The following is a 69,917-nucleotide window of genomic DNA, read 5'->3' as shown; positions in this document are numbered from 1 at the left end:
AATGTACAATTAAAGCCCATAATAAGACGTAAGATATACATTTTTTTCATTAAGTTTTGTTAAAAGGTTTCCAAGATATAGCACTTTAAAGAAAGATATGTATGACGTTTTCTTAAAATTTAAGTTTAGTGTAAATAGGCAACCCTACGTCATATCGACAAAATATTCTGCACGTATATTCATGTCACCTAGACCCTCAATCTCTTCAACTTTCATCCAAATCCTGAGAGGTCGAGCACCGAGTTTGCCGCGGGGACATGAAATGCCTCTTATGTTACATTACCCATAGTGTTTGTTACCTTTATTTGGAATATGCGACTTTTTAAACGTGGTTTTAGCATCGGCGGAGTTTCAGTGGTTGGCAAATGATTTGTAAAATCGCAGTTTCAAGTAAGCAACAACAAAAACTTTTTAAAACAACAAAAAATTACACCTTGCTAATTGAATCAATGATTTCGACAACCGTACAAGTCCAACGGTAACTATTCGTACTACATAAAAACAGCCGCAATGACTGGAATCAGGAAGATTTCGGGTACTTGCAGAGCTTAAGTGTCTTTAAGGATGGGTCAAAGATGGAATGCGGGGTTGGTGCTGGGGTTTTCATTGAGCAATATAACCTAAAATTATCCTTCCGCCTACCAGACTATGCAAGCGTTTTCCATGTCGAAACGTTTGCTATTAAGGAGGCAGTAACGTACATCAAAGAGAATGTACCAGCGAGAACGCAAGTGAACATCCTCTCGGATAGCCAAGCGGCTATTCAGGCACTAACTCTGTTAAATCTCAGCTAGTGGATGAATGTAGGAGGGAACTGGCCAATATTTCTGATCAATACGAAATTACCCTTATATGGGTCCCAGGACATAGGGGCATCTACGGAAACGAGGCAGCGGACGAACTAGCAAGGAGCGGCTCCGCACTGGATGTGTCTCACGCGGTGGACATGGGCGCCTCGCTTAGTGAGATTAAGACAAAAATTACCGAAATTTATCATTCGAAGCAAAGGCAGAGGTGGAACTGCACAGGATCCTACAGGATTGCCCGGCACTTCTGGGTGTCCTACGACCCACTCAAAACCAAAGATCTCTTAGGAATGAGCAAAACAAATGCCTACAAACTTACTGCAGCATGCACAAGGCACTGGCCCGTTGGGGTACATGCCGAAAGGATAGGACTGCCCTTCAATAGGTTCTGTCGCAGCTGCGATGACCCGGGCTTAAAAGAGACAGTCGAATACTTGCTGTGCGAGTGTCCAGCCCTCGTAAGGATGAGGCTAAAGACACTCGGCAAACCATTCCTGCAGAATATTTCAGAGTGCAGCTGCCTCTCCCTGTATGTTTTCACATAACAATCCCCGATTTGAACTTTCATACAGGAAATGCCAATAGTTTGACAAAAAAAAAGTTTCTTTCTTGGAACCAGTGCATCGCGTGCGACACGTTTTATATAGTAATCAGGTCACCAGAATTTGCCTCACAGTAAATGGTTGCATTTACGTTTCTGAAATTCCGTTTTGCGCAGCCAAATTCACGGTCACAGGTTATACACGAAAAGTAATTATAGATTTGGTTGAATGTCTTAGTAGCCCGTAATGCTAAGACGAAATTCCGCTTGCTTGGTTGTTTTTCATATATATTTATATAGTGGCATAGTCAGTGTAGCTTCACTAATTAGATGTTCACATCAAAAAACCGTGCAAGTCCATGACATGTACGGTTTTTCTCATCATTCCTCATTTCTTGCATGTGCAATCAACTTTGGTACGTTAACGGTCAAGTATTTAGTAAGGGTTTTACAAATTTTAAACAAAATTTCTATCTTACTTTAAATCTCAACTTTTGAACTTTTACGGTTGTAGAACTCACCGATTCAATTATTCTGTGTTAAAATTGACCGATTAATTGTTGAACTTGATATTTATTTTTCCTTTCGTTACCTATGGTATAGGCTTGGGGAGCTTTTGAACTAAATAGCGAAAGAGCCAGCTCTTTTATTTGAACTAGTTCATTAGTTCGTTCATTAAAGTGAAATAAACCTTTCTGAGCCAACACTCCAATGGAAATGGAAATGTAATTTTAGCACATATGACATATCGTTGTAATGGCATAAAGATATAAGTGAACTAATCTTTAAAGTGAACTAAAAAATCCAACTCTACTATGGAATGATATTATCTCTATTTCTAGTGTTGGGCTGTATCGATACCAAAAGTACTCAGAAATCGATTCTCAAAAGGATCGACAGCACCCGATTTTAAAAGTAGCGATACTGAGTACATACTTCAAAGAACTCAGTACTCTGAAAAGAATTCGAAAGTACTCAGTACTCCAAAAAGGAACTCGAAAGTACTCAGAACTTAAAAAAAACCCGAAAGTACTCAGTACTCAAAAACACTCTGTTGCAATAATCGCTTTGATACATTTACTCAGGATCGATTCAAAGTGCTTAGTATTAAGTGTCGAATAGGCTAAAAAAGTACTGAGTTTTATTTACATTTACTGGTATTCAGAAATGATTGTACTTAATTTACAGTTTCAATAATTTTCAATTCCAATACTTGTACCCAGTATCTACAGTTAGGCATACATTTCACGTAGTTTGGGATTCATATATTAATTTGAATAAAATACTGGCAGCTTGTGAAATTTCTACACTAAGAACTGAAATGTTACCAACATATGTATATTTAAAAAAGTACTCAGTACTCTGGAAAATACCCGATCCTTAAAGGTATCGATACCAAAGAACTCGACCCTCACAAGTACTCGATACTTCCCAACACTGTCTATTTCTATCTTGGATTTCAAACCACCGAACCACATTCTACGAGAATACAGATAAGAGTATTTATTTTTCAAAAGCACTGACGAAGTATGTAGTGAGATCGTCGAAAATTCGTTTAAAATAACCTTTTTTTGTGCGCTGTACATATTTACCACCAGGCTCGGATTTTCTCCCGTACATAGTCACGATTTAGTATCGGAAAATAAGTTTTTGTTTTACAAATTCAACGAAACAATTACTCATTGATTTTGGGGTAATCTGCGAACAGAGTATATTGAATCAATTAGTCATCCAAAAAGTGCAAATTCTTCTCTCTATTTAATTCGGAAGAATGTTATTTAATTTTTTCTCCTATGGTGATAGCGAGCAACAAATAGTATTTAAATTGTATTTGTATGTATTTGTTTTTTCTTGATAAGTGACGCCTATTTTATTCATAGAAAAATGAAAACAAAAGAAAATGCAAATGTTTACAACAAAAATGGTAGACAAGTGCAACAATTAAAATGAACTTCCATGAATTGAACTATGCGAAATTGCATACTTAATGAATATAATTCAAACGTATGTAAGTTTACATATAGGTATATATGTAGCATGTTATAGCATGTCATTGCTTCTTAGCTCAGCTGTTGTTTGCTGTTGTGTTTCTGCAGCATATTTTTAATACTGTTTAATCCTGCCTTGTATAAAAATGTATATAGCAGGGGTGGGCAAGGCCGAGGCCGAAAAGAGCCACATCTAAGTTCTAAATGCTACAAAGAGCCACAAAAAAAAGAGCAAGAAAAACAAAAATTTTATTTTTAAATAAAATTGTTATTAGAATTGAAAAACATTAATTTTATTATTATTCTATTGTACGTAAGATAGATATAAAAGAAAATTCAAAAGATCCCTTTGGCGAGATTTTCAAAATCTGGTTTTAGGTCAGTTAAAGCCGTTCGTAACAATTCTGTTAAATGTTGGATAGTCAATAGGTACGTTCGTTTAAAATCTCCAGTAAAAAATGTCCAACAGCGAAATTCCGGCGAAATATCATCTGTTCTCTTACAAGAGAAAAATATCCAAAAAAAGTACGCGAACAGAAAATTTGCAGAAACTTGCAAGTTAGACGAACAGCTGATAGAAATTTTGTTTACATTAATAGGTCTATTCTGCACGTTACCGAAGATTTTGTGACCGGAAAATTCTATTACCAAACAAGTAAGAAAATCTAAGTTCGGGCGGAGCCGAACATTAAATACCCGGCGCAAATATTAAATACATATATGTTTTTCACCTTTCCGAAAGCTACCGCTACATGGTAAGCCGGGGTGTATCAATTTTGAGTAAATTAGCGTCCTTAAATTTCGAAATATTGAAGTTTCAAGCACTTCTAAAATTTAACGTTATATGAAAAGCCGTAGTTTTAGTCCGATTTCAACGTTTTGCTTTTATGTGGCAAGCACAATAACCATACCGAGTTTGGTACAAATTGGTAAAACGGTTACCGAGATACATATATGTGATCATAAGTGGGCGGTGCCACGTCAATTTTGCGTAATTTACCTTTTATATTTACTGATTTATCGAAGACTAGTGTTCGCCCAGCGGTTGAAATTCAGCCGCCAAAATTAAGGATAGTTTATGTGAGTTGAGTTGAACTGAAATAACATTAGTTGGAATGGGTTAAGTGGAGGGGAGTTTAGCTTAGTACTTAGCATAACATAACATACCATAACATAAGATTAAATAACATAACATATGTAGCATAACACACCATATATAACATCGCATATTCTTCAGTTGCATTTCCTTTTTATCCCTATCACTTTCTTCCTCTCTATCTTTGTCTCTATCGATTTTAATGTTTATGTTTATGTTTATCTTCACCTTCATGTTATGTTTATGTTCATGTTCAAGTTCATGTTCATGTTCAAGTTCTTGTTTATGTTCATATTCATGTTCATGTTCATCTTCATCTTCATATTCACCTTCGTTTATATTTAGGTTTCTTTACTTTTATTCTAATCTTTACCTTTATCCCTTTCTTCTTCTACATATTCAACTTTACCTTCTTCCGCTCCAGCCATGTACATGTACGGCATTAGTATTGGTGTCAATTTTGAATTGATTTTTCGCTTTATGTTAAACCAATTTGAAATTTGAAAAATTGTCTGCACATCTGCATCAAAATACCTTTCTAATGATACATAATTGTTTATACCTTTGAGGTATAGTTTAGCCGTAAAAGGGGTGTAAAGAAAACATGATTGCCTATTTGTATATAAGATAAGATACCAAAAACCAAAAAACATATGGAAACATAATTATATTGGAATATATTCGGGGTCTTCATCAAAAGTGATAAACTGATTTAATTATCATTTTATCTCGTTTATCCGAAGTTTATCAATTTATATGAACGCCGCTATTATTTTATATTTCATTATATAAGATTAAAAATCGTGTTTATTTTGGTTCACTTGGGCCAAATGATGTTGTCATTGATGCCACATCAAGTGATATCATGACAAGTGGTGAAATTGGGTGTGGTGAGTTGCGGTGCGGTGGAATTGGGTGTGGGAGTAACGGTGTTGTGAATTCAGGTGGGGTGGGCTTAAGAGGTGTGGTGAATTTAGTTGTGGTGAGTTAAGGTGTGGTGGATTTAGGTGTGGGGAGTTAAAGTGTGATGAGTTGAGGTGTAGTGAGAAAGTTGAGGTGTGGTGAAATAATGTGGTGAATAAGGGTGTGGCGGATTTAGATGTGGGGGTTAAGGAGTGGGGAGTTGAGGTGTGGTGAATTAAGGTGTGGTGAATTAATGTGGGGTGAGCTCAGGTTGAGTAAGTTTTTAAGCGGTGGTGAGATGAGTTGAGGTGAGTTAAGTTAAGTTAAGGGGTTATGATCTTTATCCTTATCTTCATCTTCATCTTCATCTTCATCTTCATCTTCATCTTCATCTTCATCTTCAACTTCATCTTCATCTTCATCTTCATCTTCATCTTCATCTTCATCTTCATCTTCATCTTCATCTTCATTTTCATCTTCATCTTCATCTTCATCTTCATCTTCATCTTCATCATCTTCATCTTCATCCTCATTATCATCTTCATCTTCATCTTCATCTTCATCTTCTTCCTCGTCTTGGTCTTCATATTATTCTTCATCTTTATCTTTTCCTTTATCCTGATCTAAATATGTCCATTATTTTCTTCATTTACATATTACACCATTGTTATTAGGTTAGGTATTTAAATTTTCCTTCCTCTTTCTTCTTCTCCATACTCAACTTTACCTTCTTCCTTGTTTGAGTCTAATCTATTCATGTATATACGTACATACATACATACATCTTATTCCTAAACTGCTGCTTAGCACGTTTCTGTAATTCAGTATCAATATTAAAGCATACATTTAGGGGGCATTTCCACCCCAACCATGTACATGTATGGCATTGGTATTGGTGTGACTTTTGAATTGATTTTTTCGCTCTATTTTAAACTAATTTGAAATTTTAAAAATTGCCTGCACATCAGCATCAAAATACCTTTCTAATGACATATAATTGTTTATACCTTAGAAGTATAGTTTAGCCGTAAAAGGGGTGTAAAGGAAACATGATTGCCCATTTATATAATTGATTTCGTATTTCTCCAAATTACCCTTATATGGAATATGGGCGTGGTTATTGTCCGATTTTAAAAATTTTGGTATGCCGTACCAAAGCCAACAACTGTGCCAAGTTTTGAAGAAATCGGTGCAGCGGTTGCCAAGATATACACATGTAACCATAAGTGGGCGTGGCTACGCCCATTTTTAAAAAATTTACAATATTCTTATTTTTCGTCTTAAAATTATTGCAAATATAAATTTTGAGTGAATAATCTTCAGTAGTTTTTAAAATATCGCAGTTTTCGTATTTCTGAAAATTACCGTTATATGGGAGGTAGGCGTGGTTATTGTCCGATTTTACCCATTTTCAATACCATCCGTCCTACGCCCGAAAGAAGTACACGTACCAAGTTTCGTTAAGATATCTTAATTTTTACTCGAGTTATCGTGGGCACAGACGGACGGACAGATGGACGGACAGGCAGTCACCGCTTAATCGGTTTCTCTTTTCATCCTGATCATTTATGTATACATTTGTCTATATCTATCTCGATTCGTTTTGCCTGTTACAAACAACCGTTATGTGAACAAAGTTATAATACCCTTGTGCACAAGTGCGCTCGGGTATAAAGATGTTACCACTTCTTGTCACCGCGATTCTAGGTACGTTGGTAATGCAGTGAAAATATTCAGCAACTCAGCTATGAAGATTTGTGGAAATTCCTGTATTGCATATTTCGCGGGGCAATATTTTGTTACCAGCTTATGAGATGGTAACCAAATTTACCGGTTACAAGAGAGCACAGAATGCGAAAAAGGTTTAAAAATTGACAGACACTTTAATTAGCGGTTATAGAATTTATGTTACCAGCGCAGATTTGCGTAAATTCCAACCAGCTCTTCTTGATCAGCTGTTTTCTTGTTGGCAAATTGAGGTGGGCTAAAATATGTATAATATGTATGTATGTAAAATATGTATGTATATGTGTAATATGTATGTATATGTGTAATATGTATGAAATATGTATTTTAAAAAGTAAAAAATTATAGTTTAAAAAACTTAAACCTCCCTATTATAATTGCCATTCGTACTGTCATCAGGTATGTAACTTGAGAATAGAAATCGCTGCATCTTTTAGGCGCATCAATATTACATAGTTACATCCCGAGTTAATAAAAGGAAGGTAAAAAGAGCAAAAATGTTCTAAGCAAGGAGAAAGTAAAAAGAGCCGAACTCTGCCAAGCAAAGAGCCGCATTTGGCTCAAAGAGCCACGTTTGCCCACCGTTGGTATATAGATTTTTAATTAGATAATTGTTTAATAAATTTTACTAAGTAGGAGCTTGAAAATTCGGAAAATATCTTCCCGTATATACAATGTAAATAATAATGCTGAATATGTTGCATGTGCTTTTTTTGTTGACATGCATAAATTTGATGCATGATTTGATTTGAATTTATTCGGTAATGTCTTCATATATCACTTTCAAACATGTATAAGCGACATGATATAAACTGGCACTTGCATGATGTGTTATATGTCGCTATGTTTTGTAGTTCAGGCCTTTAGTATCTATATATAATTGCTCAGTCATACGACTTAGTTAGGCCGATCTGTAGCAGCCACAGAATTGAGCTATATATCAAACTAAAGTGCAAGCTGCAGTTGCAGTTGACCGTGTTTATCAAGAAAGTAAAAAGCGGCAGAAAAGTCGATAGTGAGTAATATAATCTATTGAAAAATATTAACCATATTTCCGTGGAATTGAGATTCGGAAAAGTTATCAGGTATTATTCATAGTTTTGAAATATATTTCACGAAAGCAAAAAATAAATATAGCTGAGATCCCTTTCTTTTTTAAACACCTAGGACCCTGAATGGCCGCAAACCTCAAAGCATTACACATTTTTGTATGTGAGTTTTAAAATGAACGATCCAAAATTAGCCGGTATACATATTTAAAATTTTTTGGAACCAGTGGTTGAATTTTTGTACTGAAAGGGTTAACCCCAAAAGTATAATCTACGTCTGCGAGGCGTATACGGAAATGGGCTTTTTTTTAATTTTAACACGAAATTGACTTTTTATTTTGTTGTTTTAAATAAATGTGCTTATAGTTTTTATTAATAAAACTATGTTTTATTATTAGTCAAACTCACAACTTCAATATTCTTTAAAAAGTAAGGCAGGACTAAGTATATTTTAACTCACAGGTTATCTTTTAAGTAAATAAGCCTCTACGGCGTATGTTAAGGCTTTACGTTACTCCCAAATAGATTAGGCTTCTAGGGTTAAGAAAACTTTAGTTTGAAAGTGTGATGAAAAGCATTTAATTTTCACCATAAACGGCGCCAATTTTCAATGATTATTGCGTTTCAGATTAAGACTAATACCACATATTGTGAAAGGTTGGACTATACCTTAAAGATGACGGTTTTCTCATGGCCCACTACACGAAGCTTAGAGTAGAGTAATGTCTTTTAATAACTTAAAAATTATCCTGGGTTATCAGGTGTCTTGCAATACAACAATAATTTCGCGAAGTTCTTTGAATAAATTTTGAGTTAAGAACTCACCTGTATTTCGGGGGTTACTACTAGTTTTAATAAATTGTTAGTTTAATTTCCTATAAAATTTACCTTAAGGTTTATACATTTTAAGAATACATCGAAAATTTGTTTTAGAGACTCAATGTGAAATAATTGCAGAAACGATTAACCGGTTTTCTGAGCAACCGAGACGTCTGCTTTTTAAATAATTTTTGTAAAACAAATCGGCAAGTACATATCGTCCCCCGCATGCCAGAAACATGAATGTGTAAAGATGAAAATTTTGGGATTTTTTTTATATGTCGGGCCCCCCCTAAATTCGATCCTGGCGACGCCCATGATTTCGAACTTTATACAAAAATTGTGAAAACTCCACAAATTTTTCGTCCCAATTCCAAGAATTTAAATTTTTATTTTTGGAATAATTTTTGGTATGCGGTAAAAAATCGCGTTGATTTGTGATAATTTTTTTTCTGACGGTGTTATGCACTTTTTTCCATATAAAAAATTACTTTGTATGTCGTGTTCATTAGGATGGTCCAAAATGAGTAAAATAGGAATTTTAATGCTCTCACCCATTATGATTTTTCTATATCGAAAGAAATATACCCGTATTTTTTAATTTTGAAATCAAAAAAATATTTACAGGTCGCTCAAAGCGCTCAAAGTTTTCCATGAATTTTATGTATATGAGGAAAAAAACAACTTTTCGCAGAAATGGTATGAAATTCTTGAAAATCAATATTTTTCGATCGAAAACTCTGGTTCGCTTCAGGTCTCCTGACTCCAATAACAATACCCAATTGTTTACTTAACGAACTTATTAAATAATTTGAATGTAACTTTTTAAACCAGGTGGCAACTTTTTTCGAAAAAATAAAACCAGTTTGCACATCTACAGACCAAGCGCTTTAATTTGACACCTCATTTTTTAAAATAGAGCGAACGGTACAGATCTTTTGTCCTGCGTGTTATACATATACATAGATAATTTGTTACGAAATAAAAAATCACAGACTTATTATTTTTGAAACGTAAATCTTAATTTTAATGTTCGGCTTCGGCTTCGATGCTCGGCCGAATATTGAATAGTACCTAATATTCGGCTTCGGCTTCGTCCGAAATTCCAGCTTCGGTCGGACAATAGAATATACTTATTTACATTCATATATAGTCCTGATGCAGTAATTTTTCTGTAAAATCCTGTAAAAATATCAAACAGCAAAATTACTCTCTGTATTGAGAGTAAAAAGGGGGTAATAACAAAAAAGTACGAGAACACAAAAAAAAAAAATCCTGTTAAAAAGTCAAAGAGTTTTCTTTCAGTTAAAAAAAAAAACGAAAAAATTGAAGGCAATAAATTAAAAGTTGATTGCTCGCCAGGAACATTAAATCGCATACGAAACGGTAATATTTAAGGTAATACTTTTATTATTTCGCTATCAGCTTGACAGCGTACAATCTTTGTTTACACAGTTGATCGCTTGACCCTTCATGATTTTCCTAGAAGAAAAAGTTCGGATAAAATCTTGCAACTTCATTCCAGGGGTTCCCAAACTTTTTTCACCACGGCACCCTTGTTGTGCTAAAAAAATTTTGCGGAACCCTTACTCTTCATATGTCTACGAAAACAAAAAAAAACACAATGCAAATTTTATGCTTCTTTAGCTTTAATGTGAGGACTGAAATTGTTTTGATGATTTCATTATTTCCTTTAAGTTTATTGGGAGCTTTGACAATTTTACTCTGAAATCATTTGACGATGAAAGCTTGCTGGTGTATTTTTTTTAACCGACTACTATAATTCTTTTTTTACAGGAAAGGTGTTACCTCAGAGGTGGCCCCATTCTAACTTAGTTTAAATCCGATTATTGGAATATGAAGAGATTAACGATAATCTTAAATTTGTATATGTGAACTGAAGTCGGTTTTGTTTTTTGCTTAAAAATTACTTGTTTATGTAAGCATTTGTTGAAAATTAAGTCTCATAGAAATGTAAAAGTAAAAGTCACTAGTATTTTTAATGAAATCTTGCCAACAGCAGTGTTTTCTGCATAATCTTGCATCCAGAACTCTCTTGGCTCCCTTCGTAGTATTTAATATTCAAAGTGATGTCCAGAAGGTTTCCAAAAGCTTAATTTGCCATATCAGTAGGTTTACTTTTCGGGTCATATGAAAACGGGTTTGTTATCCAGCTGTAGACATCCTCAGAGTCAATGTTAGGAAAATATTCGACAATGGTTTTTTCTAAACCTTCCAAGTTAACGCTGGTAATGCGCGTTAACGCTAAGAAAATAACTTTTACAGCCAATTTCACAATTTACGTGAAAAATGATTTTAGTTTATTGAATTTTATATGGAAAATGACAGAAAATAAAAAATCATTTTCCATTTAAATTGCAAGTGAAACCGGCTGTTATCGATTTTCTTAGAGTTAACTTCGAAGTTGCATACGTTTTTCTGATTTACTTTGTTTATTTATGGGGTTTTCATGCAAATTGCTAGAAATTCTAAAATATACAGTCCCCAATAAAAAAATCTCGACGTGCTAGAAAAAACCAAAGATGTATTTTAATTTCGCAGGCACCTGCTATCTCCGCAGTGTCATTCAATACGGGTTTTAAATCTAGTGGCGGCATCTTCCCAGTCGCCAGGGAATACAGACGGATCATACAGTGACTTCTCGTCGCGTTTTCTGTCTCTTGCTTCATCCTAGACATCGCTCCTTTCGTTTTTGCAACCACTGCAAATATCCGCACACTTGCTCCATTTCAACCCATTTTTTTGTACAAATTTGTCGATAGCTTTAAAAATTTCGTCGCCAGTGGTGTAAGTCTTAAGTACTTCGCTTATCAAAAGTTCTTCTTCGATTTGCATTGCGAAGAACATTAAGTCCCACTATTTACGTTGGCACTTTCGTCAAAAAATTTACAAGTTTTAAAACTTCTTATAAGTTCGTTCTCGACTGCCTCTAAAATCGTGTTGATTCGCTCTTTCACAGTTTTATTGTGAAGTTCCAAAGAATAAGTAACATATACACTTGCGCGAAGCTGCTGCGCTTGTTGCGAGAACAACACAGTCAGCAAAAAATCCGAAAACGGGAAGAAAAGAGGATGAAACGCGATTTAGGTGCTTTTGTATACACCTAAAATGGTTGTGAAAAGGGTACGTTTTCGGCGATTTTTCGGAAAATTGTCTGATTAAATTTTTCGTTGACAAAACGTACTGGGGAACTACGCTTAAGAGTGAAATGCACCACCCAAGCAGCTTGACAAATCAAGCGAAATATCCCTTTGCTGCAAACCATTTGTGTTTTGTATGGGGTTTGACGAGCCGCTGAAGGTAGTTTTAATAAAAATCAAAATTTTTGATTTTCTGGCCGCCATGTTGAAGTTTGATTAAACCGCTTGCGTTGTATATTGAAAACTTAAAGAATTTGCCTGCACCACTAGTATACTCTAGCCACTAGCGGCACCCCAGGCATACGCTCGCTACACCCCAGGGTGCCGCGGCATCCACTTTGGGAAAGCCTGCTCTACACAACTCTCTAAAAATTGCTCTCATTTATAGGATTTTGCAGTACGGAAATATTTTTTCCTGTAACTCCGTGTAAAAACCTGTATGTTCATGGAGTACAGGAACAGAACTTATGTATGATAGAAAAGAATGTCGCGTACAACGTTCTATACATTACATCAATACCCTATATGTAATATGTACTCCTATATTGGCAGTACGAAGTATAACATATCGACTGCTGAGTGGAAGGCCGATCTATCTCGGCAGCCAGTTCGAAAACGCCCTATTTGAAAAAAACTTTTTAAAGACATCCCATTGCAGAATTTGGTTGAAGAACGCCCTATTTCAGAATTCGTTTCAAAAACACCCTATCTCAGCACATTTTCAATATATTTTGAAGTGAGATAGGGCATTTTTGAATCCAATTCTGAAATAGGGCGTTCTTCAACCAAATTCTGAGATAGAATGTTTTTCAATAAAATTCTGAAATAGGGCGTTCTTGAAAAGTTTTTTGAGATAGGGCGTTTTCGAACTGGCTGTCGAGATAGGTCGATCTTCCACTCAGCAGTCGACATATGATCAATACTTTCATATTTACATTAGGGCGGGTCAATTTGTATGGGAGAGTTTTCCGACTATGCGCGTATAGCACAGAAGAATTCTACGTGTAATTGAAAGAAAATTTGCCTAAGAAACCATAGGTATAAAATCAATTTGGAGTTTGAAAATTGCGAAAATAGGTTACATGGCATTTTGCTGTAGCGTCGTAAGGAAGTGCTTAAATTTTATTTAAAAACATGCAATAAGTAGTTTTTTGGTATGAAGAATCCATTTCTGCACTTATCTTTTTCTTAGGGGGCGCCAACGGTGGCTAACTCCAAATTGATTTTCTTCGGCTTTCTTTGGTTTCTTCGGCAAATTTGTTTAGAATTGCATGTATGTAGAATCTTCATATGCTATACGCGCATAGTCCAAAATTGACCCGCCCTAATGTACATATGTATGTATGTGACTACATCAAGCTAATGACTGGATTCCAATTAATGAGGGTATTCCAATTGCTAATGAGACAGAGTAGTTTCATAGGAAATATTTCACTATTTGAAGATCGGTTATTGTGCGTCATTTGATTGCAGTTGCACAATCATTTTCTTCTAAATAAGCATCGGTTTATTGCTTGGAATTCCATGATGATTTTAATGTTGCAGGAGGAGTTCACAACGGTTGCAGTGTATCTCCTCTCAGCCTTATGTCCCTCTTGAATGCCTACCCGATTTTGGCTGAGGCTAATAAAACACGACAGTCGTTTCTTTTCTGTACCAAATGGCGCCAATTGGAAGTGCCAAGTCCTTCTCCACCTGCTTTTTCCAACGGTTTTCTTCTTCTGTTACCAGCATCGTGACCCGCGTTGAATACTTTCAGAGCAGGAGCGTTTCTGTCTATTTGAAGGACATGACCTAGCCAGCGGAGCCGTTGAATTTTATTTCGCTGCACTGTGTCTATATCGTTGTAAAGTTCATACAGTTAAATCGTCTGCGGTATTCGCCATCGTCCACGCGTAAAGGCCCGTAAATCCTTCGCAGAATCTTTCTGTCGAAAATTCCAAGAGCCGCTTCATCACATGGGCTGACTTCCAAAACGTATCAATACAATGTTTGGAAACTGTTATACTGCGGTATTCAAACTGTTTTTATATGCAGAGCTGCGCAACATTGCAACCATATACATTGCATATTTTAAATATTCAATATAGCAATGAACAATTTTTCAGAATTTTCCATTTCTAATACACCAATGCTAACCAATAACAAACAAAGCATCAACTCTGTTTCTGATGCGCTGATTGCTCTAGCGATGCGTTTCGATAACTTTTCGGCTGCGTTTTGGAACAGTATACATTGTCAATATTTTGTAGTTCGACGTTATGGAACCCTATACTTTGTACGTATGCAAAGCAATTGACGTTTTGGAATTCAGCCATGTTTTCATTTTCCATACCTCCGCTACACACCAGAACAGCCATGATGAGTGACTTATAGAGTGTAATTTTTTACGACGAGAGAGGACTGTACTTCTCAATTGCCTAAGTACTCAGTCCAAAGTAGCACTTGGTGGCAAGAGTGATTTTCTGTTGGATTTCTAGGCTAAAATATTAATGGTGTTAGTGCTGGTTACCAAATAAACGAAGTCGTCTACTTTTTCAAACTTGTAACTGGCTGAAAATTTCTCAACTGGACCTCGGATTTCAGTCAAGCTCGAATTTTTGCGTGAAAATTTGTGGGTAGAGAGGTTTATAGATGTGAAAGGGATTCTGAGAATTTTTTTGAAAACTTTTAATTTTTAAAGTTTTTATAAGCAAATATATTTTTAAGCAATTTTTTTTTTTAAACTTATTTTCTCTTTAAGTATTTGACGAAAGTAAAAGAATTTTTTTTTGCAAGCGTAGTGACATTACAGATTTAAAAAAAATATTTTCATAATTTAGATTTTTTTTTATTTAAATTTAAACATTATAAATATTCAACGGCCTAGAGCTCAATATAAATTGTTAAATATAATTGATATAAGGCCAAAAAAATAACATAAACAAATAACTTAATAACGAGCACACCTAAAAGTTAAATATTCTAAAATAGAATTATTAGCAAAAACCAACAAAACCAACAACCACATGATCAAGTGAATTGCAGCGGAATAGCTGCGCTTGATTGTGTTGGCATAACAAAAAATGAAAATAGTGGAAAAAAGCAAACGATAATTTACGAGGCGTACTTAGCACGGTGCATAGGCAACTGGCTGGAATCCTACTGAAAGAAGTCTGATGAGGAAATGTGGTGATTTCCGAAATAGCTATCACTTCTACCATTTTTTCAAATTATTGTTGCTTTTCCACAATAAATTTTCATTTAAAAAACGGCCTCGAGCTCAATATAAATTGTTAAATATAATTGTTATAAGGCCAAAAAAATAACAAAAACAAATATTCAAGTTGCATTAAAAATATATTCTCAATGGGTGTTTTCTATTTCGTTTATATTTTCGAAAACTGCATTTATTGAAGAAAATATTTGTAAAAAAAAAATTGTTAGATCTTTTCTGTTTTTGACTAACAGCAATATTTGTCACAGCGCGCACGCATCGTGAACCATACACGCTCACCGCCTATGCACGCAACGAGTTAACTAGAAAGCGCGTACAGGAGCAACTAACAATTGGCTCATATTTCCGACTTTTAACGTAATCTCATATAATAATGATGGCATTTATGGTATTTTTAAGGAATTTTTAGGTTAAGTTTTGCATAGGAGGTATGTGGTAAAATAATCCCATTAATTCCATTTTTTTGTAGTTCACACACAACATTATTACCAGGGAACGGATTTTTAGGACCTAAAAACCTACAAAAAAAAGGGCAAAAAAGAAAATAGGCAGGAAAAGGCACTAGAAGGCAAAATAAGGCACTAAATAAAGAAAAAACCAAAAAATAATCAAAAAATACATTTATTTTAGAAATGTTTATTTTACAAGTAAAAAGAGAATAACTATGAACTAGTTTCATTATGGCTGCATTTCTTTATTCATTCTGAATGTTTGGAATAAACTTTTTTGTTTACTTATTCTTTAGAACGTTCCTGATGATATGTTAACGTATATTTCAAACGCATTCTGTTTATTCCGGTTGTGAAATGGGATTATCCGGAATGTATAAAGAAACGCAGCCAATATGAAAAATTTGTACTTTGAATCTTTGACTATTTTATCCTTTCGAGTTTCTAACTCATAAAACTTTAATCTGTATAGTTGTAGTAACACTGAATCACAAGATGCATTTTGAAGTTTTCTGGCAGCATTTTTATTAGATGTTCGCGAAGAAAAGCCTTGAATGTACTAAACGTGCGCTCTACGTGAGTGATACAAGTGGCGCCCAATTTAAATATGGAACGTTTAACACTTTCATATTATCAGGAATAAGGGCTTGCCTTTTACAATTAAAGTTAGTAAAGGCGAGAATCTTAAAAAAGGCAACTTCAGATCTATATCTGGAATCAGGGAAAGCTAAATCGTGGTCATTCTTAATCGAATATACTCTCTCTCTTTAGCAGAAAAAATGCAATTTCCATAAAATCCGTTCCCTGATTATTACAAACATATGGGCAAAATTTCGGAGTTATATATGCATCAGTGCACTTTTTATTGCATTTTTAAGACATTTTTGACATTTTTCCAAAAAAAGGTATGGGGCTGTACCACTGTGCGACGTTGAACACTTGAACAATCCCAATAAAAAAAATTATTAGACATAAAATTTACATACTTATGGTTGACTGATGACGCTAGAACCATACAGTTGCGTGTGAACTCCAAAAAAATGGACTTGATCAGATTATTTTAACACATTCCAAGCTTAACCTAAAAATATCTTAAAAATACCACAAATGTTATCATTATTATATAAGGTTATGTTAAAAGTCGCAAATATGAGCCAATTGTTAGTTGCTTCTGTACTCGCTTTCTAGTCAACACGTTCCGCGCATGGGCGGTGAGCGTGCATGGTTCACGATGCGTGCGCGCTGCTGTAAGTCAAAAAAAGAAAAGATCGAACAATTTTTTTTTCAAAAAAATCTCAGAATCCCTTTCACATCTATAACCCTCTCTACCCACAAATTTTCACGCAAAAATTCGAACTTGACTGAAATCCGAGGTCCAGTTGAGAAATTTTCACCCAACTGTTAACGGTTTCGATTGTTTTTATGATTTTTTAATTTTTGTCGCTTAAAATTAATAATTACTATTGAGTTTTATTTTTTCGCTCATAGATAATAATTATGATTAAGTTTTATTTTTCCGCTTAAAAATAATGATTATTTATAAAATTCAAAGGTTCATAAAGACGCAACCAACTTTAAATTTGGCCTGCGAATTTTAGGACTTATTCCTTTTATTAGGGTGTCGCTACCTCTGAAAAGGATACGTCGGAAATTACGCTGGTATAGCTTTTGATTTTTTTGAATAATCGTTATTCTTAATTGAAAAAATAAAACTCAAATATTAATTATTTTCTTTTTTATCTTTATTGGCTAAACTCGAAAAAAAATCATTGTCGGCATAGTTAAAACTGTTTTACGACGATTACAACTTGTTGATTTTTTTGGTTAAAAACCAAGGTTCGGTAGCCAGTTGGCAACGCAAATGAAAAAGAAATTTGTATTACGAATAGCAACTATCGTCAGTCGCTGTAGAGTTATCGATAATCGAAATTTTACAGTACGGCAACCAGCAAGTGGTTGTAAACAAGCTGTGCTCGTAAAATGAAATTATGAAAATAAAAAGTTTTAAATAAAAGTTCAGTGAACTATTTTTTGAAGAGGGGGAGTAGCGCATGAACCAGCCGACATTTAAGGGATAATTCCAATCGTCTAGACTCTAGAGCTACTTCCTGCACTGTAAGCAACAGTTAATGCTTTGAAGGTTTTTCATTTATTATCTGTTTCTGTTTAGATGGAAAGCATATTCCAAACTTCCAAAAGAAGCTGTAGCATGATGTTTAATACTAGGGATGTTAATGGTAAAAACACATCGATGTATTTCTTCAACTCCATTCATGGAAATGTATCGAATTGCATAGGACTTTTCAGATATCATTTAACAGCAAAATATCCCGTTACCAAAAGAGTACAAAATTTCAAATTAATTACCGTAATTGAACCAATTATGTTTCCAACGGAATTTTATGGAGCCATTTTAATTTTCACTTCAAACTCATTTCTCTTTTTTGCACAATTGAAAAACTGCAATGACTGTTCGATGTGCTAGAGATGTCAGTTTTCAAAAAACATCGATGTATCGATACATCGACTATTTATACATCGAGTGGAAAATATCTGATGCATCGAATCAAAATATCGATATTTTCAATGCTTTCCCGACATCCCTAGATAATATACAGAAGAACGAATTCGTTCAACTTCAATACCTCCGCTCCTTAAATGCTTCCGCAGCTCTTAGATATTTCGCAAAAGGAAGTCCCACGGCGATGACTTCAATTTTGAATATGTCGGTAGTTTTGAAAGAGGTGCCTGAGTTGATAGAGGAACAAATTTTCAATCAGTGTTCGCTTTTGTTTTACCAAAAGCGCGTACTCCACGAGACTAAAATTTCAAGTTATTGTTTTGTTGTTATTTTTACAATATTCTGTAAATGCAAACTACATTGCAAAATGTTAATATCGTTGAAACTATTAAAAACTAAAATATTTGACAGTGTTTTCAATTTTCGTTACTAAATATGCTCAAGAACCTTTCCAGCAACCATCAAAATGTAGTTGCCTGAATACACACTTTGCGGCAACTGCAGTTGCCAGTTGAGAGTTGCCAGTTGCCATCTGTAAAATCGTTTCGGCAACTAGCAACGCAACTGACGTTTGATTGCTATCGATAATTAATCCATTAAAAAATAATGATTATTTTCCGTCCCTACTATCTAATCCCGAGAAGGCAGAACGTTTGTACACATGTATATTATGGCGTTGTTAATTGACTTGATTGGAAAAAAACTGCAATATTTTATTAGCCACATATACACACAAACATACTTATGCGTGTACTAGGGATGTTAATTTTTCGGCTTTTTCCGATCCCGGGATTTTCGGGAAGGCGTTGTCACAATCCCGGGATTCCGGGATTAGTCCCGGGATTTAGATATTCATTACTTTTCAACAACTTGAATCGAAAAAATTGCTTCTATGTTGTTTGAGAAGCTCTCCTACCATGAAATACATAATAAATAAATGGGTTTGAAACCTACTTTTTTATTTAAAGTGGCGTTTTTATTTTTTTTTTCTGTGACTGCTGGATTTATTTTGAAGGACTTTGTAATTTCAAAGATATGATTAATCCCAAAAATTATTTAAAAAATTCAATGCAATTTAGAATAAAAAATATGGGTAACAAATGCAATACGAAATTTCTTTAGAATTTAAAAAATTTAAATTTTTTGGATTCACAAAAACGAATAGGTAATTTTTTACCTGACAAAGTTAGAAGAACGAAATTCGAGGATGCTATCGAGTTTATATAAGCCCTTAACATATAATTTTTTCAAAAACAAATATTGCCAAATTTCAAGGATGAAATTTCAAAATGATATTTTCAATATTTACCAGCCCTTCTCCACCAGAAACTTGGATCTATTTAAATTCTACAGGCTCTCCTCATTAATTTTATAGCCATACTTCTTCTCTTAGCACATTTCTCTGAATTTTTTAAATCATTTTTGAATTACTGACGTCAAAGTGAAAAACTAAAAACGCAATTTTACTATATTTGGTCCATGGTTTCGCGAATATATTTATATTTGTGTATAAAATTTACTATCGTGCGGTGTTAGGGGCTGTCCATATATTACGTAAGACCTTTGTGGGGGAGTGCGGGTCTAGAATTTTCTTACTTTTTCTTTTATGGGGGGAGGGGGCGTCCCGTAGATTCTTACGTAATATTATTTTTCTTGTATTCTTATTCAAAATTGTTCTTTATAAAATACAATTAAAGTACTAAATTGCATTGAAATGAAAAATATACATTAAATACGGAGGATATTACAATTTTTTACAACTTTTGCTTTAATATTTCTATTTTTCTAAAAAAAAAAACGTTACTCTTCGGTGTCTATTATAACCGAAAAATGCAGCTCGAACACAAACAGGCGAAAACTCCCTTACGTAATATATGGACAGCCCCTAAGCATTCACAAAAAGCTTCACTTGATCTTTTCTGAGCCTCAGCGTCGAAGAGCAAAGAGGATAATTTCACGACGCGGGCGAGAGCTATTGTGTGTCATCACAGAAAATGAAACAGAGGATATTGTTGAGTGGGTGAATCAAGAAGAAATTTCAGTGGACTGTGAAAATGAAATACCTTTGAGTGAAAAAGAAGTACGAGTTATCCCTGTGGCTACTCCTCTTTCAGATTGGCTGGCTGGACCGTGGGCCAAAGAAACCGACAACAAAGAATGACTAGTATAACTATGTAATGAAGTTTTTAAGACTTACTAGGCATACATCTTAAATTTGTTTGATGGAATTATATAGTAAATATTTTCTAATGTTTAATTGAAAAAACATGTCTAGGGGATTTTTAACCTTACGTAAGATCTGCAGCGGGGGAAGGGGGATTAATTAAATCTTACAATTTATTACGTGAGGGGAGGGGGGAGTTCAAAACAGGCGAAAACTCCCTTACGTAATATATGGACAGCCCCTTATATGTATAATGAGCTACACGTTTATAAAAATATTAATTATTAAATAAAAACAGAAATATAGCCAATACTGGTCAAGAAAAGGAGTTTATATTATTGCCATCAGTGAAAATTTCAAATCCCGAAAATCCTGGGATTACTTGCCATGAATCCCGGGATTTTTGAGACCTTAAAAAGTCCGGGATCCCGGGATTAACATTCCGAGCGTGTACATATGTACATACTAGGGATGTTTCGAATGTCATATTTTTCACATTCGCGAGTGCGAATGCGGATGGGAATGTTCGGGATGCGAATGTAAATATAGGGAATAACATTAAATCAATCATTATAATCAACTTAGTCATCGTTTTTATTACTAAAATTTTTTTTAAATTATTAGAACATTGAACGAGTGCTTAACCTATGCATGTAGTAGTCGAAGTTTAAAAGGGGCATATTATATTTTAAATAAGTAATTTTGCTGCTTTTTCTCCCATGAGGCGATTTCTTAGAGGCTCGTATATATGGCCGGCTGCACTGAACAATTGCTCACTTGGAACGCTGGCGGGTGGAGCGCTCAAATATTTGCGGGCCAGATCTGTCAATTTGTCGTATTTCGGTTTAGTTTTAAACCAATCGAGAGGATTTTCATCGAGATGAGCTCGTTTTTCTTTAAGATAAGCATTCAATTGAGCTTTAAATGTGAACATTTTTTAATGTTTCCAGATTCTACATCCTTCGCTTTCGCTGGAGGAATATAAATTATATCTAGGTTGCTTATAAGACTTTTAGCAGTACTTGTTGTATGCCCATCAATGTTGCTTGATATACTACTTAACCGTTTAGCGCCGAAGCTAAAAGCCGGTTATTGTCCGCACCCTGATTAGACAGACTTACCGCTCAATTCTGTGTTTTCTTGATTAATTATATGTAAAGAAATTTTTTCAAGATTTTTATCAAGTAAAAGCGCCCATCGCATTCTGTGTCAATATTTATTAAATAAAAAACTCTACGATTTCCACAAGAGGGGAACTGATTTCATTGTCACATATGAAAAATATGAATTTAAAAGCAAAACAGCTTTTGACTGCCGTAGCCGAGTAGGTAGAGATGTCGGCTATAAATTCTGTGTGTCGCAGGTTCAAATACCGGCACTTGCAGTGTTTAAATGATAGAAACAAATTGTTTAATAAGCAAAATCTATAATTTTCATATGAAATTTCAAGTTGTAAACACTTGTCAGTAGCATTTCCAATCTTGATCATTTATCAAATCAAGAAAAGAGCTTCTGATTTCTGTGTTAGAATTTCAATTCTTGATAAATAATAAAAAATTTACAAATTATAGAAGTGTTGTATTTATCAAGTGCACAGAATCGGGCTGTTAGAGCCATTTCGACAATATTAGGGTGATGCGAATGCGAATGTCGAATGCCAATGTGTAAAATGATGAGAATCATTCGCATAACGAATGCGAATGCATATATTCGCAACATCCCTGGTACATAGAATGTGTATACATATGTATACATACATACATATGTACGTGTGTTCACATTTTTAGTAATTAACTCTATATTTTTAATAGATAACTCAGTTGTCCTACTACTTTTAGCATGTAACAACGTCCAATTATTAACTTATTCGATTATAAATTGTGGATAAGAAAATTCAATAATATGATTTATATTTTTAAAATGTTTATCAACTGCAATTAATACAGCTATTAAAATTGCCATGACTGCGTGACTTTTATAAAAAAAAAACCGAAGCAGTAGACAAATTGCGCTCCCTAATCTAAAACATTGCAGTCATAAATAAAATATAATACATTTTTAGCGCACACATCGGACACCGTCTTCAAAAGAGTCACAACTTAAAAATTTACAAAGACCTTCTATTTACCTTTTAGCAAAAGCTGGAGCAAATTTTTGTTATAATTTGTTAAAAAAAACCTAAGGTAACGTCACCTTAGCCCATATGATTATCATGTGCTTAGAAATAGTTTTTCGCATTTTCTGACGCACGTGTAATTTTGAGTTGCGACGCTTTTGAAGACGGTGTGCGACATGTTTAGTAAGGGCCGGTTGTTCAATGTCTGGTTAACACAAATCGGAGGTAGAAGCTCCGGTTAAATACAACGACTACTTTATCGATCACATGTTATATGCATGATGTCGAAATCGTCGATTATTAACATAATTATGTTTAACTGGGAGATAGTGATACCAGACTTTGAAGAACCGGCTCTAAGTGTGGCTTGGTATTAAGTTATGAGAAGTTTTTTCATGGAAGAAATGCACTTGTGCTTTTGCCCAGAGATGTTAAGTATTTCAAATACAAGTATTTAAAATACACAAACAAAATACAAAACATGTATTTGTACTTTGTATTTTGAAATACTTTTTTCCACTCTTCATTATTCGTCATATCATATATATCGGTGGCTGAGTGGAAGATCGACCTATCGACCTAGAATTTTATTGAAAACACCCTATCTCAGAATTCGGTTCAAAAACGCCCTATCTCAAACGAAAATACATTGAAAATAAGCTGAGATAGGGCGTTCTTCAACCATATTGTGAGATAAGGCGTTTTTCAATGAAATTCTAAAGTGGGGCGTTCTTGAAAAGTTTTTTGAGCAAGAGCGCTGTTGAATAATTTTCTGAGATAGGCCGTTTTCGAACTGGCTGCCGAGATAGGTCGATCTTCCACTCAGCAATCGATATATAGTTTACCTTTTCAACAATGTCATTAATTTTATTGATATTTGCAATTCTCTTATTCGGTTTTCCAAAAATGCTAGGGCATGCAAAGCGCAACACAAAAATTGGTGCAAGATGGCGCTCCAATTTAACATTTTTTTTTCTAACAGTGTTGAACATTATTGAAATTTTTACGAAAGTTTTTGAATTTTGTTTTAAATATTAATAATAATAATAGATTGGCGCTTACACATATGTTAGTGTTTGGCCGAGCTTCTCCTCCGATTTGTGGCGTCCGCCTTGATGTTGTCACACAAAGGGAGGGACCTACAGTTTTACGCCGACTCCGAACGGCGATTGTATTTTTATGAGAAGCTGTTTTTCATGGCACAAATACACTCGGAGGTTTGCCATTGCCTGCCGAGAGCCGACCGCTGTTAAGAAAAAACCTTTTTTCTAATTTTTTTTTGCGATGTTGCTTTGACCAGGGCTTGAACCAAGGCGCTGCGGAGTGGAAGCGCGCTCTGCCTACCACTACACCACAGCGGCCGCAAAAATTAAATTAAATATTGCTCAAAGTTTTAAACTTGGATTCATAGATACGGTTTTCACAAAAAATGAATTACATATCGTTGTTACCTTAATTCAAAAAGGCCCTTACCAACAATTTCTTTGTTTCACATTATAAAAAGAGTATCAAATTTAGAAAGTGGCACGTAACTCTGTTGTTTTTGGTACTAACACTTAAAAATTTTTATTGAAACTGTACTTTAATACATCCTACCAAGATCTGTGAAAAACGCAGTTTTGAAAAAAGTGTTGGTTAGGGCGTGTGTCAATTAAGGTGACGATATGTATACATATGTATTTAAATAAAGAATACATATATATATGTATATTAGAGAAATTAGAAATTTCAAGACCCCACCTCCTAATTTTATTCGGTTTGATGAGAAAAACTTATTGCCTATTTTTATAGATTTTTTAAAGGGCGACCTGTCGATTTAGGTCAGAAAATACGATTTTGTAGATTTATGAGTTTTTGAATGACTACTTTTAATTCGATTTCAAAGATCGAATATGATCTGAGAAGAGGATATATAGGCCTTTAAAATGGTATATAATAATCTATTGTCGGACTTCGCTTGTTGGGATTTTTTATCGGGTAAAATAAAAACCAAAAAAATATTTCTCTTAATTTTTTAAATTATAACCATCGATAATTTTCTCAATTTCAAAATGTGTAGTACTTTCTAAAATAAAATATAAATTTTAAATAAACTGATAGCTCATTTATTGCAAAAGCATAAAAATTGTCGAAGTTAGGCGACTTTTCTTAAATACGACCTAGAATTTATATTGTGTATGGTAAAGTGGTTTTTCAAGAAATTTTAGGAATTTTAGGGCTGACACCGCCCACCTACATATATAATAAATGCGTATCTCAAAAATTACTTGACCGATCTCGACCAAATTTGGTATACACAGTATGCTCAGTAGGGTGATCCAAAAATGCAGGATTGTTCTATAACGAAAAAAATATACCCTTATTTTTTTATTTTGAAATCAAAAAATATTTATAGGTCGCTCAAAGCACCCAAAGCTTTCCATGTATTTTATATGGAAAAAACAAATTTTCGTAGAAATGGTATAGAATAGTTAAAAATCAATATTTTTACCAGAAAACTCTGTTTATCTGAAGGAGATTCCAAATAATACTTGCCAATTATTTATTTAACCATTTTTTTATTGCAACTATAATTTATAGGTTCGCCAAAAACCCACAAAAACCCCGAAAAATGCAGTGGGGCGACCAATAAAAAATCGTTTGTATTAAAAAATGGTTAAATAAACAATTGGGTGTTATTATTGAAAGTCTCCTGAAGAGAACCAGAGCTTCCCGATCGAAAAATATTGACTTTCAAGAATTCTATACGAAATAATTTATTTTGCCCATATAAAAGTACGTGGAAAACTTTGAGCGCTTTGAGCGACCTCTAAATATATTTTGATTTAAAAAAAAAAAAAGAGGGGTATACTTTTTTTCGATATAGAACAATCCTAGGGGATGAAAGCATTACAATTCCGACTTTACTGTTTTTGGACCACCCTAATACTTAGCCTCCTTAAGCGCCATATTGACAATTTTTGAAATCGGACAAAAACCACGGGCTATATCTCAGGTGGAGTAGGTGTTTTCCGATTTAAAAAATATTCAAGATAGTACTTAAGGAGGCTAAGCGCAATGCGTATGCCAAATTTGGTTAAGATCGGTCATAGCCCGACCACTTTAGAATAAAATCGACGTAAGAAGAAAAAAAATTCCAGGAAGAAATTTTTTGACGCAGTTAGGTGTTTCCTGTTTAGGTGAACACAAAATGAAAATTTTTCCCCTAATTGCGATATGGGAAATGTCCGCCATCTTGGATTTTGTGTTTTTTACGATTTGCGCGCGAATTTTGCATTTCTCTCGGAAAAAGGTAGAGAACAAATTTGTAGAGAATTCGATTCCCTACAATACTCATGTGCCTATAATTTTTTAAACAACTATTTATTGCTAATAATATGCAAAAAATGCCCAAAATTAGGTAAGCGGCGCGGTTTTTTCGAATTTTGAGCGGTTTATATTTGAATTAAGTAGCACATTTAAATGGCAAGGTTGTAGAGGACAAAATTTCCAATAAACGCATTATTTATATGTTCGCGTACAGCGCACAGTGGAGTAATTGATGTCGATATTGCGTATTTATTCAAAAAATGAATTTCAAAATACAAAGAAGGGTTTAGTACTAAGAGACAGTAGATAAAATTCTACATCAGTATGCAATCAAATATTTGCCCAAAAATTTACCGTTTTCTTGCAATATACTCTTAAAGGCGCCACTTTTTCCTTTGAGTGCGCGCGAAGTGAAAAACGTGACTTAATATTTCAAATTTCCAAGCTATATCTGAGCGTTCTTTAAAGATATATCAAAAACGGCAACGGAGCCTTCTTGTTCAGGTATTTAGGCAATACAAATTGATTTTAGTCTTCTTTTACTATGGTTCTAAGTATTTTATTTTATTTTTTATCGTAAGTCTAAAAATAAGAGGTTTTTGGCTATATACGTAGACATATAGTTGAGAAGTAGGTGCGATCAAGCAAAAGTGTAATCATTTACATATACCTTGGACCTTATAGTGTCATTCTGTAAAAAAAAGTTGCGGCATGTCTGCACACTTTCAGTATATCGATTTATATAATATAACCTCGTTGGTGAAATATACATAATCTTTACCTACTCGGCTATGGCAGTTAAAAGCTCTTTTTCTTTTAAATTTATGTTTTAATATCACAATGAAATCAGTTCCATTCATTTCGAAATTGTAGAGCTTTTTATTTTATAAATATTGACACAGAATGCGATGGGAGCTTTCACTAGATAAAAATTTTGATACAATTTCTTTACAAATAATTTATCAAGAAAACTTAGAAATGGGCGATATTTCTGTGGTCATAAGCAATAACCCCGATGACGAAAAACTTGAATTCGAGTAAAAACGCGTAGAAGATTTGGATTGTAATGTAGGCCTTATGGGTGTTACAAAATAAAAACGATTTTGTCTTGGGCAGGACAGATATTAAACTGGCGTAGAACGCTTTTAAAATCAAATAAGCTTTCTAATGTAATGGTTTTCCACAGCAATATGTAAGTGTTTATATGTATTGTTAACGTTCTTGTTTTATGTAGGAACTCGTTTAATTCGACACCTGAGTGGAAGGTCGACCTTTCTCGGTAGAAAACTTTTCAAGAACGCCCTACTTCAGAATTTGATTGAGAATTATATTGAAAAACACCCTATCTCAGAATTTGGTTGAAGAACGCCCTATCTGAGCTGCCCATTCAAAAACGCCCTTTCTCAGCATATTTTCAATGTATTTTCAGCTGAGATAGGGCGGTTTTGAACCGAATTCTGAGATAGGGCATTCATCAGCCAAATTCTGAGGTAGGGGGTTTTTCAATAAAATTCTGAAATGGGGCGTTCTTGAAAAGTTTTCTGAGATAGGGCGTTTTCGAACTGTCTGCCGAGAAAGGTCGATATTCCACTCAGGTGTCGATATTTAAATGTATTCGTCAATTGAACTATATTAACTAAAGAACTAGCTTACTAAGGTGAACGAACTACAACTGAACGGTACACTCAAAAGAACTAAAGTGCCCAACACTAGTACATACTATAAATAAATATAAACAAACACACTTTTATATGAAATTATTTCGAAATACATATTCCGTCGTTCATGACTTTGTACTAAGAGCGCCAAAAGCGTTGCAGTAACGCATCTCTTAAAGCCATCAAAAGCTTTATTACCGCTAACAGGGTCAATGTGAGTGGAATTCTCAGTTAGCAGCTGATTATCTAATATGTATACAGTTATATGAACACACATATTTGTAAAGTGAAACATGTGGAACCAGTCTCATTTACTACTAAGTAGTTCTCTCTTACCGGCCTTGACTTTGTCTCTCCATCAATTACTACAGCTTATTTCTGTATATTTTAGCTATGTATATAGTATATATGTATATGTAATTGTTTACATACATATTATATATATATATAATTATTTACATATATACATATACATATATATATATAAATATTAACGCCTCGGCATGTATATAAAGTAGTTTTCTATATGGCATCAGATTGCCTGCGTTGGTTAGAACTTTTGCTGGGAAACATTTCAGTACACTTCCGAGAGTTCTACCGGTTAGTCATGACGAGTTTTAGTGCTCTGTCTCAGTGTAATTTTAAATAAATTAAAAAATAATTAATTGTTCAATATATATAATTAATATAAGAATTTATATTAAAATAAATCCATTGAATATATTGAGTAGCCGGTTCATAATAACAAGCATACCGTATTCCAATACTCTTGTGCGGCTAAAGTGATTCACCTGTATTTCGCCACTTCGTCATTCTCAATGAGCATGCTGAGATTTTTTATTTAGTTGTCAGACTGGCGATTACCATAACAAAAAACAGAAGAAAAGTGAAAAACAAAATCGAAGGCGTCAGTTGCGAGCAGTTATTGCTGAATTTGCGTGAATTGTAAATAAATAAAAGCGGTTCGAAGTTTAGATATGCGTGCAAATATTGAAGTAGTGAATTCATAACGCTCAGGGTGGTTGCTAAAATGCTGATTTTATTCAATATTGTGATTATTGATTTGTTTTATACTACATCGCTCGGTGAAATAAAGGAATAGTCCTGGGAAAAAAGTTCAGACAGGTAATACAGTTTCCAATATTACATTTTACTGTGCAAGGCCGTATTTAGGGAGGGGGGGAGGGGAGGATGTGGGGGTTCTGACCGCAACCTTCCCCCCCCCCCCCCCGCGAAATATAGAGATGTAGGTTTTTAAGGCACTTAAACTTGAAAAGGGCAAAACGAGCTTCAAAAAAAGGCAAAAAAGGCATATATTTTTTTAATTTTGTTATGTACTTCCTTTATGTACTATGTGAAGGTCCAATTAAAGATACAAAAAAATACATACAGTGGTCAAAAAATTATAAACGAACCACTCTTTGCCAAGTTTTAACGTATTATATTTGTTGTTATTGAACTTTTGTTATATTTTTAAATAAAAATATAGGTAGTTCTTTAACAAAACCCGTGGAAATTCATGTTTCCAAATTTGAGCAGTCCACTTGCAAAGGCGCTATGTAAATTTATTTAGATTTTTAGTTTTTGGTGAGTAACGTACCAGTATTTAAAGTAGTTTCATGTCCACTAACAATACAGTGCAAAACCTTTCTATTTTCTGAAAAAATAGCATCAAATGTTAACTACTATTGCAAAAGTCGCTATAATACTTATTTATACACTTTCAAAAGTCTCCATCTTCTGATGAACTTAGAAAACTGCAAGAAAACGTGGTAGTTTCGGCGCCTAGTGGAAGGCGTCGTAAAAAAGAAGCAGACCAATCTTCATGGAAGAGTGAACGCGAAAAGCAAAAAAAAAGATAGCTATGTAAAAGTTACTGTTCAAAACTCGCGCACTTGTGCACAAGGGTATATTAATTTTGTTCACATAACGGTTGTTTGTAACAGCCAAAACGAATCGAGATAGATATAGACAAATGTATACATAAATGATCAGGATGAAAAAAGAAATCGATTAAGCCATGTCTGTCTGTCCGTCCGTCTGTCCGTCTGTCCGTCCGTCCGTGTACACGATAACTCGAGCAAAAATTGAGATATCTCAACGAAATTTGGTATGTAGGTTTCCCTTAATCCAAGGTAGGTTGGTATTGAAAATGGGCGAAATCAGACTTTAACCACGCCCACTTCCCATATAACGGTAATTTCCAGAAATACGAAAACTGCGACATTTTAGTAACTACTGAAGATAATTCACTCAAAATTGATATTTACAATAATTTTTAGACGAAAAATAAGAATATTATAAATTTTTGGAAAATGGGCGTAGCCACGCCCACTTATGGTTACATGTGTATATCTTGGTAACCGCTGCACCAATTTCTTCCAAACTTGGCACAGTTGTTGGCCTTCGCATAACATACCAAATGGCCGAAACTTTTTAAAATCGGACAATAACCACACCCACATCCCATATAACGGTAATTTAGAGAAATACAAAATCTTCGATATATCATTAAATATTGAAGCTAATTTATTCAAAATTGATGCTTGCAACAATTCTTTACCAAGAAATACGTTTATGGTAAAATTTTGGAAAATGGGCATGGCACCGCCCACTTATGATCACATATAAGTATATCGGTAACCGTTCTACCAATTTGTACCAAACTCGGTATGGTTATTGTACTTGCCACGTGTAAGCAAAACGTTGAAAATTATTGAAATCGGACTAAAATAACGGCCAATTCTCATATAACGGTAAATTTAAGAAATGCTTGAAACTTCAATATTTCGAAATTGAAGGACGCTAATTTACTCAAAATTGATACACCTCGGCTTACCATCTAGCGGAAGGTTTCGGAAGGGTGAAAAAACATATATTTAATACTTGCGCCGGGTATTTAATGTTCGGCTCCGCCCGAACTTAGACTTTCTTACTTGTTATATATAAAATTTGCAAAAACTACCAAATTGTCATATTGTTTTTTAATGTTATTAGGCTCTTGTTTATCCAAATTTTCAGATAATAAAGAGAAATATACAATTTGGATGTTACTTGTTGTTGTAGACGTTTTTTTTTTATTTATGGATCACTATTATAAAATCACATAACGCTGTTTGCAAGTGGACTACTCATTTGTGCAATATTAAAAAAAATTCAACAAACTTTCGTACAAATTTCGAACTTTTAAAAATTCTAAAAAATCAATCGAAATTTTTAGCCATTTGAAACGTGTACTTTATTCTACTAGAATTCAATGGGCTACAAAACTGCATACTCAGAATTTGATTAAAAAACTCGAAATTTTAACGAAAATTTGTAGAATTTTTTTTTTAATTGCATAAATTTTTAAGGCAGTGTCACTAGATTGGTACGTGTGTACAGATTTGTAAATTTTTATATTGGGCTATTGGTAAAAAAAAGTGGGACATTTTATTTTGCATTCAAAAGATTGAAACAATACAGCGATGTTCTATTGAAAAATTTCAATAAATTAATTTTCGTGATTGGGATAGTGAAAAATATTTTGGGTGTTCAAACAATTGGGATACGATTTACACCAAATTTTAGCAAATACCTAATTGTGTGACACTGCCTTTAAACTTGTATTTATACGGATGTTGGTAAAGAACGAACTATAAAAAACTAACCGAAATTAAATAACAACAAAAATAATATTTTAAAACTTGTCAAAATTTGGTGCGGATATAATTTTTTCGACTACTGTACATAAGTTGGCTATGATTACTCGGCCGTGCTATCATAGTAGCACAATGCCACTCATATTTGACTTACAAACAAACTACGGGCAGGAATTTCAAGATTTCAACCCTGTTTATATGAAAAATTTTATTTTTATCAGTATTTTTCTTTTAGTCAAAATATGTTGAAATAAAAGTGAAACTAAAAAAAATTTTGCCAGAAAGAATTTTTCAGAACCGTGGTTAAATTTTTGTACTGAAGGGTTAACCCTAAAAGTATAATCTACGTCTGCGAGGCGTATACGGAATGGGTTTTTTTTTTTAATTTTAACACAAAATTTACTTTTTGTTTTGTTGTTTTAAATTAATGTGGTTATAGGTTTTATTAATAAAACTATGTTTTATTATTAGTCAAACTCACAACTTCAATATTCTTTAAAAAAATAAGACAGGACTAAGTATATTTCAGCTCACAGGTTATCTTTTAAGTACATAAGCCTCTACGGCGTATATTAAGGCTTTACGTTACTCCCTAATAGAATAGGCTTCTAGGCTTAAGAAAGCTTTAGTTTGAAAGTGTGATATTAAATGCTTTTCACCATAAATAGCGCCAATTTTCAATGATTATTGCGTTTCAGATTAAGACTAATACCAGATATTGTGAAAGGTTGGACTATACCTTAAAGATGATGGTTTTCTCATGGCCCACTGCACGAAGCTTAAAGTAGAGTAATATCTTTTAAGAACTTAAAAATTATCCTGGGTTATCAGGTGTCTGCAATACAAGATTAATTGTTGTCTTTCACGGAGTTCTTTAAATAAATTTTGAGCTAAGTACTCACCCGTATTTCGAGGTTACTACTAGTTTTAATAAATTGTTAGTTAATTTCCTATAAAATTTACCTTTAGGTTTACGCATTTTAAGAATACATCGAAAATTTGTTTTAGAGAATCAATGTGAAATAATTGCAGAAACAATTAACCGGTTTGCTGAGCAACCGAGACGTCTGCTTTTTAAATAATTTTTGTAAAACAAATTGGCAAGTACATATCGTCCCCCGCATGCCAGAAACATGAATGTGTAAAGATGAAAATTTTGGGATTTTTTTATATGTCGGGCAAGGTGTAACTGTAACTGAAATTATCTACCATTACCGAGTGTTGCCGTGTGCGGCGATTTTCGGCGAATATGTATGACATTTTGTAAATGTTCCGTCACATATAAAACAGTACTTGTAATTCATTTGTTCTCCTGGCATGAACTACTTAAATATTAAAGCATTGGACATTTTGCGGCTGTTTTATGGGTATTTAGCATTTTTAACCAATTTTTCAGAACAGTAATTTTGTTATAAGCATAAAAATGTCTTATAACATAATTGAAAGTGCAATTGTCTGCATTCACCGTGTAAACAGACAAAAATTAGTATCGGAAAGTTTGATTTTCCGAAATAAAAACTGCTTTCGAAAGCCACTTTAAATGCAAGGTGTAACTCCTGCAATCTCTTAAGTGTGACAGACTTTAAAAAGGACTTGCACCTGCACATCTAACTGCTACTTAAGAAAGTAACTCTTTGTAAAACATTAATTCAAATAAGTGGGCTAAATAACACCTATCGTACATCTATAAAAAAATATTTTTTCGATAATACATATGTACATAAGTAGGTATATTTGTATGAACACATGCTTATCAAATTAGGTATAATTAAGTATGTGATAGCATCCAACAAAAAATAGTATAAATGATATGTACATACATATATGGTCGCATTGCTACAATCATAATATGTATTTATATCACTTTACATATACGGTGACCATCCGTCCTGTATTATACGGTTCAGTAAGTCCTGGTAAGTTTTGTTGTCCTTGTAATTTATTTATTTCATACGGGGCGCCAAATGTTCTGTATTTCTTTTAATGTTCCTTATTTGTCCCGTATTCGGTATTTTGGCGCCTTAACAGCTCATAAAAATGACATGCCTATGAACCAGTTTTTATTTTTATACCAGGACGCTTGTGATTCGAATCGAGGAGCACATACATATGTTGATGGTTTCTGAAGTTATAATTTTGCGTCGAAAAACTGGGTATGAATAGAAATTAGACGTTAATGATTGTTGTTAAAATTTTTAAAAGAAATTTCACTAATATTTGGCTTTTCAAAGGTTTTTTTTCAACGTATTTCACATTGAATATTCTGTGTGGCGCAAAGCATATTGAATAGGTAGCAGCCGTGGAGAAGCTGATTTTACTTTTGTCGCGAATTTCGTCTTTAAATTGTGATTTTTGTTTAGATTTTTTTCTAAAATTTCAAACTTTGTTTACGTATATGGATTCCAAAACCAACAAGAAAATGCACGCCGCTTGCTGTACTATTTCCTGTCCAAAGTGCCGTGGCGTGGAGGCAATTTTAAAATTTTGTGAAGGGGAATATGTTCATTAGGCGAAACGACGGCAAAAAAATGTGTGCTTATTGTATGAGGGATTGTATCTGCGACATGAGAAACTCCAAATGAAACCCTTCGATGGTACGCTTTGCAATTCAGCTTGTTCCGGATGCTATTCACTGCATTGTGCTTGGCCGAAATCCGAGTCTGAAAATAATCCGTTGAATAATCCGTTTCAGGGCCAATAAATCTAGGATAATTGAAAAAGATTTTCAAATACTCTAGCTTTTGTGGGAAAAATTGGCAAAATTATTTTTTGTCCCGTATTCGGCTGCCATAAATATGGTCACCGTACTTACATATATATATGTATGTGTATTATTATATCTATATGCACACACATATGTATGTATGCGCATAGCTTTCTCAATGCATAAGCACAAATGTACATTTGATTGAATGTACATATACATATAAGACTGCCCAAGAATATACATATGTATGTATGGAAAAAAGATTTCTTAGCAAATTTTGTGCTTTATAGCCTAAATAACTATGTATACATGCAGTTTTATGGCCGTAGGATATCGATAACGCGTGCCGACTTTTAATTAAAGTTTTAGTTAATAACTTCAATTAAGGTTACCCAATCGTCCATGGAAACTATGGAAATGCAAAAAAGTCGACATGTTTCCCATGTTTGATCGCATTTCTAGTTAATATGCATCTTTAAATTTTTAATCGGACGGCAGGATTTCTCCCAAGGACATCGAAAAAAATTGTTAGGGCTTTGTTAGGGTGTACCTATTACAAGGTTGCAAGACGATGTGTTTTCTAATAGAATAATTTGTGTATGTCCTGAAAATTTGCAATTGTAGAACATTTTTTAATTGGTCTGACATGATGAACATTAAATTACTAAATTAAACCTTTATAACAAATTCTTTTCCTCCTTTAAAAAAATGGCTTTTATAATACTAAATAAACAAAATAAATTGTTTCAGTGTTTGACATGTCTTGATTAAGGAATAAATTTGGAAGTATTAATTAAATATCCTTTGAAGTTTTTATCATTTAGTATCCTTATATCTGTGGTGATAAGCAATAACCGCCTAAGTCGAAAAACTGCACTTCGAGAAAAAACGTTTTAAAAATTTGGATTGTAATGTTAACCTTATGGGGAAAGCAAAATATGTTCGTCTATAACTTTTTAAATAGCCTAAATGGCGCGATTTCACATACACATATAATCGTAGTTGCAGAATACGATAGCATATATAACTCAATTCTTTCTTAAGTCGATTTAGGCGGTTATTGCTTATGACCACAGATATATATTCGTAGGATTTAAATAAAAAAAGATTCTTCAAAAGGCATTCAAAACTAAACCTCGTTTTTAAAATACATTTTTGACATGTTCCAAAAGGATAATTGAAAACAAAAGTTATAAGTAGTCTTGTTTCGTATTCTGTCTGCTACAGAAGTAAAATTAAAAAAATTAACAAAACGCGCGAACTGTCGCAAGTCGGTACGGGTTGCCGTGGTCCGAATTGCATACATTTTATTCGGACAGTTTTTAATAATTTCATTAATAAATATTGTTATCTTGAAAATAGTGTTATGAGGTGGGTTTTATCGAAGGCTGAGGTAGCTCAGCCGCTCCAGGGTTGAGTGGAGGTCCCACTAACCCCCACTGAATAAAATAAACACAGTAGTTAAATATAGCGAACACAACCACACACACACGCGGCCGGCTGCCGGTACCCTGACGTCCACGAAGGGAGGGGGGGGAGAGAGAGCGACTAACTGGTCGGCGGTCGGCGTCGTGGCTCAGAGAGCGGAGACTGTCTAGTGGCTAGTGACGGTGGCGGTGATGTTGAGCGCGGTGACGGTGAGAGCGGTGATGGTTCGGTGATTAATGACAGTGAGAGCGGTAGCGAGCGTGATTATGGTAAATGCCCACAGCACGGGTACTGCAGCCAATGAGAGCGACGATGCTGATCGTGACGGCAGTAGCAGTCCCTTTAGTATTGACGGCCCTGCGGTGATGTTGACGGTGGCCCAAATAGTGGTGAGGGCGGTAGGGACCTCCCGTAGTGAGAGCAGTATTGGCGGCCCTAGTTATAACAACGGGCCTCTGATGAGTAGCGGCGGTGGCAGCGGCCCTGGATGGCGATGATGTTAGCGGCAGACAGCAAGTAGCGGTCCTCGGTAGCGGTTTGGCCTAGGGGGCGGCAATGATATTGGCGGCCCAATGGTGAGTAAAGCGGCAGTCCGGCCCTAATGATGCACGACGGTGGCAACGGCCCTGGATGGCGATGATGTTGCTAGCGGCCCTGAAAGGTGGCGGCTCTTGGTGTTGCTTTCGGCCTGGGGCGGCAGCGATGCTTAGTGGCGGCCCGATGATGAGGAAGATGGCCACTCGGCCTTAAGAAGCGGTGGTAATGATGACGGCCCTGGATGGTGATGATTGGGCTAGCGGTCCTCTTTAATGACAGTCGTTGGCGGTTCCTCGTTGTGGTCTTGACCCAGGGCGGCACTTAATATTGGCGGTCCGAAACGGTCACGGAAGTCACCTACGGAAGCTACGGAAGCTGGTCGTTAATATGTTCTCACAAACCACCAACCTGTCCCGTAGGCAGAGCCAGGGGCGCTCGAGGTTACACGGCCTAATCCGTCCCGATGCGCTCCGTGCCTACCTACGGCAGCTTGGCCAGTCTGTATTCCCCATGTGCAGAGCCAGGGGCGCTCGAGGTTACACGGCCTAAGCCGTCCCGATGCGCCCCGTGCTTACCCATTGGGGTGAGACGGTACGTATTCGATCGTGGTGGCTTGACATTGTGGGGCGGTTTTATCCACCGCACAATGCCCGCTCGCCACGCGGTATCTAAGTGGGCAGGAGAGTTCGTCTCCTGTCCACTGAGACCGTTTTTAAAATAATGGGTTTGAGGGTCTGTGCAAGGGGTATTCCCCCTTTCACAGGCCCCCCTCAACCTCTCGGCCTTGCCCGCAGGACAAGCCAGGGCGCTCGAGGTTACACGGCCTAAGCCGTCCCGATGCGCTCCGTGCTTACCTACGGAAGCTGGTGCTGGCTGAGTTGGCGTTAATCAACTTAAGTCGGTTGTTGGATAAGCAGGTTGAGAAGCGAATGAAGATCGTGATTTTTGGCATGTTTGAGCAACGAATTCTCGCTGAGTATTGGTGTGTATGAATGCTTTGCACTTTTGCGTGCTTCCCTTTGGTTGTTCATACGTATGGGTGTATGTATGTATGGTTGTATGTATGCATGTAGATCTGTATGTATGTATATAAATATGTAGCGTATGTATGGCTGGATGTGGATATGTATGTACGTATGTATGTACGTATGTATGTACTTGTGGGTTTTATGTATGCATGTACGTATGTCTGTCAGTGTAGCGTAGGGGAGCTACGTTACAGTGTGCATTCCAAAACATCAAAGTACAAATCATCAGTCTCTTTTATTTCTAAACCTCAGGAGATTGTAATGCTAAATGTGTGCAACCATTAGATGCTAGTTTTGAAATAGGTTGCGCAAGTTAGACATTTTCTTCTAGTGCGGTTTAGAAATATTCTATATATGGGTCATTCCATACAATATTTACACCTCAATATTTTTTTTGGGGTGAAATATATATTTTGACATCCTTTATCATGATAGTCGAAAATCTCGAAAAAAAAATCCCGAAATTTCGAACTCACGGAGAAATATCTTTTCTCAATTGTTTGCAGTTGATAAACTATATGTCGGAAAAAATCAGTTAAGGTATTAGTAGGAGATCCGACAAGGACACGACCTTCACCCATCTGTTTAATGGATGAAATGTACTTTGTATGAAATTTAACGTGGTAGGAAATATTTTGCGAGTGGGTTGGCTGAAAAAAATCCTGGCCAGGATACTTTTAATTAATTATTTAGCAATTATTTATTTATTTTTTTAATTTTGCACTCATTTGTTTAATGAACAAATTGCATATTTACGAATCGAAATGACTAGTATTACCTACCTGTTCATACCTTCCAACCCGATAGGTAGGCCAGAAAAAAATAGCCAACCCAACGTTTTCACATTCTATAGGCTTAACACCTCCGATTGGTATATAATTTGTTCATTAAACAAATGAGTACAAAATTAAAAAAAAATATATAATTCTTTGATATCTAATTAAAAATATCCTGGCCAGGATTTTTTCAGCCAACCCACTCGCGAAATATTTACTAATACGTTAAATTTCATATACAAAAGATTCCATCCATTAAACAAATGGGTGAAGGTCGTACCCTTGTCGGATCTTAGACTATATCAAAATGTGTGTAATTACCCCGGCTTTCCATGAGAGTGTGAGATAGATTATAATAAAAAAAATTTTCCATTAAAAAGTTGCATTTTTAATTATTACATATAAATATAAGTCGGTCGCTGTGGTTTAGTGGTAAGCAGTGCGCACTTCCACTCCGCAACGCCTGGGTTCAAGCCCTGGTCAAGCAACATCGCAAAAAAAAAATATATAGAACAATTTTTTTTTTAACAGCGGTCATCCCTCGGCAGCAACGGCAAACCTCCGAGTGTATTTGTGCCACGAAAAACAGCTTCTCATAAAAATACAATCGCCTTCGGAGTCGGCGTAAAACTGTAGGTCCCTCCGTTTTGTGTGACAACATCAAGGTATACGCCACAAATCGGAGGAGAAGCTCGGCCAAACACTAACATATGTGTAAGCGCCAATCTGTTATTATTATTATTATTAAATAAATATAAATACAATGTAAACATTTATTTAAGTGGTTTTCCTTTTAACAGTCATAAAATAAAAAATAACACAGGTTTTCAAAAAACAGTGTATGCACATTAAACCAAACCTATGTTATTCGACATGCTGAATGCGAATCCGAGCTCCGTTAGCCCCGATCACATCAGGTTCGTGTTCATTAGAAGGTCAAGTAGGGAAAAAATGGAATGAATAAACCTGAAAAGTCAATACAATTCTTCAGAATTTGTCCTTTAGATGACCTTGGCATGATCTCTAGACGACCTTGAGGAATCAAGGAACCCCCATGTTCGGATTCGCCGAGAACAAAAACAAAAAATTTTATTATTGAATAAATATTGTGTCCTATTTGGCCCTCGAATGACCTCGAAGCTGACATTATGGAAGTTAACGGACCTCGGGGTCTCCCACCGTAGCGTGTTGGGCTACCCACTGGCACCGCAATTCTGCATGTCTTCAGATGCAGGAGCCCGCTGCTAGGGCCTCGCGACTGCTCATTTGTAGGGACGTTTCATTCGGGTGTCCTCAGTACACATCCATCCTCTCGTTTGCAGCGGAGTACGAATTTCACGTATCTCGCAACGGCTTCCCGCTTGTCTGCACTGGAGATCATTACCCCAATTATGTTGTTCGCAGTTATGTCTACGTATCTTTCTTCCAACATTCTGTGCGAAATCAAGAAGTGTTCGCAAGTGAAGAATGTATGGTGCACGTTATCTTCGACGTTTCCACAGTAGTGACAGAACGCTGAGTCCACCCTTTCCATTCTATGAAGGCCTTCAGGGCTGCCCTTGCTGAGGCTAAGACAAAGCTTGGGAGAATATGATTAAATTTATACAAGGCAATATGAGCAGGAGTAGGGTAGCTGATGACGTGCTGGACCAATTGGTTCTTGTACAAAGAGCAGACGCTGTCATCATCAGTGAACCCTATAGAACAAAGGAAACCTGGTATGTTCACCAATAAGGCTCGGCCGCGATATGGGTTGCTAACCCTAACCATCGCCCAGAGAGCAGCGGGGTCGGAGCAAAGCCTCGATGCCGCAGAGGAGAGCATGGTTAGGTAAAAAGCAGGTATACTGGTGGAATGACCGAATTGCTGAGCTGCGAAGGGCCTGCCATAGAATGCGGAGACTCGCAACGCGCGCTCGTGGTAGACCCGAGGCGCTGACCAGAGTAGCAGCCTACAAAAGCGCCAAGAAAGCACTTGGGACCGAGATACAGAAGATTAAACGGAACTGCTGAAATGCGCTATGTGGCGAAGTGCATCTTGATCCATGGGGCCAGGGATATAAAATAGTGATAAAAAAGTTCCATACATCATCGCAAGCGATGGATGAGGCCCGAGTTAAGAATATAGTGGATGCACTATTTCCCATACACCCATTAAGAGCAGATACAGTGTTCGTCGAGGAGCAAGCCGAGGCACCACTGTTTTCGACAGACGAGCCGAAGTTAGACCTGCGAAGCATGAAAGCCGGCAAGGCTCCAGGCCCCGATGGCATGCCGGCGGAGGAAATCAGGTTAGCAGCGAAAACGAGCCCTGATGTCCTGCTTAACATGTACAACAGCTGCCTTAGGGCCCGGGTCTTCCCAAGCCAATGGAAGAAGGCGAGACTGGTGCTTATACCCAAGGGCAAAGGGGACCCAAACTCTCCTTCATCTTTCCGGCCACTCTGCATGCTAGACACAGCAGGCAAGGTGATGGAGAGTCTGCTCAAAATACGCTTGACGTCAGCCATAGAAAGTGAGGGAGGCCTTTCACCCCAACAACATGGCTTCAGGAAGGGACACTCAACTATAGGAGCAATTAGCGAAGTAGTCGAGGCCGAAGAAGCCTGACATCAGGCGCGGCCAATACTGTTGCTAGTCACACTGGACGTCAAGAACGCCTTCAGCTCGGCAAGATGGTACGACATGCTGGAGGCCTTGGAACGGTCCTTCAAGGTTCCAACATAGTTGCTAGATATGATCCGGGACTACCTCAGAGACCGTTGGCTTTTGTACGACACAACACAAGGTCAGAGAAAGAGACGTATAACTGGCGGAGCGGCACAGGGATCTGTACTTGCGCCTTCTTTGCGCCTTCCTTGTCGCCTTCGCGGACGACGTAGCCGCCGTCATAACAGCAAGAAACGTCCAGCTAGCACAGCTCAAGCTAAACCAGGTCATGCGCAACGTCAGTGGATGGATGAGCGATCACGGTCTGCAATTGGCTACAGCCAAAACAGAGATCGTGCTCCTCACCAGGAAACGGATCCCAACAATTATAAACATGATGGTCGGACCTCAACTCGTGACAACTTCTAGGTCTACAAAATACCTAGGGTGAAGCTTGACAGCAAACTCACATTCTGGGAACACATCCATGGAGTAAGTGAAAAAGCTGCGCAGAGCACGGTGGCTCTAAGCTGGCTGATGGCAAACGTGGGCGGCCCGAAGCCATGCCGCAGGAAACTTATGATGACAGCAGTCCAGTCGGTGCTCCTGTACGGGGCAGAAATATGAGCTGACGCAACAAAACTGGAACGCGAGCACAAAAGGTCGATGGACGCACACCCTGATAGCCGACCGGTCATGGTTACTTCCGAGAATATCTTCATAGAATGGGAAGGGTGGACTCAACGTTCTGTCACTACTGTGGAAACGTCGAAGATAACGTGCCCCATACATTCTACACTTGCGAACACTTCTTGATTTCGCGCAGAATGCTGGAAGAAAGATACGGAGACATAACTCCGAACAACATAATTGGGGTAATGATCTCCATTGCAGACAAGTGGGAAGCAGTTGCGAGATAAGTGGAATTCGTACTCCGCTGCAAACGAGAGGACGGATGTTTACTGAGGACACCCGAATGAAACGCCCCTAAAAAAGAGCAGCCCCGAGACTCTATCAGCGCGCTCCTGCATCTGAGGACATGCAGAATTGCGGTGTCAGATGCGGTATTCAGGCGCGGGCGGTGGAAGTTTGGGTTTTAGTGGGTAGCCCAACACGCTTCGGTGGGAGTCCCACACTCGGGGAAGGTAGTATAGAGACTAGCCCCCCCGGCCAGTGCATAAAGCATTTCCCTCTCCTACGAAAAAAAAAATAATAATAATAAATTTTTTTGTAAACCTGTGTAATTAACACATTTTAGTTAAAGATTCCAGGGCCGTCACACATTTTCAATAACTATTCGCCCCTTTGCATCAAAAAATTTACAATTTTTAAATTTTACAGAATTTTCTCTTTCTTTTATTCTGTTATTCTACATTGAACTGAATTTTTTGAAAAAGTTTTGAAACTAATTATATATCGTCACCTAAAATGCAAAAAAGACATAACAAACATATCGTTGAAATGCAAAAGTCACAACTAATAAAAAATTCAAAATCACTTTTTGATTTATATGATGGATTTCATCGAATTACAACACCCCACATCATTTTAAGGAAAAAAAATATTAAAATATTAGTCAAGACTTTTTCCATTTCATGTACGATATTGTTACGTCTCTTTGCATTTCAGGTGACGATATGTATGTATGTATATATTTGAAAATTCAAAGTACTTTAAAAAAATCATGACGCCGGATAGAAAAACTAAAAAGGCGGTTTTACTATATTTGGCTCCTAGTTTTATGAGTAAATTTTTTGATGTAAAATTGATTTTTCCTCGGTATAGTCAATGCTATCATTAAGTTGATTTTTTTAGTGACTTATGCCCCTTTCAAAATAAACATCTGATTAATAAAACTTCCCTCGAACAAAACCTCAGTAGTTCTCAATTTTTCTTTTTTTTTTAATGAAAAGATACAGTTAAATTGTAATTAGTGTTATAGTTAACTCGATTTTTTTTAAAAGGTGACTCATGACATTTTCAAAACAAATGGCTCATATATTAATATATGTACCTATGTATGTAAATGTATTTTTGTATGCACAATTTTTAACTTAATATCTTTGTAATGTAATACCCAAATTCATAAAAAATTAAACTACAGATCGACAATTTTTATTAAAATGTCACTTTATAAAGCCTTTAAAACCTACTTTACTTTTGATGTTTAAAGCCATAAGAATAAAACAAATAAATAAAAAAAATTAAGGACTCTATACAAATTAATGTGTCTGATCCATGAATAATCTATATATGAATACATATCCATCTGTATCCGTAAAGTTCAAAGTTTATTTGGTTAAATCATTTGAAACAAGTGACGAGTATTGTGTAAATACATATATCTTATATATATGAGAATGAAAAATACAATAATTACCTCAGTTAAATGGCCATATGTATATACAGTGGCGAACAAAAGTATTGACACAGCGAATTTTTCGCAATATATGCAAAGTTTTTTATTATTATTCGATAATATTTTATAAAAATATAGTTCATACTACACCAAAAAACATAAAAATAAAACCTCTAAACTTTGTGCAAATCTCAGGAAAATTCAACAAATTTGCGTACTAATTTGCAACTTTCTAGTCAGATTTTTTAGTTATTCAGTTTTATAGCCCATTCAATTTTAGTACAACAAAGTGCAAGTTTAAAGTTGCAGGAAAATCGTATTATTTTTGGTAATTTTTTTTAGTGGAAGGTGTTGCTCATTTTCTGCATACAATAATAATTGTCGAACATATGTACATATGTACTTTGTATGGAATAAAACAAATAAGCAAATCTTATTACATTAAACGAGCAATTCTTGTATATATACATATATGTATACTCATAGCGTTATCGTAAACGGCTCTAACGATTTTGATGAAATTTTGTGCGCAGACAATGTTTTGGATTTTAATGTTATCTGAATAGGCACTACCTCCGAGAAGACTCGTATAATGTTGCCACCTATTCGAAATTAGTTACAAATTAATTAAAACATCTTAATATGGGTATCAAATGGAAGGTATTTTAAATATTCCTAATTTAAAAATGTTTTTAATAGGGCTGCCACCTATTTTGGATCGCATATTTATTTAATTTTTTGTTATAAAAAGGTAAAATATTACTATTCATGGGTACCAAGAGAAGGTTCTTATACAATGCTTTCCCTATATACAAAATGTTATCCCTTAGGATAATATTGTAAGGTTGCCACATATTTTCAATTCTACACAATTTATATAAAACATGGCAATACGGATATCAATGATGATGATTGTTTTCCATCAGGGTTGCCACGCTTCTATGTAATAAAAATTTTTATTTTGTTTATTTCAAGCAGCATTTTTTTTATGTATACACAGTGCATATATGCTGAAGATATGTACCATTCATTCCAGCGTATTTCGGAATAGGGTTGCCACCTAAACTTTGTAGTAAGCAATTTACTTAATAGATATCGAAATGCAATGTTTTTCCAAAATATTTTTTTAAAGCTATCCAAATATTGAAAACTTTAAAAAGAACCTGGTACTAAAAATTAAATACATCATCGGGTGCCAAGGACTTTATACAAGTGAATGTGTGTGACCCATGAATAATCTATGAATGTATACATATCCATATGTATCCGTAAAGTTCAAAGCTTATTTGGTTGAATCATTAGGTGTGTATAGTAACAAGTAGTCAGTAATAATTTTTCGGGAATTTTTACTGGAAAAGTGTATAATAACCCAGAAAATTTGCAAGGGGGCATTGAATTGAGAGCGTAACAACACGGGAGAGTTGCATATTCTTGCCAGTGAAATTTTTACTAGCAGAAATTAGCTAGCAGAAGAAGAATAAAAGTCAAAATCCGCCATTTGTTCAATTGGTTTAGCACAAACAAAAGTAAAATGAGTGGAAATCAAAATATTAATGATGTACTGAACTGTTTAAGAGCTTGTGTGTAAAACAAAGAGTTTAAAACTGATTTATAAATAGTAAAATGTTTAAAGCAGAATGTCAAAACGGTGAAACAACTATTCACTTGCAAGTTTTTACTAGCTTTGTGTTCAATAAATTTTTCTGCTAATTTTCTCTTCTCAATTTTACGCTCTCGCCGCAATTTTTTACTTGAGAAGTTACTATACACACCTATTATAACGAGTGACCAGCAGCGTTGCCGCTTAGGCCCAATTGGACCAAAATTGGTAGCTTCAGCTTCCTTTGGTAGTTTGGTTGGTTTGATGAAGCTTTTGGTAGGCAAAAATGTTTTGAAAATGCTTTCCTTCTGCACTTGAGAGATGCTTTTTCATAGTTCGAAAAAATAAATTAATTAAGGAAGTACCTGACGGCATCGAACACGCCACTTTCTGAAAGCTAACAAATACAAGAACGCTATTCTGCACGCTCAGCCACGCCGCTTGAAAAACAAAAATACAGGTATTGCTTTCAAATAACGTCCTCATTTTCGAACGTTTTCCAGATACAAATATGAACGAAAACTGTAGTCATTTTCAATGCGTTTCTGGATACAAAAAATTGTCAGTGAAATTTACATTTCTCTGCTGACTGGGTTACTGCGTTTTCACGTTAAAAAATTTCTTTAAATTTTGTTCACACGTAAGAGTTGTCACAAGTATGAGTTTTCTCCCTTTTCAAAGACATGATTGGTCAGCTGTTGAAATTTAACGATAAATTGCCTATCTTGGGAGAAAGATTCTAATTTTTACTGCTAATTTGTGTAGCTAAAAAATCCGTGAATTCATGAAATTTCGTTTTAATGATCGGAAAATTTTTTGGTAGTTTGGATACTGATTTGGTAGGCATTTTGGTACATAAAAATATTCTCAAGTGGCAACACTGATCCATATAAGCAAAGAAAATTGGGTTGGCAATGGAAGGAAAAATTTAAAAAGTGTGGTTTTTAAAAAGTATTCGATACTACGAAAGTATCGAGTAAAATCACTAAATAAGGTATCGAGTATTAAAGTACTCATTCTTATACTCTCAGTATCGATATTTACTCAATATCGATAGTATCGTTCGAACCCTAAACATGCCTTTTTACAGTTCCGCCGATGCCATCGCATGCCCCTTTCCCATGCGAAGTAGCAAACAAATTTCATTCGGCTTTAATTTTATAATCAGTCTCATGTGCATACAAATTGCGAAAGTTGAATCTATTTTTATACTGGGCAGCTGCTCCATCCCAGCAATATAAAAGCTTGTTTTTTACTTACATATGAATATAATTTCAAGCAAGATAATAAAATCGAAACGGACTCTAGAGTTAAAAATACCAATCTTTTCTTTCTGAAATATGAAAACAAGAGTACAGAGCATATTAAGTGAAAATTTGACAGAAATCGCAAGCCTAGAACATTTAAATAAATAAAATTGTTTTTTGCACTTTTATAAAAATTGCAGTAAATTTGGAAATTTTATTTTATAGATATATTCATTGTAAAGAAAGTAAATTTTACAACTCAAAAAAATTGCATTCAATAATTGCAAAGCAGGCCCGGGCTATGATCTTTCCTTTAGAATGTTGCGAATATTCTAAATACTGAATATCTTATAAACTATGCGAAATTAAAAAAAAACCGTTGAAAGTGCTTTTTTGTGTGATCATTGGGTACACATTTTCACAAATGTCATCAGTTTCCAGAAGATCAATGAAAATTCATTGACACAGTTGAGGTGGTTTAACTCAATATAACAAACGCTTTTATTTCCCATTTAACATGCAGATGTGCTCGTAGGTTAGCGAAAAAAATTATTAAAAATCAACGCGACCTCTTAGCCACTTGCAACTTGCACTTTATTATAACGGGAATTCTCAGTTTTACCAAACTTCGCGCAGACTATCTTTGACATGTGTACTTTTATCTCAAATTTTTAAGAATTACTATTTTTTTTTCTCAAAATGGCGGACCAAAATATCCAAAATTTTGCATACAAATTTGCAACTTTTTAACCAGATTTTCTAGAATAATTTCGAGTATGCAGTTAACTAGATTTTCTAGAATAATTTCGAGTATGCAGTTTTGTAGACCATTAAATTTTAGTATAATAAAGTGCAAGTTTCAAGTTGCTAAAAGTTCGCGTCGATTTTTTAGAATATTTTTCTTTTTGCTGACACGGTTTTCCATATAAAAAAAAAATGTCGAACATACTTTGCATGGGAAAACTGCGTGGCACTTTTTTATAAACTTGCAACTTGCAAATTGTTATACTAAAATTGTATGGGCTACAAAGCTGCATACTCGAAATTATTCTAGAAAATCTAGTTAAAAAGTTGGAAATGTGTACGTTTTTAGAAATATTTTGGTTCCGCCATTTTAAAAAATTGTAGATGAACGTAAACATGTCGAAGATGGTCTGCGCAAAGTTTGGTGAAAAACAAAATATCCGCTTTCTTTTCTATAATAGCATTCAATTGTGAAAGGAGAACATTGCTCGTTATTATACTCCGCTTATTGCATTTTGAGACACAAATTATAAATTTTCAGAAAAATCCATACAGACTATTACTTCGTGTTTTTTTAAACACTCTTTGAAAAATTTTGATTTGATGATTTTTGATTTGATTTCTTCTCTCCATTTTCGCTCGGTCTGTAGTAGTCCAACAATGAAATGTTATTTTGTCAATGAAGTTTTTATTTAAACAATCTTCTAAGTGTTGTTGAAGTCTAATTGTATTTGGAAAATTAAAATTTTCACCCTTACAATTGAGACACTTTCCACCGTAGCAGTCAAAAGAGTTTTTGTCACATACTAATAAGTCACAGTGCAGTCTTTATAATCTTTTAAATGTAAATCAGTATTTATTTGTAAGATCACAGATATTTAAAACATCTAGCATTAAAACATCTAACATTAAGTTTATATTTTCGTGATAAATGCAAACACAAATAGAATGTGTTCCATTAGCAAATTTGTTGAAATAAAGCGTGCAGTTCTCGAGATCCATCAGGTTTTTTAACTGATACTGTATCTTTCATTCCCCCTAAAAGTTTTCCATTATCATCACAATCATAAAAACCTTTGACTAACGCTACAGTTTTCTCATTTAACGGTTTACCTTTTCTTAAATTGGATGATGTAAAAATACCATTTTCCTTGACAAGGTCTTTAGATTTCTTTACTTGCCGCCGAGATGCATTATACAGGTATTGCTTTCAAATAACGTCCTCCTTTTCGAACGTTTTCCAGATACAAAAACAAGTAATTTTTAGCAAAAAAAAAACCGACTTCAACTCTCATATAAAAAAAAAATATATATATATATATATATCTCATGATATATCTCATGATCGGATCTTAACCAGATTAGTATGGGACCACCTCTGAGACACTACCTTTCCGATGCAAAAAGAATTATCGAAATCGGTTGACGTGGTACAAAGTTATGCGGTAACATAAATAAAAAAAAAAAATAAATAAAAAATATTCCGACGAACTGATAACCTCCTCCTTTTTTGGAAGTCGGTTAATGAACGAAAACTGTAGTCGTTTTCAATGCGTTTCTGGATACAAAAAATTGTCAGTGAAATTTACGTTTCTCTGCTGACTGGGTAACTGCGTTTTCACGTTAAAAAATTGCTTTAAATTTTGTTCACACGTAAGAGTTGTCACAAGTATGAGTTTTCTCCCTTTTCAAAGACATGATTGATCAGCTGTTGAAATTTAACGATAAATTGCCTGTCTTGGGAGAAAGATTCTAATTTTTACTGCTAATTTGTGTAGCTAAAAAATCCGTGAATTCAAGAAATTTCGTTTTAATGTTCGGAAAATTTTTTGGTAGTTTGGATACTGATTTGGTAGGCATTTTGGTACATAAAAATATCTCAAGTGGCAACACTGGTGACGAGTATGGGTAAATACATATATCCTATGTATGAATGTATGTATGCAGGCATGAACATAGTTACGTATATTCTATGCAGCCGAAAGAGGTTAACCAATAAAAAGGTTAAAAAAATAAAAGTATTACCTCAGTAAAATGGCCATATATATAGGGCTGCCAGACGTCCCGGTTTTCCCGGACATGTCCCGGTTTTAGACTATTTGTCCCGGTGTCCAACCTTAAAATGTCCCAGGTTTCGTTTTAGTGTCCCGGTTTTCGTTTTGATTATACAAAAAAATCACTACACTAAGAGAAAAAACGCGTTGTAATATTCGGAAAATTTTATGAACTCACTGAGGGAAATAACGCACAGTAAAAATGAATATTTTTTATTTGATTATCGTTTTAAAATGTTCGTATTTTAAAATAATATTGTTGATTCAAACTCAACATTTGAATGCACATTTACATACATGTCTGTACGTGAAGATGCTTGCCACAATTTGCTAATTTCCAGAGGGTCAGGGTCAAATCCCATTACAGGCAGCATGGAATTTAAATATTTTTTTAACTTAATTATGAAAAAGCAATCCTCAAAGGAAGAATTTGAATTGAATATTTCTGTACTAAATTTGTTATACTTAAATGAATTACGAGTTGGGATGGTGCTCTTTCATATGCGCATTTTTTTAAATTTAGCACGCTTTCTTAATTGTAAACAGCGTCCGGAATTTGCTCCGATCGCCTAGATTTACTCCGATTTCTTTTTTAAATTTAAAATTTACTCCCTACCCTGCCGGAAATATGCTCAATTTTTTTTACTTTTTTCCATTCACATTAGGTATATATTTCAAAATAATTAACTTTAAAAATTTTTGTCCAATCACTTTTGTGGCACCAAGATTTTGTATAGAAAGGTGTGACAGAAGTTATCTCTTTTACTCTTTAACCCTTTTTTTGCGGAATCACTTTTTTATTTTTCAAAGCAAGGGATTGATTAAGGACCAGAAAAATGTTTTGTGTATGTGTGTATGTTTAGCAATTTGGCAGAGCTTATCATTAGCTATTTTACCACACAGTAGTGCTGCTGCCGAAACAAAATTTTCGGAGATGAATCTCATTAAATATAAATACAGGAACAGGCTTATTGTCGAATCAGGTGAAAGCTTAATGTTCGCAAGAATTCTTATTAACAAAAGGTCAGGAATTTATACGCCGTCCGATAATTTACGTTTTTTTTTAAACATTATAAATCAGTTTATGGAAAAACTACTAGCAAAGTAGGGGAAAAATGGGAGAGTAAAAACGGTAATCTCTTTGTCAGAAACAGCAAAACTTAACCCAAATAATTTCTACTGACGTTTGCTTATAATTTGCTGTATTTGCGTATAATTTAGCAGATCGCCAAATGACAAAAAACTGCCATGTAAAAAAAATGGCGTCCACGGTGTTTTTAACAGTTTTACCAGTTTTTACCAGAGAAGCGTTCCCGTACTTTTTGGCTTCTCTCTCTTTCTCTAAGAGCTATTTTCCTTTTTGACGGTTTAACAGGTTTTATTCAGAACAGTTTAGGAATGAAACTAATTTTTTCTTATACTATTTCGAATGTTAATCTGCTCCGAAAATTTCATTTTTACTCCAATTTTTCGAGTCATTTACTCCCGAGTAGAGTTTCAGTAGTCCGAACGCTGATTCTAAACTTCTTTCTCTCAGTGCACCGATTTCATTTTTGAAATATGTAGTTACATCTCCAGATAGTTGAACTTTGCACAAGCAATAGTTGATGATTAATATATGTATGTACCTAAATACGTTTAAAATGTCGTGCACAGAGTTTTACAATTATACTAAGGAAAAGACAGAAGTTTTGAAGCAATTTCACAGCAACGAAAAATATGATTCGATATTTTAATGTTATCTTCTACTTTTTTTGTAATTTTTTTCTTTCATGAAACCTAGAGTACTTAACAGTGCCGTACAAAATTATTTTCTCGGAGGCTCTTTCATCAGATCACAACTTCCAATCAGATCCTTTAGAAAAATTTGAAAATGTAGCTTTTGAGCCAATTAATAAAGTGCAAGTCTGAAGTTGCCAGAAAATTTCGTTGATTTTTAGAATTTTTTATTTATTTTTTTGCTGACAGTGTCTTCCATATAAAAAGTATTGTCGAACATAGTTTGTATGGAAGAAATTCTCAGTAAAACCAATACCAAAAATCAACTAAAATTTAATGGGCTGCAAAACTTCATTTTTAAAATATTTATAAGTCTGATTCGAAAGTTGCAAATTTGTATGCAAATTTATTGAATTTTCCCGAGTTTAGCACAAAGTTTAGAAATTTTATATTTATGTGTTTTGATGTATTTAGTATAAACTGTATTTATATAAAGGATAAAAAAGGTGCGTGCATTGTGAAAAATTCTCTCTGCTTTAGTTATGATAAGTTGTTTTATTTGTTGGCTTACGTTGTAATGATCTCATGATCTCATGATTTTATGTTTTTGTTCTTGTCTGTCAAAATAAAATTTTACTACATCCTTTCGCGCGTAATTTTTTCGAAGCGAAAGGGAAGGGAGCGAGAGGCCCCTCCCCCCCTTTTTCCCCTAAAGTGTCCCGGTTTGGCAACAGAGATATCTGGCAGCCCTACATATATATGTATGTACAATGCTTCTTTTGGAATTTTTTCGTAAAGCTGTTCATGCAAATGTGATAAGTTAGAATGAGTTGTTCGTGTTCTACGTAATTTTTCATTTAGTTTTTATGATTAGATTTTTGCATATGAAATTAATTTTACAATTTGTAATTTATATTAGAATTGAAATAATTGACCTTCCTTACTACCTCCAACTGGACTCGAACCAGCGATCTCAGAACAAGAAACAGCAGTCTTCACGCGACGCCACAGCCGATATTTGCCAAGAAAGCAATTAACTTCGTCTTAACAGCACTGACAAAATTATTACTTATATTGAGTAAATTTATTTCCTCAAATGAATGACGCACTATTTTTAGATTGAACCTGAATTTATGAAAAACTTTTCAAATTGAGTAAATTTTTCGTAATATTACAGAAAAAAAAACAGTAACTCTATAATAAAGAAACTGGTTTCTTGTTTTAGGGAAATGCTTTTTTATTTGATATCGATTTTTAAAATATTTATGTCGCCGAAAAGGTCGCGTTCACGACCATAGTTTGCCATTAAACAGTTGTGGCATTCAAACCCGTTTTAAGTTATTTATACCTTCACTTATTTTGGAAATACCATCCCTAGATTTTTATTCTTATACTATAAATCTATAGCTCTCATAAAACGATGACGACCTTACTAAAAAAAGAGTTAGGCTTTATTCAGAAACAAAAAAGTTCCACCGGGGTTTTTGGACATACATATATAGGCGGTTGTTTTGAAATCTTAATATTTCGAATATAGAACAAACCGGTCTTTTCATTTCATAAAAATCTTGACTTCTCAATGAAAATTTTGAGTTTTTCGACGTTTTCAAGGCTTTTTCCAGATTAAGGAAACGCCTAAATAGTTTTATAACTATATCCTAAGTTATTTGGGGATGGAGAGTATACCATATGGGCAAATCCTAGCGTTCGGACGTTACGTTCGGACGTTTGTTTTTATTTTTTTGTTTGCAAAAAAATTATGTTTAAAAAAAATTTTATAGTATAAGGCAAGGTATATGCAACTTATATGCGAGAATTTGAATGGCATGCATTTTTTTCATTTATGGTTGACTATTTCTCGGATTTACCCATATTTTATACCAATAAATGAATGTTTGGCGTTTAAATGTTTTCTATGTTGGCCGAGCTTCTCCAATTCGTATTGTGCTTCTTGATGTTGTGACGCAAATGGAGAGATCTACACTGTTATTCCACCTCCGAAAAAGATATTTTATGGCAGAAGTACGCTCGGAGATTTGCCATTGTTTTCCGAGGTGCGACAGCTGGGACCAGAAATTCAATCAAAGACCTCTCGGGCGAAAAAGTCAGAAAAAATGCAATAAAGTATTTAAAAAAAGTTAAAACAAGACTAAACATCAATTTTGCACAAATTGTTTAGTTGTTTTACTTTTGATCTAAAAACACTTGACCTTATTTTGCTTTGCTCTTTTCTAAATCAAAGCTATCTTCACTGTTAATAGTAAAACGTAAAAAAATGTTTCCCTACCCGAGGACTTGAACCCCGGACCTCAGGAATAGGACATTTGCTCTGCCGGCCATTGTGACTGTTGGAGCGCCGCGAGCAAAATGACATACTTATTCATTTCACGAGGGATGAATTGGCATACAATACGATCAACTGGTATGATGCTACTAGTATTTCTATTGGTAGATGCTGATGCATAGACGACGAAAATCCCTAATTCCCTAATTCCTATATTTCATTGAAATCTGTCAAATAGGGTAGAAGGGGGAGGCTTCGACATGAGGGAGGCTTCGACTTTTTCAAATCTGGCAGTCGTTATTACTGCCGTTGTTCTCATTCCTAGAACAAACAGTTACCAAATTGACTGTGATGCTGTCATGAAAACTATTCAGTGCTTGTTGGCAGACGATAGTGTGCAGACGTATTTTTTATTTTTGAAGTGTGTTCATGTAAAAATTGTATGTAAGTATTCTTGTGTAAAGTGTGCAATCTATAACGTATTCGTTCCGTTTTTTCCCCATTAATATTTTAATAAAATTGTGTTTTGTTGGTTCTAAAGATATTTCAAGTAACAATAAGATGTATTTCTTTAAAGAGAAAAATTTGGCATAAGTGCAAAAGGGAGGATCCGACAACCTCTTTTGGGAGGTTTCGACAAATTGTCGAAGCCTCCCTTCTGTTCTTTTTCACTTAGCAAGCAATATTTTACAGCTATCAAGATGCCAAATATTTATAAAAAAAAGTTTCCGGAGAAAATCATCGACGAAGATAATATGAAAAAAAGCCATCGAGGACATAAAACAAAAGAAAGAAACACCAACAAGCGCTGCTCGAAAATATGGCTTGAAGCGTACAACACTATTATCTCGAATTGCAAAAGAGCAAACAAATGTGGGAACTGCTAAATATTTCCAGTCGAAGTTTTCTTCGAACCAAGTACTTACAGCTACGCAAGAAAAGGAATTAACGCTTTACTTCAAAAAGTGTTCAAATCTACATCATGGATTGACGTATGACTTGGCTAGACGGTTCGTTTTCGAGTTTGTTTCTACATACAAAATAAAACATCCACCAAGTTGGGACAAAGAAAAACAAGCTGGAATTGATTGGCTAAAATGTTTTATGCATCGAAATAAAGAAATTAGTCTACGCAAACCTGAAAACACTAGCATATCACGCATTTTTGGATTTTCTAACCAAGCTGTTTCTTTATTTTTTTCAAACCTGAAAAAGGTATACGAATTACACCACTTTCCCTCTGAGCGAATATACAACATAGATGAGACTGGAATAAGTACGGTGTTGGATTCTCCAAAAGTAAGCCTTGTTCCGATTTGTTGTTGCAAATAAACTTCATGTAAGTATATACAAATTTACAGGTCATAGCTGAAAAAGGAAAACGAACCGTTTCTCAAGCCGCATCCGCAGAGCGGGGAAGTTTAGTTACAATGGTAGGAATTGTTAACGCATCTGGAAATCACATTCCACCGATCTACGTTTTTCCTCGCAAGCGAATGAATCCAAATTTTCTTAACGGATCAGTACCAGGCTCAATAGCACTTCTAGCCAACAACGGATGGATGAACTCGGAGCTTTTTATAGATGTTCTTATCCATATTAGAAGTCACGCTCGTTGCACTATCGACGACCCCATACTACTTTTGATGGACAACCATGCTTCTCATTGCAGTCTAGATAGCGTCATTTACAGTCGCGATAACGGCATATGCTTATTGTCTTTCCCACCGCATACGTCACACAAACTTCAACCACTTGATGTATCGGTGTTTGGACCTTTCAAGAAATTTTGCAAACATTCCTTTAATGATTTTACAGTCAACAATCCAGGAAAGAAAATCGAGATTTCACTTATTGCAGAACTTACGAGGACTCCATTTTTACGAGCTTTTTCTCCAGATAATATTGTAAAAGGGTTTTCAGCTACTGGAATCCTTCCATATAATTCATTAATATTTCCTCAGTCTGATTTTTCCCAGTCCGAAATCGAAACAAACTCTGAGATTGCTATTGAAACTAACCAAAATCAAGCCGAAAGTTTTGAGAATATAATCCTACCATCTGAACCGAATTGTTTCTCTCCAGAGGTTATCCGTCCACTTCCAATAGTGAGGAAAAAGAGAACTATTACTAAAAATCAAGGCAAGTCAAGAATTTATACGGATTCTCCAGAAAAAGCACGCTTGGAGGAGTTGAAAGAACAAAGCATAAAAAAATTGAAGCTACCAAAAAAGCTAAAATTTTGTAAAAAAAACAAAAACATTGCGAAAACTAAAAACTAAAAAACAACGAAAGATAAGTTCCTCATCATCAAGTGAAAACGGTTCTTATAGCCTGGCTGATTCTGATAAATCATATGACTTTGGTGAGGTTGAAGAGCACAACAATGAGCAACCAGAATTGGAGGTTACTGACGGAATTCATGTTCAGAACGAAGAGCACGAGAATGAGCAACCAGCGTTGGAGGTTACCAACGGAATGCATATTGAGGAAAATAGATTTGTGCTAGTTAAATTTACTGACAAAACCGATTTCTTTTACATTGGTGTAGTCGTAGAAGTTGAAAGTACTACGTGCGTCGTGAAATTTCTCAGGCGCCAAAGTAAAACTCAATATTTCTATGAACCAATTGTTGAAGATACAAACCTGGTTTCAAAGCAGGACATATTACGTATATTGCCCACACCTGAACATCCACCAGGAACTTCACGCGCGCAAAGCAAATTTGTTTTTAACTTCGACTTCTCAAATTTAGATGTTCGTTAAAAGTAAAGTTATACTTCATTTTTATGCTTAAGTTGTTTATGTTTTTGTTCGAAAAAATTGTTATTGTATTGAAATAAATAACATTTATGAATTGAAAATCGTATTCAGAGTTTTTTCCAACGAAGTCTTTTTCTATTTTGCATGTTTAACTGCCATGTTTGATAAATGTCGAAACCTCCCACCCAATGTCAAAGCCACCCAGATGATTGGCGAAGCCTCCCGGAAAATGGGAGGTTTCGTCACATATTTTGTTCCTAATTATTTGATTAGAACTTTGAAATAAAATTAAGTAGTACATTAACGACCAATCTGAAGTGTCACAAACATACATGGCATCAGTAATTGTGAAAGGAGATGTTTGTTTCTTATTCTACTTTCTCTAAAAAAAAACATTTTATCTTAACCTGTCGAAGCCTCCCCCTTCTACCCTACAGACATATGGAGTAAATAACAAGCTTCATAAAAATTTATACATTTTTGAAGAAATCGTCCGCCATATGGGATTCGCCATTTTGGTTTGCATTGCGAATGGGTACCTCACTTACACGAGAAGAACATGAAGTCCCACTATGTCAGTATTTTCGTCAAGTTGCAAAATAAAAAATTCACAAGTTTTCAAACTTTTTATAAGCTCGTTCTCGTCTGCCTCTAAAATCGTATTGATTCGCTCTTTCACAGAGTGATTGTGAAGCTCCAAAGAATAAGTAACATATACACGTACGCGAAGCTGCTGCGCTTGTTACGAGAACAGCCCAGCCAGCAAAAAATCCGAAAACGGGAAGAAAAGTGAATGAAACGCGGATTAGGTCTACAAAAGGACCGAAAATGGTTGTGAAAAGGGTAAGTTTTCAGCAATTTTTCTGAAAATTTTCTGATTCAATTTTTCGTTGACAAAACGTACAGGGGAACTATGCTTAAGAGCGAAATGAGCTGCTGAAGGTAATTTTAATAAAAATCAAAATTTTTTGATTTTCTGGCCGCCATGTTGAAGTTTAATCAAATCGTTGCGTTGTGTATGGAAAGTTTAAAGAATTTGCCCGCACCACTAGTATACTCTAGCCACTAGCGGTACCCAGGCATACGATTTCGGCACCCACTTTGGGAAGGCCTGCTCTAGTATATACCTTTTCTGATGAATGTAACACGGGGCTTTCATATAAAAAATGGTGATTTAGTCCAGTGATTCCCAAAGTGGTCCAGGTGGACCCCCAGGGGTCCACGGGAGACTCGACGGGGGTCTACGTTGGCGTGAAAAAAAATATGGGGGTCCACGAGTTGTAAGTGGGGTCCACGAAAATTTGTCTGGTTTCGATAGTAAAGAACCAAACTGGTTGCATTACATTAATTAATTAATTGGTTGGTTTACATTAATTTTTTTGAGTATTGTGCTCTTGACGCACTGCTACACTTACCGTCGCTTTGTGTCTTCATACGTGGGGAAGCCTTAAATTCCACCTGCAGACTAAAAAGGAGCGGATGTTGGACTCAGTCGCCTCACTCAAAAAAATTGCTGGCGACAGAGATTTAAGCACTTGTGTCTTTTCAATGCTACAGGATAGTACGCCACCATTACCTTTGGTGAAGAGATTCTATAATATTGAGTAGGGATGTGCCGGATAGAGATTTCCGGTTTCGGATATCCGATCGGATATCCGGTAGACTGCTGCCCTTAATAAATTTTACAATATTGTTATATTAGGTTTTCTTTTGTTTAGCTAGATTATCTGCTTTTTCGAGCTGAACTATCCAATACGTAATTAAGAATACATATTTCTGAAATCCAAGTTATGATATAATCCTGTTTTAAAAAGATAACTTTTCTGTCTGCCACCCGGATTTATCGTTTATTTTTGGAAAATAGAGGAGAAACGTCAAAGACAAAAGATAAACAACAATGAACGCCGCTAAGAAAAAACGCGTGATTGATTTTTTAAATTTAAAATGTGATGAAAATCGAACTAATGTGCATGGTTACATATCTTTTTGCTTTCCGAATCGCCCCGTAAGGCTTCATTGTTGCAATATTTTCTGACACACGTTTCAAAACTCCATTTCTTTTCTGACATCAATAAATCTAAAAACTGGGTAGATGGTGAACTAAATAATTCGAAAATATAAATCAGTTAGCATAGGGAAACCTGCTGAATTATATGAAAAACGTCGAATTCTAGTGAAATCTTCTATTGAAGAGCGAAAGCAGGATATTTGGTAATGCTTTGAGGAAATCGCCAACGGCTTTGATACTAATTCCAGCTTTTCTAGTGATGTGGGTAGCCAAACGATGGAGAAATATTTACAGCTGCCCCTTATACCCAGACAAGAAGATCCTTTAATTTGGTGGAATCATAGACGGCTGCTGTTGTTGTTGTAATTATTGTAGCGGCTACAACAACCCCGCCCAGATCGGCTAGTATCTCAGTCGTTGTCGTAAATTTCAACTAACGGAAGGTCCAAGAAGCGTGCAGCCTCTATACGGTCTGTCCATAGGGACAATGGAGTTAGTTTTGTGAGGTTTTCCGGGCATACGAGGAGATCTGTAGAGTCGTGGGGTGTCTCTCCGCATGCCGGACACTCATTTGGCACATCTGCATCTAATCTGCTCAGGTATGAGTTCAACCTGCTGCAGTAGCCAGAGCGAAGTTGGGCTATCGTGGTCCGAGTCTCCCGAGGCAGACGAAGCTCCGTCTCTTCTACGTCAGGTAGTTGTGTGCCCAGACGGCATTCGCAGGTCTCGAGTTTACGTAACTTGAGACTGACTCCCTGTGAATGCCGCTCAGGGCTTGCCCATATGCTGACGGCTCCAGAGGTTGCTTTGTGAACCTCTGGACTTCGTCCATCAGACGGCCGCTGTAATGTAGCGGTTAGCAGTGCGCGCCAACATTCCGCAGGCCTGGGTTCAAGCCCGGTCCAACGCAACATAAAAAACAAACGAAAAAGTTTTTTCCTAATCGCCGTTCGGAGTCGGCGTAAAACTGTAGTTCCCTCCCCTTGTTTGATAACATCAATGCGCTCCCACAAATCAGAGGAGAAGCCCGGCCAAACACTAACAAATGTATAAGCACCAATTCCATTATTACTATAGTCGCAAAGAATTTCCAAATTTGTTTACTTTGGAAATGAATTATCTCTGCGAACCACCTTCCGCAGTGAACTCAAAAAGAGTGTTTAGTGCATCGGGTAGCATTTAGGTTGAAAATAGAAATGGGTTCTTGACCGACAATGCGGAAATGCTTCTTTCCATAAAGAAAAATATATAAATTTTTAACTCTATTACTAATTAGATACTATTAAATTTGATTATAAAAATATAAAAAAAAATCTAAACTAGATTTTTAAATAAGATCTGCTTCATTTGGAATTTGGCAGCACTATACATAGCATAACTTTGTTATCGACTACTCGATCAGCCGTATATTTAGTGCGCTGATTTTGCTATCGTTGTTTTTTATTACACTTAATTTTCATATGCGTAACTTTAAAAATAAATGATGTGGAGAGCAAAGAACTTCAGCAAAGAAAATTGATTTTGGACTCCACACATCTCCCAATGTCGGTTAGTAAAATTGCTGAAAATTGGAAGGTCGACGGTACAAAATGTATTGTTAAATATCAAGAAAAAATGCAGCATTGAGAGAAAGGCGGAAAATCAGGCACTTATAAATAAGATAGTGGAGAAGGATGTTCCAAGGACTTTGAAAAGGAATCCGAATCTCTCTGAACGTGTTGTTGCACCTGGAGTATTGTTCTGAGAGCCTGTATTGTTTTGACCTGATTTGGGTACAGGCCGTTGTGCAAAAAAGCGCAAGAGTTTTATACACAAAATGGAATCAACATTGTACTAAAAGAGGCCGATCCTCCGAATTGTACAGAGCTCCAAACAATCGAGCGTTATTGGGCCTATATGAAATCAAAATTAAAAGTAAACCAAATGCACACCTTTAAGAATAACGCAGTTCCGCAGAATGTGGCGAAAACAGGCTCAATCGATCAACGAAAGGGATGTCCAAGTATTAATGGCGGGTGTCATCTCTAAAGTACGGGTATTTTGGCGTGGAAATTAATTCTAATAATATTTGTAAATCTTTCATCTAAATAGAAATAAAAGAAGGTTATAAAAAAGTTTGGACTGAATTTTTCATATTTAAATTAGTTTTTTTTGTTACTTAGTTCCTGCCAGATTTCAACTGAAGCAGATCTTTGAATCTTCTATAATCAAAATCCGGAAATCCGGCCGGATACTGGCCAGTATAGTCGGATATCAGAAAAAAGGCCGGCTAAGCCGGATTCCGGATATCTACCGGATACCCGGCACACCCCTAATGTTGAGTTCCCTGAGGCTGTATGCTGGTTTAATTCCAGTACTGTACCCGGACTCACACATTGTGGAATCGTCACTGATGGCTACAAAACTGATTCTGGGTCAGGATCTGGAGTGTTTTTCTACGTTAAATTGGATAAGCTTCCATCTTCCAGGCTGAGGTATTCGCAAACCTCAAAGCCATGGACTAAGTGGTGGAAAATAGGTGGAGGAGTTTACGTGTCTGCAGTGACAGCCAAGCTGCCCTGAATACATTGGCCAGCCCTCTATCTAAGTACTTCCAAACGAGTTCGGCAATGCAAGTCTCGACTAAATTATGTTGGTAAACATAACGATCTTGCTTTACTCTGGGTGCCAGGCCATTACCTGGTAATGAGACATCTGATCATTTGGCCACAATTGGTTTAGACCAGGCATTCCACGATCCGCAACCAGTTACAGCACTCCCGACTTTGGGCTTCGACGTCCCCATCAGAAACTGGGCGAATACATCGCAAAGCAATGACTGGGAGGCATCGAGGGAATCTCAGAAGATATATCTCGTTTTTTGCTCTCACTGAGTAGGCGTGGACCGTAGACAACTTGTTGGACTGCTTTTTCTCTCTCTTTTTTCTATTGTCAGTTTCTAAATTTAGAGTTTGGCGTAAAAAGTTTTGCGGTTTTGTTGTTTCAAGTTTTGTGCAAGGCGAATTAATATAAGGTGATAGCAGTAGTACGAAAACAAAAATGTACATGTAATTTGTTTTTGCTTTGGCGGCATAAACTGTCAAAATCTATAAGAGTGTGTGCGGAAATGCAAACAAAATTTTTCAATTTGACATTCGAAGCCGTGAGGCGAAAAACATACACCAAATAAGCTAATCTAGTATCTAACACCACCTTATTTAAATTAGCCTTGGTTTTGTGTTCTGAAAATACGAGTGATAAATATTTTTCTCATCACCTTAAAGCAGGAGTCACACGATTTGTACATTTGTACCGATCTGTACATTTTGGCAGCCACAGAGTGGTGCTGTTTAGAAATTTTAGTTCACCCCAATAAAATAAATTCCAGACAACACCAATCTGTAACTTCCAAAATGTAGAAATCATGTGATCTCTGCTTAAAACTCGGAGCGATATAAATGAAAAAGGTGCCCTCAACACAAATAAACTATTTTACAAATACGCCACATACAAATTTATGAGTGAGCCGAACATGTGAGGAGTTTATGGTGAAGATAGTGTAAATAACGCTAGCGCTCGGAATGCTCTTAAAAAATATAACTCCTTAGAAGGAGAGAGTACTTTAATAACTTTACGAGCTCTGTTTCTAAAACTTGGAAGTGTGTAATCACCAGGGAACGGATTTTATGGAAATTGCCTTTTTTTCTGCTAAAGAGATATGAGTATATTCGGTTAAGAATGTCCACGATTTAGCTTTCCCTGATTCCATATATACACATTTGATTTTGCCTTTTTTTGCCTTTTTTAAGATATTTGCCCTTTCTTGCCTTTTCTACCTTTAAAAAATCGATTATAGCATTTACAATTTTTTTTAAGATAAAAAAATATACACATGCCCATGGGGCTTATAGAAGCGCAGGGACCTCTTGCCAAATTGGTGTTGGAAAAATTCAAAGCCGTTTTCTCAGCTAACGTAGGCTTGGAGACAATAAGGGGTGTGGATAAAATTGTAAAGGGCGCGGAAAACGCCCTTATTCCTGATAATATGAACGTTTCAAACGTTCCATATTTAAATTGGGCTCCACTTCTATCAACTTACGTCGAGTGCACATTTAGTACATTCAAGGCTTTTCTTCGCGAAAATCGAATGAAAATGCTGCCAGAAAACTTCAAAATGCATCTTGTGGTTCAATGTTACTACAACTATACAGATTAATGGCCTTATTCATAAAAAATAAAAGAGCTTTAAAAAAGGTTTATAAACTGAAAAATGTATGAAAATGTCATTTTATAAAGCCCTTTAAACCTACTTTATTTTTTATGAATAAGGCCATAAAGTTTTATTAATTAGAAACTCGAAAGGAAAAAATAGTCAAAGATTCAAAGTACAAGTTTTTCATATAATGAAACTAGTTCATAGGTTTTCTCTTTTTACTTGTAATATAAACCTTTCTAAAATAAATGCATTTTTTGATTGTTCTTCGTATTTTCTGTCTTTTTTAGTGCCTTGTTTTTCCTTTTTTTTGCAATACCTAGTGCTTTTTCTTCCAAAAAAGGAGGAGGTTGTTATCAGTTCGTCGGAATATTTTTTTTTTGTTTTTTTTTATGTATGTTACCGCATAACTTTGGACCACGTCAACCAATAATTCTTTTTGTAATGGAAAGGTAGTGTCTCAGAGGTGGTCCCATACTAATTTGGTTTAGATCCGATCATTGAATCATGAAATATATGTATATATATACATTTTTTTTTTAAGTCGGTTTTTTTTGCTAAAAATTACTTGTATTTTGCCTTTTTTGCCCTTTTGCAATACCTAGTGCCTTTTCCTGCCTTTTTCGCTATTTTATTTTGCCTTTTCCACCCTATTTCGTTATTTTATTTTGCCTTTTTTATAGGTTTTTAGGTCCTAAAAATCCGTTCCCTGGTAATCACATTATTTTAATAAATAGAGCACATGAAAATATTTTATTTTTATTTTTACCACTCCGAATTTAGTTTTGGAACTCACTCGCGATGCAAATTAAAATCGTTGGATACAATCTTCATATTTTTTGACGAGCTTTGGGAATACATATGTTAGAAATGTTGCAGCAGGGGGTACACCGAAACCAGTAAAGTTTTGAAAGTAGTCTACGAGAGAAAAAAAGTTTGGGAACCTCTAATTTAGTCTTTCTGCATTACCTGCATACAAATAAAACTTTTAAAAGGAAAACAACGAGGATTATTTTCGTTTTGTCCAATTAACCAATTTTTGTACTACTCTTTCTAGATTCCTTGAAGTATTTACGAAACTAGTGAACTACCCGGAATTAGAGTACTTTAGGAACTAGTTTTCTACCGACCAAAACTTAGCTTTTTTGGTAACAAGTGGTAATTTTGGAATATTGCGCATGCATTTGCCTTTAGTTCCAAATATACAAAGTATTACCAGAAAAGTTTTCGCTTATGTATTTGTTGTTGTGTTTTTTTTTTTAATTTTCAAATCAATTCTTGTCCAATATAAAATTCTTGTCCAAGATGCATACATATGTACATATGTATGAGATCACATATGCACTTTTTTAATAATTTATGTATTTACATATTTTAATTTTTTAATTTTAGGTTTGACGTTTAAGATTTTCTAAACTTTTAAAGGATCAGTCGCAAATTACTGCATTTACTGCCTCGGTTCCACCCAAATATACATACATAGTACTACTTATACATACATTAATACAGACTTCGATACAACAGAGGCTAGTGCATCATTACAGCACGCCATGGATGCGTCCAGTAATAATATGAAAGTAAGCAATTGGGAAAAATTCAAATTGTTGTTGTGGAAAAACTGGAATCTACAATGGAACCACAAAATCGAACTAGGCGTGGAACTATTGCTGCCAGCGGTCTTCTCTCTGCTGTTGGTATTGGTGCGGGTGTTGGTGGAGGTGGACTCGATGGATATTACCACTTATCCACCATTAAATATCTCGAATTTGGACTTGTTCAAGTAAGCACTTAATAAAATATAATGAATGGAAGTTTTTGAGTGTATGTAAACGCATACATATGTGTATGTACCTTAGGTTAATCCACAGGAAAATCATATTTTAGGAATTTTCCTTCTCCCACCATCCAGAATTGTATAAAACGGTAAGAACAGAAAACCGTATTTTTTACATTTGGAAATCGTTTAATATTTAAGGGTGATGCCGGGCTTCGAAGTTTTCCGTGTATTTTACATGGGAAAATAATTTTTTTTCGTAGAATTGCTATAAAATCGTTAAAAGTAAATATTTTTTGATTTATTTTGGAACGAATTTGCGTCATCCCTTATTTAAAAAAATAGGGACTTGGAAAGCGGTTTAAAAATTGGTTAAAAATAATAAAAACAATTAATTTTTTTGTTGCATAATTTGCCGTTTGGCTTGTTTGTTTGTTAAAAATAATAAAAACAATTATTTTTTTTGTTGCATAATTTGCCGTTTGGCTTGTTTTGTGCATTAAAACTGTTTTTGATTTTGTCGTTTAATTGTTTTTTGTTTAAACAGCCTTATTTAAAAAAAAAAGTAGGGACTTGGAAAGCGGTTTAAAAATTGGTTAAAAATAATAAAAACAATTAATTTTTTTTTGCATAATTTGCCGTTTGGCTTGTTTTGTGCATTAAAACTGTTTTTGATTTTTTCGTTTAATTGTTTTTTGTTTAAAAAGCCTTATTTAAAAAAAAAATAGGGACCTGGAAAGCGGTTTAAAAATCGGTTTAAAATAATAAAAACAACTAATTTTTTTGTTGCATAATTTGCCGTTTGGCTTGTTTTGTGCTTTAAAACTATTTTTGATTTTGTCGTTTAATTGTTTTTTGTTTAAACAGCCTTATTTAAAAAAAAAATAGGGACTTGGAAAGCGGTTTAAAAATTGGTTAAAAATAATAAAAACAATTAATTTTTTTGTTGCATAATTTGCCATTTGGCTTGCTTTGTGCATTAAAACTGGTTTTGATTTTTTCGTGTAATTGGTTTTTATTTAAACAGCCTTATTTAAAAAAAAATTGGGACTTGGAAAGCGGTTTAAAAATTGGTTAAAAATAATAAAAATAATTTATTTTTTGTTTTTAAATTTGCTGTTGGGCTTGTTTTGTGCATTAAAACTGTTTTTGATTTTGTCGTTTAATGGCTTTTTGTTGAAACAGCCTTATTAAAAAAAAAAATAGGGACTTGGAAAGCGGTTTAAAAATTGGTTAAAAATAATAAAAATAATTAATTTTTTTGTTGCATAATTTGTCGTTTGAATTGTTTTGTGCATTAAAACTGTTTTTGATTTTGTCGTTTGATTGTGATAAGAAAGCTTCTTAATTTTTTGAATTTTAACCATGGCGATTGTTGTTTGTTTAAATTTCAAAGTGGTACATAAAGAAACCGGGTTTGCTTTTCTATTATATTATTATCCTTTTCTTCTAAAAATTATTGAACATTGAAAAAAAAAAAACAATTTTCTTCAAAAATGTTATAAATATTTTTACTAAACCATTATTAGAATAACATCTTTTACTGCAAAATTGGCCCAACAACAGCAACTTTTCCGAAATGTCCACAATTAAATATGTATATGGTCAAAATTTTTCTCTTTAACGTTACAGTCGCACGTATATTTCTGTTTATATTTCTGAAACGTTGAGTAAAAACCGAAAGTTTTTCATATACTCTGATAACAATCCCCAAAAGCTACATTTTATATACAGATATTTGATCCTATCTTTTGTTGCTTTAAAGATAAATGTGTTTTTTGGAAGTCAATTTTGGAGTAACATCACTCGTAAGGAAAACATGGCGAATCCTGCAAAGTTAAAAATTAAACTAAAGTATTTTAATAAAGATCAAGGTCCAAAGAAACTATAAAAATATTAACTTTTGAATAGTACACGTTTATAACAAACCTATAAACCGAAATATGTAGTCTTTAACGTTACTTACCATACTTGACTATATTTTCCCTCCATTTTGATCGCATGTGAGGCACAAGAGAAATGAACGTTTCTAGATGCCTTAAGATGTATATCAAAAAAATATATCAAGAGTTGACGGGTTAGTTGAAGAAATATTTTCCAAAATGTTTACCATATACATAAATATGCACATACATATGTATGTACATATGTACATATGTAGGTGTATGTAAGCATACAAATTTGGGATTTTGAAATTATAAAACTAGGAGCAAAAATGTTTTAAGTTTTCGATAAGAGAAATTAGCAATATAATTATTATTTTATTTTAGAGGCTATTTCTAAGAGGTGCATGATTGTTATTTAAATTGAAGTAGAATAAATAAAAATCTAATGTTCTGGAAAATAAATACCGTAAATATAAAATTTCGGCTACTAGTAAAATCTGCCAGTTTGTGAGCGGAACTTAGTACAGAGGAGTCGCATTTTCGCAAGTGTGACCACAAGACCGACTCCTAATTAATAGACAAATTTTTATAAAGCGCAAGCACATGTGTGTGAGCCGATTTGTAATATATTATATATTTTTAAAAGAAACTTTTTTATAAAACGTTGTTTTTTATAACACAATTCAATGAAAAGTAATATGTTGTTTGTTTTTTATATGACAGAAAACATATTCAAAGGTTATTTTAAGCAAGGCGAATTAATATAAGGTGATAGCAGGAGTACAAAAACAAAAATTTACATGTATTTTGTTTTTGCTTTGGCGGCATAAACTGTCAAAATCTGTAAGAGTCTGTGTAGAAATTCAAACAAAATTATTCAATTTGATATCAGAAGCCATGCGGCGAAACACATCCACAAAATCAGCTGAGCTAGTAATACCACCTTATATAAATTCGCCTTCATTACAACGCTTTTATCAACTTGCAATGTTGTGTGTCCAGAAACTTTCAATGTTGTGGATCCAGAAACTTTCAATGTTGTGGATCCAGAAACTTTCAATGTTGTGTGTCCGACACCATAAAAGCTTTGCTTTGAAAAGTTCATATAAAAAAGCATAGTGCATAGGGCGACATCTGTAGTGAATAGGGCGAGGTAGATGACATCTAGATGTCGCCCTATGTACTACGTTTGCTACAGCGGAAATAGACGACACGGCATTTCTTTAAATAAAATTGGTGCTCGTTTGTATGTACATACATATGTAAATGCATGTGTGTGCACCTTTCTATTAATATCGTTGAATTATTTTAATATCTATTGCAAAATTTTATTCAGACAGGACTAAAAAGTAGAAAATAAATAATATAAAAAAAACTTTTTAATATACAACGCTTTTATAAATGGACTAAAAAGTAGAAAATAATATTTCTCAGTCCCATAGAATTTGTTTTGATAACTTTTGATTTTGAAATTTTGGCAAAAGTCATTATAAACAATCTATGAAATTGAAAATGAAAAACGTGGAGCGCATGCAATACAAAGCATTCGATTTAATTGACAATAGTCAAACTACATAACGTAGACCTAAAATTTCTACAGCGAAAGTAGAGCTTTGAAATCGATTTTAAGCGGTCGTTATTCATATACCCACATACATACATACATATATTACTTTTCATATCAATTCAAGTGTATTACATGCGCCCCACGCTTTTCATTTTCAATTTCATAGATTGTTTATAATGACTTTTGCTAAAATTTCAAAATAAAAAGTTATCAAAACAAATTCTATGGGACTGAGAAATATTATTTTCTACTTTTTAGTCCATTTATATGTTGGAGAAGATAATAAGAGCTGCAGAACTGAACCGCTCAGGAACAATTTACTACAAGAGCGTGCAATTGCTGGCTTAAGCCGACGACATCGACATCATCGGTAACAAAAACCGCGAAGTCTGTTCTGCCTTTTCCAAGTTGGATAGGGAAGCAAAGCGCATGGGTCTGGTGGTAAACGAGGACAAGACGAAGTATCTCCTGTCATCAAACAAACAGTCAGCACATTCGCGCCTTGGCACCCACGTCACTGTTGACAGTTACAATTTCGAGAAAGTAGAGAATTTCGTTTACTTGGGAACCAGCATTAACACCGATAATAATGTCAGCATTGAAATCCAACGTAGAATCACTCTTGCCAACAAGTGCTACTTTGGACTGAGTAGGCAATTCCTCTCTCGACGTACGAAAACCACGCTCTATAAGTCACTCATCATGCCCGTGCTAGTATATGGCGCAGAAGCATGGACAATGACAACATCCGATGAGGCGGCTCTTGGGGTGTTTGAGAGAAAGATTTTGCGGAAGATTTACGGTCCTTTACGCGTTGGCGACGGCGAGTACCGCAGACGATGGCACGATGAGCTGTATGAGCTTTACAACGATATGGACATAGTGCAGCGAATTAAAATACAGCGGCTCCGCTGGCTTGGTCATGTCGTTCGAATGGACACCGACGCTCCAGCTCTGAAAGTATTCAACTCGGAACCCGCTGGTGGTAGCAGAGGAAGAGGGAGGCCCCCACTGCGATGGAAAGATCAGGTGGAGAAGGACTTGGCTTCACTTGGCGTTTCCAATTGGCGTCAGTTGGCACAGAGGAGAAACGACTGGCGTGCTTTGCTGAACTCGGCCAAAATAGCTTAGGCGGTTACAGCGCCAAAAAAGAAGAAGAAGAAGTCCATTTATAAAAGCTTTGTATATTAAAAAGTTTTTTTTATATTATTTATTTTAAGATTTGAGTTACAATTCGAAGTGTTTGTTTTCTCTACGCAAAGCATACACATGAAGCACATCATATAAATACCCAACAAGCAAAATAAACTTAAAGAAAGTTTTTTCGAAGTTTTCAATTATAAACATTAAGCTTACAAAACGTTGATTTTTTGTTTATAAAACGCTTGAAAGTAAGCGTAATATAATCGAAAAGGAACATTGGTTATAAGCGTAGAAATATAAACTTGTAATAAATGTTCAAAAGAAAGCTTTTTATAAGCGTAAAAGTGTAAACTTATAATAAAGGTTCAAAAAAAGTTGTTTATAAGCGTATGAATATAAACTTACTAAAAATTTTCAAAAGAAAGCTTTTTATAAACATTTTTATAACCCTTTATTTAAAGATATTTCATTAAAAACTCATACATAGATTGCTTAACATCTAGAAACTAAACGAAATGCGAATTTTCGGCGGACTCATCTACAGTCGCGAAAATATAAATAGGGAATAGACATTTTGGCATACAAATTCACGATAACACACAAAAATTAAGCATACAAAAGTTAATTATTACATCTTGTTGCGTGCTTTCAATTACATGCGGCTATTGGCAAATTGGAAAAACGACATCGATGCAGCTATATATTCCGCTTCATCGCAGCCATTGATAAACTTTTCTGAAAAAAAATGTAATACATTTTTAATTGAATATTAAACTAAGAAAGGATAAAGAGAACTCATCATTTGAAGACTCGAATGCTCCACCGATTAGGGCAGCGGGTCCTGGATTGGATTTTTTTTACCACATCGGTTTTATTAAATTTTTTCTTTTAATAATATATTTTAAAAAACGTAAACACGTCACTTACGATTGAGAAAATGTTATATTTACTACTTCATGTCGTTGGCATTTGCATTTCATTTATAAGTTTAAGTTATTTATAAACATTCCCTCTCAAAACTTATTAAAAGTTTATTTGAAAAAACTTTTAATAAGCTTAATATTAAAAATGCTTATTTAACGCTTATTATAGCAAACTTACTTTAAGTTATTTTTAAAAACATTTACTGAAATGCTTGTTGGGTAAATATAAAGTACACACATGTGCCTGTGCTTTTTACCAAACGGCACGCACATGTGCGGTGAGCATTTTTTAAATTTTTTATATGCACAGCACACGTGAGTAGCGTAAAATGTTAGGATGTGCTGCGCATGTGTGTACTAGGGATGTTGCGGATGTGGAATTTTAGACATCCGCGGATGCGAATGCGGATGCGAATATCTAATAGCTAATATCCGTGGACGCGAATGCGAATGCGGATGTCAAGAATTTTTGAAAAACAATTAGAATCTAGCATAATGGCGAGATCGTTGTTTAAACAGCGCTTACAAGCCAAACCAGATACATATGTCATGTTGTTTCAGAATTTGGAGAACCTGTAACTTTATAAGCACTTTTCGATTTTAGTTTCTGAATTCATTTTTAATACTTTCTTCTGCGACTGCTTTGAAAAATTTGTGCTTATAGCGAGCTAAATAGGTGGATATGGAAAATAGATTATTATTTTTGAACAAAATTCTGTTTTCAAAGCCGTGGCTACCAGCCGAATCGGATCAGAATATTGTTATTTTTTTTAAAGCACCCCGTTTTTTATAAGCATTTGAATAACAGATAGTTACGTAATTCCTATCTAAGTAAAGGTCAGACCTATAGCTTTTTAATTATTTGAGCATCGATTCTCTTTATAGCTAGACGTTGATCATTTCTACTGGAAACCCCTATTGAAGGTGCTTACTCATTGACTTTAAATAGCAAAGAAGGGACAGTTTTACCACCGAAGTTTTTAGCCAAGGATCCAATGTATATCCCTATGGAAAAAATATTATCCAACATGTAAACAAAACTCCTATTTTTTAAATTTTTGCTAAAAATAAATTCCCCAAAGAGCCCCATTAGAAATTATTCAAACGAATAAATGCAATAGGTGGCATACGCGGTAAGTCTGAGTCGCGAGTCATTTGTATACGTGTTCACTCGCCTTCGACTACTCACAGTTGAAACATTCAGAGTCATGCCGGGAGTCCTGTTGGTGTAACTAACACATACTTATTTTCACAAACACATCCAAACCGACTCACGAGTCAGACGCACCGTGTATGCCGCCTATAACATCAAACGCAAATCACGAAAATGTTGTTAAGAATTACAG

The 69,917-nt window shown here is 35.0% G+C and overlaps 1 protein-coding gene and 1 long non-coding RNA gene across 2 annotated transcripts; both read left to right on the top strand.

Moving 5' to 3' along the window:
- The first annotated feature begins 28,115 nt into the window (after positions 1-28,115).
- On the top strand, positions 28,116-62,927 carry LOC118751306. The gene is made up of 2 exons (XR_004994510.1): positions 28,116-28,668; positions 62,671-62,927. It is a non-coding gene; the product is annotated as an uncharacterized LOC118751306 (long non-coding RNA).
- Positions 52,556-55,206, top strand: LOC118751305. The gene is made up of 2 exons (XM_036486086.1): positions 52,556-53,614; positions 53,677-55,206. Exons 1-2 carry the CDS (start codon positions 53,420-53,422, stop codon positions 54,595-54,597), a joined length of 1,116 nt encoding a protein of 371 aa, XP_036341979.1. The 5' UTR covers positions 52,556-53,419; the 3' UTR covers positions 54,598-55,206.
- Positions 62,928-69,917: the final 6,990 nt, after the last annotated feature.

The sequence above is a fragment of the Rhagoletis pomonella genome, unplaced genomic scaffold, assembly GCF_013731165.1.
Source record: "Rhagoletis pomonella isolate Grant_MI unplaced genomic scaffold, Rhpom_1.0 Rhpom_scaffold_00645, whole genome shotgun sequence".
NCBI classification, from domain to species: domain Eukaryota; kingdom Metazoa; phylum Arthropoda; class Insecta; order Diptera; family Tephritidae; genus Rhagoletis; species Rhagoletis pomonella.
This window is presented reverse-complemented; position numbering and strand designations above follow the sequence as displayed.

Coding starts and splice junctions, on each gene's coding strand:
- LOC118751305 (XM_036486086.1), top strand. CDS start 53,420: ATGCATCGAAATAAAGAAATTAGTCTACGCAAACCTGAAAACACTAGC. Junction 53,615..53,676: donor CGGTGTTGGATTCTCCAAAA/GTAAGCCTTGTT, acceptor ACAAATTTACAG/GTCATAGCTGAAAAAGGAAA.